Below are 72,089 nucleotides of genomic sequence, written 5' to 3'. Positions count from 1 at the left end.
ATGGTTGTGAGTCAACCATGTGGTTGCTGGGACTCGAACTCAGGACTTCTGAAAAAGCAGCCAGTGCTCTTAACCACTGAGCCATCTCTCTAGCCCCATGTCACAATATTTTATGCATCAAAAATAATTGTTGAAAGAAGAATTTCTGATTTTCCTTTAGTTAGCATATGATCTGGATTCTCTTCCGCTGTGACACAGACAAAATACATAATAAAAGAGAACACCTGTTTTCTATGAAGCTTGAATGAACTCTCTCTGAAAGTATTGAGATATTTGAAGAGAAATCCTTCTATAATATCTTTAAGATAAGAATAAATAGAAGTAAATAACAATATTTAGGGATTGATTATAATTAGTATATGGTTGAGAGTTGGGAAAGAAATTTTATAAGCTCAGGGATCTTTTTGAAAAAAAAAAGAGGGAAAATTGGATAGATAATAATGGTATTTGTGAGTTATTGTTTATAGATAATTACATCGGCATAGATTTTTGTATATGGATACAAAGTTAAATTATATTGAATATTGTACGTATGTATGCTTCTACCTGTTTACAACACTTTTTATGTATTGATATATATTGTATTGATATATGTATACCATATTGCAGTATACATTTCTACCTTTGATTAAGATACTCATATATTGTTTATGTATTGATATTTATTGTTTACATTTGGAGGTCATTGTCCTCATTTATTGCACAGTTGTTTATTCTCTTAGTCTTTAAGTTAGATACGTGTTAAGAATTGTAGATCAATAGTCATCTACGTCTGTCATATTTATGGTTAGACTAATCAGGTTCTTTAGATACATAGAGATTATATTCTGTATAAATAGTCTTCAACCTCTTCGAAGAGCTGTAGAAAATGGCATTTAATTTAATCTTAGAGTTCTGTGTAGTGAGACACAATCACTCCTGGCAACACTGACCTATTCCGGAGAGATTGTTGAGCACCAAAGACACTCCACTTAGAGCTTGTCTTCTTGACAAAACCAGCCTGTGGGCAAGGAACTGCCCATACCTCAACTACTGACAAATACATGGTATCCAGAAATGGATAAGCAGAACTGTCAAATCTTACCAAGACAGGGTAAGACGGTTTTGAAAAATCTCTTGCCTGCTAAAATCCGGAAATGGATAAAATCCGGAAATGGATAAAATCCGGAAATGGATAAACAGAACTGTTAAATCTTGCCAAGACAGGGTAAGATGGTTTTGAAAAATCTCTTGCCTGTTAAAAATAATCTGTCAGTTATTCTAGGCCTTAGTCAAAGTTGGTTTCTTCAATGCTGCAAACAGGTCTTTGGTGATTGCCCAGGTAGCCAGTTGTCTCTGTGATTTGTTGCATGTTTTGGAGTTCTTTGATTGCACTTCCTAATTACTCAGGTAACATTATTTCCCTTCTTGGATCTTCTATTGGGTTGAAGACTAGATAAAGGTAGCTGCTTTCCGCTCATGACTTGGCCAAGTTATTTATTATACAAGACTTAAGCTAGTTATAATAGATTATTTGTACTTATTGTATATAATTTTGTAGGTTTGTACTTACTGTATATAATTTCGTAGTAGGCTTAGAACTCTCTTACTTAAACAAAAGGGGGAGGTGCTGTGGGAGTACCTTCCGCTCCTTCAGTCAATAGTTGCTAAAGTACGAGCCCACGGTGCTGCGGGAGCGCCTTCCGCTCCTTCAGCCCATAGCTGATGAAATACCAGCCCACTGGGGCGTGGTATATTTCTCTTTAAAAAAGAGCAGCAAGTCTCGGCTCTGCCTCTTGGTTCCGGTGCTTGGTTCCAGCTCCTGTTCCAGCGACTAGGCTCCTTTCCTGATGGTTTGTGTGTATGTAAGTTTTACCCCCCTAAATAAATACCTCCTTTAAAACCTAACTGGTGTGGGATTGATTTGCCATTAATGTCACAATATTTTATGCATCAAAAATAATTGCTGAAAGAAGAATTTATGATTTTCCTTTAGTTAACATATGATCTGGATTCTCTTCCGCTGTGACACAGACAAAATACATAATAAAAGAGAACACCTGTTTTCTATGAAGCTTGAATGAACTCTCTCTGAAAGTATTGAGATATTTGAAGAGAAATCCTTCTATAATATCTTTAAGATAAGAATAAATAGAAGTAAATATAAAATAGTTTATTGCAGTCAGCTAAGCTTAGATGAAGTAGAAATCTGAAGAACGTTTTGACATCAGACACGGAGATGCAGAGTTTAGAGTTTGCCCAGCTGGTTTTTGGTCTTGCTTTGGTCCAGTGATTTCTCATCATGCTCTCTTCCTTTGTTTTAGATTGGTAATGTATATCCTGTGCCATTATGTTGTAAGAAGCCACTTGTTTGTTTCCCAACTTCTTGGCCCCAAAATAACAGAAACCATGTTATTTAAATCACTGCTTGGCCCGTTTGCTCTAGCTTCTTATTTGCTAATTCTTACATGTTGTTAACTCATTTCCATTAATCTCTGCATCACCACGAGGTCATAGCCTACCAGCAAAGTTTCAGCATGTCTGTCTCTGGCAGCAGCTCCATTGCTTCTCCCTGGCTCTGCCTCCTTTCTCTCAGCATTCCATTTAGTTTTCCCAGCCTACCGAAATTCTACCTTATCAACAGGCCAAGGCAGTTTCTTTTTTAACCAATGGTATTCACAGCATACAGAGGGGAATCCCACATCACCTCCCCTTTTCGGTTTAAATTTTTTTTAAAAAAATCTTTTTCTTTAACAAAGTAAAATTATGTATAACAAAACAAGTATCAAGTAAGAATTACAGTTACAATATTTATATCCACTTTATTTTTTAATCACAACTAAGGAAAACTATAATTACAACTATATATTCTTCAACTCCATTAAAGACTCCAGAAGGATATAATATTACCTAAGCTAACAGGAAGCGCATTGTAAGCAACTTCCAAAACTCTAGAATAGACATCTTTCTGCCTACACAGTCACCCAAAGTTCTTCTGTACCATTGGAGTACCCATCTCCAGCGTACAGGCCCATAGTATCTGGCAGACTTTTCCGTGAAATCATCACTTTCTTCTTTGTCCTGCAGAACGTCTAGCAGACTATTTCTATTCTTACCATCAAGCAGTCCAGGCAAGAGCAGTTTCTTGCCTAATTGGGTAGCAAACTCCATGAGGAGCCTCGTCAATGCCCATCATCCTTTTGAAGTAGATTGGTGTTTCCAGGAGCAGATGTGTCTCATTTTCATGAAAAGTTAACAATTTAAACATTTTAAAGGCCATATTCTGAAGGTCTCTGAAAGATCTGAAGAATACCTTTTCAACTGAAATATATCTCTATATATCTAGAAAACTAACTAACATTACTACAAGTTTGACTATTATAGATGACTATCTATTAACCCATATTTTTAAATTATACATTACATTTTTAAATAAGCTGAACAAACATAATACCTAATCAAGAGTAGAAATATATATATACATAACAAAATTGACCTTAAATTTGTATCAATAAACCAAGATCCATACCAATACAAATTATTCATAACTATATCATATCCCCCTTTAAATGTAAGCAAACATGTATAAACAATCATTTACGAAATGTGGGCATAGTTCTCTCCAAACAGCATACAAAGTGAAATCCTACATCATCATTATATTTTAGAAGCATATGATCTGCTTTTTGATTTTGATTTTACCGAGGATTATATTTAAGAGATTGCATGAATCTCAGAAGAGACTTTAAACCTTGTTGAGACCGTGATAGACTATCACTATCACTATCATTATCACATAAATACATTTTGCATTATGATAGTTACAGCGTATTAGGACCAGGGAGTAGAATATGGTAGTTTGAATGTAATTGGCCCCATAAGCTCATAGGGAGTGGCACTATTAGAAGGTATGCCTTGTTGGAGTAGGTGTGGTCTTTTTGGAGGAAGTATGCCACTGTGGGGGCAGGCTTTCAGTTCTTATATATGCTCAAGCCATGCCCAGAGTCTCAGAACACTTCCTTTTGCCTGTAAGTCAAGATGTAGCCAGCACTATATAGACCTGCACACTGCCATATTCCCCATTATGATGATAATGGGTTAAATCTCTGAAATTATAAGCCATCACCTCAACTAAATGTTTTCCTTTACAAGAGTTGCTGCGGTCACAATGTTTCTTCATAGCAATAGAAACCCTGAGACACAAGACTTTTGTCCAGCTTTCTTTGATTGTTCCCATAAGCACTCAGAATTCTTAAATGACTCTATTTCTGGGCTATATTCTGAAAACTGGATGACACTGTTTCCTTGGTGTCATCCAACTTTTCTGGCTCTTGTAATCTTTCTACATTCTTTTCTACATAGCTCCCTGAGCCCTGAGAGAAGAGGTTACATAGAGACATTCCATTTATTTTATTCCAAAATCTCCCACTCACTGCATATTTCTAGTCATGGGGTCATCTACCCCCTATACCCCTAACTTTGTTATTGTTCAGTTTCAGATAACCCACTAACTTGCACTTGTGCTGCCCATATAATCATGGGTTTTAGGGTCATCCAGTGTCACTTGGTCAACCTACCATGGGACACGCCCTTAAATAAAATTGACTCTTCCTTCCCTAAAAATCACCAACTCTCCCTCCATACCTCTTCGTCGAGGAAAGGGGTTCCTAAGCCTTTCCCCTTTCCATGCTAGAAGGTTGACTGTCTTCATCTTGTTCAGGTCGCATCCAAAAGACATTGTTTTACACTGGACGTCTCCAACCTCTGGCTGTTACAATTTTTCTATCCCTTTCTCATGGTGATCCCAGAGTCCTGGAGCACAGAGTACTATGGATGTCTCTTTATGATTAAGCACCCTACTCACACTTATTCTCTGTACTTTGACTAGTTTGAGTATCTCTTCTGTCTTAACCATTACCCAGTTTCACAGAGAAAGTTTGTTATGAGATCTAAAAACTACATCAATCTATGGTTGTAGAAACACAAATTTAGAGACGAGTTTGATTCTTTGTCCATTTAGCAAAATGTTAGTATTAGGTTCACACCTGGGGCTGGTTAGCTCCCTTACCATGGGTTCTTGGCCAGATTTACAGTGTCAGGCATGTATCTCCAACTGTGGAGTGGGTTTTAAATCCAATCAGAAGTGGTTGATTACCCCTAACATTCTTGATGCTACTGTACTTTTTTAAAAAATAAATAATCCTCATTTTTTGGAAATTGTTTCCCCCTATATTTGTAGCTAACTGGTGAAGTTGTCAAGAGTAGTGGGTGAAGTCATAGAAGTGAACACGTAAGTGTTCATTTGCAGTAATACAGAAAAAGTGACATATGATAACATAGAAATAGGCACCTAAAAATTCTTTGTTTTGGAACTGCTTAAATGTAATCTTCATTTAAAATTCATCTTTGAGAGCTGGGAAGGTACACATCACTTCCCCGGCCCAGGCACGGAGTTCTCGCAAACCTGCAATGATTAGTCAGTAAAGATTTGAGCTATAGCCTCAACAACAGTGCAACAAATGTCTAGCTATTAATGCTGTCAACAACAGAGAGTGATGACAAAAGATTGTCATAAAAATAAATGTTCCTGGGGCCACAGAGATGACTTAGTGGCTAAGAGCACTTACTGTCTGCTCTTCTAGAGAACCTGGGCTCAATTCCCAGCACCCACATGGCAGCTCACAACTGTCTGTATCTCCAGCTCCAGAGGACCTGATACCTTCATATCAACACACATAAAATAAAGTCAAATAAATTTTAAAAACCAAATGATTCACACATTGAATAAATAAAACACATAGTGACATCAATTGACTTCAAAACTTCCCAGACATCTACGATAAAGACTGTGCTGTTTGATAAAGAATAAAGAGATCAAACGCACGTAAGAGGAAAACTTAAAAATAAAAACAGGAGTGTTTGATATCCTGGCTGGAGAGCCCTGCTCTCTAGGCCCTAACCCCTGGTGTGTCCCCAACCAAGGCACCCCCAGAAAAAAACTTCATCTCTGTGACAACTTATTTATGTAATTTTAAAAAATATTTATTTTTTTTATGTATACAGTGTTTTTCCTGCATGTATGCCTGGATGTCAGAAGAGGGCACCAGATCTCATTACAGATGGTTGTGAGCCAACATGTGGGGATTGAACTCAGGACCTCTGGAAGGACAGCCAGTTCTCTTAACCTCTGAGCCATCTCTACAATATAATTATTTTTATTCTGAGCATGATCTAAAGTAAGTTGACCTGTTACGTAAAAGTAGATTACCTGGTGACCATGAGATGAGGATGTTCCCTAAGATTGTGTTGGGGTAGATAAAGTTGGAATCAAGATAGAAATCCATGTCTACTCAAATAAAAATCTTTAGGAGACAGGTCTCACTCTGCAGAGGGACCATAGGTGTACTTTGTCATGCTTCTTATTACTGTAGTTCATAGGGTTCATAGTTGGGAAAAACTGTCCATGACTGCTCCCCTAGCTGCATAATTCAAGACCTTCCGGTACTCTGAGAACTAGCAATAGGAAGGAAACTTACTCATTCATACCAACTTGATTTCCCATGAGATGAAAGTTTGTAGTGTCTTTAGCAATACGGTTCAACAGCACATTTCCCTGTGTTTATTTCAAACACCCTAGTGTTATTTATCCTTCTACCCACCCCTTTCTCTTAAACCTTCCATTATCTCTGCTGTCACCTTCATATTACCTGTGTTCTACTTCCTCCTTTCTCTTAAGACCTTTCTTCTCCATCCCTCCTTTCTAGTTTCATGAATGCTATAGATACTCCAAGATACAAGTCAAAAGACTTCATGTTAAGATCATTGTATGAGTAAGACCATGAAATATTTGTCTTGTTTACCTCAGTTAGTACATCCTCCAGCTCCATTTACCTGCAAATTTCATTTTTCTCCATAAAAGATTCCATTTTTTTCTTTATTCATCAGTTGATGAACACTTAGGCTGTTTCCATGTACACCAGTTGTGACAAGAACAGCTATGAACAAGGGTTAGCACGTGCCTCTGTAGCAGCAAATAGAATTCTTTGGGTGCATGCATGCCCAGGAATGGTACAGCTGAGTCATGTGGTAGACCTATTTTTAGCTTTTTATTTTAATTACTACATTTATTTGTGCATGTGCATGTGCCACATGTCTGAATAGTAGGTCTACTTAGAGTAGTTTATTCTCTCCCTCCATTTTGTGGGTCACAGGAATTGAGTTGGCAGCAAGCACTTTTACCCTTTAAGCCATCTCCCCAGGCCCTATTTCTAACTTTTATTAATGATTCCCCACACTGTTTCCACAGTAGCTGCACCAATGTTCACTTCCACCCATAATGCATGAGGGTTTCATGTTCCCCACATCCTCACCAACAATCATTGTCTTTTGCAATTCTGAGTGGGATAATATGAAATCTCATAGTAGCCAGACTAATTGCAGATGTTTAATCCAAGTACTTTAAAGGCAGTTTACATATATTTAAGAAAATTCCATCTTCAAATCTTATTTGAAGAAACATTTGACCAAAATAAGAAATTAACAGAGGGAAAATTTTCCTAGTGACTAGTGTAAGCTAAGAACTAAGACAGCAACTAACAGACTTTAATTCTACTTCCAAGGTATCAAATGAAAACGCTTTGCTTTTCCTCTAACTTACTGTATTATGTTCTTCAGGAAGACCTCCAAAGCAATTGTCGAACTTGTTTGAGGTAGCCCAATGCAGTTTTCAAGACTGTGCTAAAGTATAAGTCTGAAGTTACATGAAGGACTAGGCAATTGGAAGGGGCTGTCTTAAATCACAGTGACCATGCGCCAGGGACAGCTTAGTACCTGCTACTCCTGAGACTCATGTGTCTGTGGGTACCACCACACCCCAGTGTTATGTGACTCTCCTTTTATGTGATTTATTCAGGGTGTTGCATGTTTTGTTAGGTTGGTGTGTTTGATAAAGTCACAGATAGGTATGTTTCATTTTGTTTTCTGATGCTTTAGATATGCCCATGCTTCAAATCCACATCAATCAGCTCATAGGTGGTAATTTATTGCAGTCAGGAATAAGTTACTGACAGACTTATTGTCTATGATAGGCAGGTGGTGGCTGTTAACTTCACAAACAAAACTAAGTATCATTCTGCCTTTGTATTTGCATTCAAATAGAATCACTCAGGGGAAGACACATTGGAAAAGTCATTGTCCCATACAATATTCTAACTGAGCAGAAAAATAACACAGTGTAGGGCAATATCTAATTTCAAAAATTTCCAGGCATGCTTCCACACTGTCTCAAAATCAAAACAAAAATGCAATTAGTGACTATGGCCACCCACATGAATTCTCTAGGAATTGCTTAAACTAATCTCACGTACAGAAGTAGTTGAGAAATCATTGTTGACTGTGTGTGTAGTTATTTTTTTAAGCCTCAAGATAAAAAGAAAACAGTTGTAGTGTACACATGATCAGATGTGTATAATTTGGAATTTTAACTCTAACTTTTCTATATAAAAACTTTCTGACAACCAAACTGGCAGAGACAGGTTTTCTCCTCCACAGTAGAGACACAAATGTCTAGAGGAGAGAAGGCATAGTCACCAAAAAAAAAAAAAAATCCAATAATTAGCATATTCATCATCTTATACATATATTGTTTCTGCGTGCTGAGAACATTCAGAATCCTCTGTACTAACCATTTGACAATATCAGGAGGTTTTATTAGTTACAGTCATCCAACTTTGTGATAAATGACTAAAACTTCCTGATAACATTGTACAATGCACACATGAACCGGAACTTTAGATTGTACCCTGAAAATGTGCAGAAATACGTGTCCATCAAAACTAAATACAATCAAAGGAAAAAGTTAAATGGTGCTCTTTTTCAAAGCCTTGGGGCCAATGTTGAAAACTGAAATTCCTCTTTAGCTTTTCTCCATTTGTATTTACTCTCCCCCTCCCCTGCCACTCCGACTCTCTCTCTCTCTCTCTCTCTCTCTCTCTCTCTCTCTCTCTCTCTGTGTGTGTGTGTGTGTGTGTGTATGTGTGTGTGTGTTCACACACAGGTGAGGGTGAGTCTAGAAGTTGACATTAGATGTCTTCCTCAATTGCTTCTCTTACTTGCTTTGAGACAGGCTCTCTCACCAAACCTGAAACTTACAAATTCAGCTAGTCTAGCTAGACATTATTGAGTCCAAGATCTGCCTGTCTTCTGTCCTGTCTACCTTGAGCTCCTCCCTCATGTGTTCTCAGTACCATTGCCTATCACAGATGTACCCATAGCCCTGACATGAAGGGCACAACATTCAAGAACCAGTTTCAATACTTTGGCAGTGCACGCTCTCTGATCGGTGAGTGCCCACACTGAATAATTTTATATAATATTTTATATTTCAGTAGTGAGGATAAGAAACAGCACATACATGTACAATTTATATGTTATATAACTATCCCATGCTTTAAAGCTTCTACATGGCTGTTCATTGGGTTCAAAGCACTAGGGTTGTGCTTTGAACATATATATTTGGGGGCTGGAGAAACGGCTCAGCAATCAAGAACATATAGTGCTCTTTCAGAGGACCCAAGTTTGATTCCTAGCACCTACTCTAAGCAGCTCAAAACTGCCTACAGCTCCAGGTCCAGTGAAAAATATGACTCCTCTGGCCTTTTCAGGTATCTGCACACACACACATACACACACACACACACACACACACACACACAATCACTTAAAAGTCAATCTTAGAACTTACATTTTGTTTTTGCCTCTGACAGTTTTCCTCTGGACCCAATGAAAAGTCTCACTTTGTTCACACCTTGGGGTTACCTTCTAGATTTTTCATTACTTAAACATGTGATTCAGACGTATTATCAATCAAGATTTTTGTGTGTCAGTCTTTAGAGACATTTTATGCTTTATAATAGCATTTCTTATCAGCATCCAAAATTGTAACTTGAAAGCTTTCTGATTTCAAAGTTTTCTCTGTGCTTTATTGTCTACTAATGCAAAATTAATGCAAAATTCTCTCATTTCACTCACATTTCAATAACACTGTGTAGTCTAGTTGTTATTGTTACTTGTTTTTTTTTTCTTTTCTATCACTCTTTGGTGGCCCACCACCCAACTCCCAAACAGATACACAGAGACTTATTCTTACTTATGAATGTCTGGCCTTAGCTTGGCTTGTTTCTAGCCAGCTTTTCTAATTTAAATTATCCCATTTCTCCTTAACTACATTTTGCCTCTGGGCTTTTTATTTTTCTTTATTCTAAATACCTTTCTTTCCTTCTTACTCTGTGGCTGGCTGTGAGGATGGATGGATGGTCACTGGCATCTGCTTCTTCTCCTTTTCTCAATCCTCTTTCAGGCCTAGATTACTCCTATTTATTCTCTCTTCCTGGCAGCCCTACCTATCCCTCTCTCCTGCCTCGCTACCAGCTGCTCAGCTCTTTATCAATCAGGTGTTTTAGATAGGCAAAGTAACACAGTTTTACAGAGTTAAACAAATGCAACATGAAAGAATGTATCACATTTGCATCATTAAATAAATATTTCACTACAACTCTGTCGCCTCCTAGTTCCTTACGCAAGCTCTCATTCGCCTGAGCTTTAGGCTTACGTATTTGTTTTTAGGTGAATTCATTCTAAAAAGCAGTATCCATTAAATTGTAAAAGGTTCAATCTAGTACTAGATTTAACGTTTAATTGTTTAAGCTATTATGTTTTCCCATGTTTCAGTTGACCCTCCAACTTCTTTTTCTGACTTGTTTCCAACTTCCTCCTTTAGGTTTTAAATATAATTACTATGCTTTTAATATGTGTCAGCTGGGCATGGTGGCATAAGCCTTTAATCCCAACACTTGGGAGGCAAATGCAGGCAGATTTCTCTGAGTTTGAGTCCAGCCTGGTCTACAAAGTGGGTTCTAGGACAACCAGGGCTGTAACACAGACAAACACTGTGTTTTCCATTGTTGTGAATAGATAGCATAACCAGGGCAAATTATAGAAGAAATATGGGGTTTATTTACGTTTCAGAGGGATAATCTATGATCATTACGGCAAGGAGTATGACAGTAGTGCTGGAGCAGTCGCTGAGAGCTTATATGTTAAGACAGCACCCAAGACAGAGAAAGAGGGAGAAGAGACTGAGTCTGGCCTTGACTTTTGAAACTTCAAACCCCAGTCATAATGACCTATGTCCTCCAACAAGGCCACACCTCCTAACACTTCCCCAGTTTTACCAACTAGGGAAACATTCAAATATGAGCCTATAGAAAGAGACATTCTCATTCAACCACCACACATGATATTAAAAACATTTTTTGTTTTAAAGCATGATTAATAAAAACTCAGAGAGAGAAATTGGGGTCCAACCTGAAGGTCAGAAAGACAATAGCCAGTCACTGACTCTTACCTCTACCTCAGTCTGAAATAGCAATCTTGCCTCCAACAATCTCAGAAAGAGACTGGTACTGAGAGCTGTTTCCTCGTGTTTTATCATCCTCTCTAGGGCTGGAATTAAAGGCATTCACCAACCGATTTCTATGGCAAACTAGTGTGGCTACTGGGATTAAAGATGTATGTTACCACTATCTGGTCTGTAAGGCTGACCAGTGGGACTGTTTTACTCTCTGATCTTTAGGCAATCTTTATTTATTAAAACACAAATTAAATGCCACTACATTGTTCGTTTGTTTTATTCTTTAAAAGATTTCTCCATTTGCTTTTTTCTTATACCATACCTACATTCCTCACATATTGTGATTTCTTTCTTGTGAACACATATTCACATAGGATCTAGAGTAATATCCCACTGACTTAGTAGCCAATACAGCTAATTTGTAGCTAATTTGGATAGAATGTTAATAGACCATTTGGGAAATCATTACAGATACTTTCTGCTCAATGGCTGAATATTAGTCCACACCTAATGTGGGATTGACTGTCAGCTAACCACCCAAGTTACACAAGCCATCATACTCTGATTGACATCTGGCTACAGAGTTCTGGTACCCAATACCACCTGACTGATCCAGTTCTGATCTTGATCCAAATTGGTTGGCAACACAATTTCTAAATATCCTCCTTCCAACTATTAAAATAGAGTTTGGCATTTTTTATGATTTAAAGAAACAGTGGAGGAAGGCTGTTGAGATAGTGTCCCTCGAAGAAGCCGTGGCTGTCCTAAAATTCTCTATGTAGATCAAACTGGTCTTGAACTCACAGAGATCTGCTTGCTTCTGCCTCTTTTGGGATTAAAGGTGTGCACCACTATGCCTGGTTTAAAGAAACATTTTTTTTTGAGATCGCAAAAGGTTTAATGATGATCAATGTTTGCACCACCCTCTAAACAATTGAGCCAATCAGACAGCTAGGACACTAATTTAAGAGCTCTCTAGAATAGTTTGTTCATGAACCAGCAAAGAAATTATTTTCCTTTCTTTACTCAACACCATGGAAAATTACATCCACATCTTATTTTACATAGAAAGTTTTTAAATTATGGTTTAACAAAATGAAAGTGACATTTACCTGGGTCTTAGAATATTTGCTGAATTCTTTTTTTTAAAATGCAGGGTGCCAAACCTGAGACTATTTTTGAAGGGTTTACTTTCAATTAGTCTCTCTTGCCACTAGGTGGTGAAGCTAGCCTCCAAATATAGCTGGTCAAGTGTAATGTTCATGAGCAAGTTTTCGCCTTAATCTGTTGATTAATTCCAGATTCAAAAGTGAATACAGACCAAGTTTATTTCCACGCCAGTTATTAAATATGAACAAAATGAGCCTTTTTCACATGACAACTTTAATTCTCCTTGTACAAATGTGGGAAGGAAAGGAGAGGTTTTTAGCACCAGAAACTACAGTAATAGTTTATCATTTCAAGCTGAGTGTTTTACTTTCTTCCTGGTAGGAGAAACGGATCCAGGAAGTGCATTTGTGGCAGCCTGAGGTTTCCATGGAGCCTTAACTGGCCTCAGTTCATCAGGAAAGGGCAGTTAACCTCTGGCAGATTGATGGGTGGCATGACAGCACTGTATATTTAGACCTGTTGTCTTGTCCAGAGAGAGAGCGCTGACCAGATACAAGTCCTTCCTTCCATTGCTCTTGCTGTGAGCTAGACACAGCATAGACATGGTTAGGAAATCCCTAGATACCATAACATTACACCGCTACATAGTCGTTTGTACCTCCATTTAACTGTTGCATTATAAGCAAGCATATAATCTGCATTTAAGTTAAAACCTCCCATGTTTAAGATTAATTTGAAGAACATTACAGGGAAGAAAGTTTCATTTGTATTTGCTTGAAAAACCTAAAAAGAAGCACTACCTATGAACACAGTGCTCCACCAAGGGGTTTCTACATCATAGAGACCTACTTCACTAATGATACACATGAAAAAAATGAGCCTGTTTTCTACCATATTAGATCATCTATAAACAAATAGTTTACAAATATGAGAGAAATAGGCGGAGACTTAAGATGTGGTTCAACTGGTAGAAGACTTGAATAGCATGAACAAAGCCCTGGGTTCTCCCCAGGACTACATAAGTCAGGGGTGGTGTCTCAGCCATAAGTATAGCATTTTGGTGGTAGAGGCAAGGGGATTAGGAATTCATAAGCTATATCCTTGGCTACATAGTAAACTAGAAGACAACCAGGGGCTACATTGTCTCCAAAACATAATACAACAAACAAACAAACAAACAAACAAATCTTTCGCTTTAGTAATTAATGAGCTGTGCTTAGTGCCGTGTTCACACTCTGGAGGCAGAGTAGGGCGGATCTCTGTGAGTTCAATGCAAGCCTGTTCTATACAGTGTGTTCCAGGTCAGCCAGAGCTCCATGGAGAGATCACGGGGAGAGAGTGTGAGAAATGAGAGCGAGAGAAGAGGGAGAAAGAGAAATAGGCAGGCTTAAGGTTTAATCATTGATCACTGGCGGGGAGAATTAAAATGTTCACTTCACTAGCAAAAGAAGCCCAAAATTTATTTTACATATATTTATTAATAGGGAGGGGGTGGCTGTTTACTACCATGCATGTGGAAGTCAAAGGGCAACTTGACCTTTTCTTCCACCAATTTTTTCTCCTTTCAGCATGTGGGGTCTAGAGATCCATCTCAGGTGGTCAGACTTGAGGGCAAGTGTCTTTACAGCTGAGTCATCTCACAGGCCTCTCAAATTTTTTTTTTTTTGTCATACTTGTTTTGGTTTTTTGAGACAGGGTTTCTCTGTGTAGCTCTGACTGTGCTGGAACTCATTCAGTAGATCAGGTTGGCCTCAAAATCACAGAGATCTGCCTGCCTCTGTCTCCCAGGTGCTTGGACTAAAGGCATTCACTACCACCACCTGGTTTTAAAGTTTTTTAAGGATGCCATTCTCCCTTCTGAAAATCCTAACAACTATATTAATCATGGTTGTCAGCATGGAAAAGGGGTGGAGCATAAACTTAAAGGTGTTTTCAAGAAGACAATCTTGCAATTGTTATAAAAACAGAGTCTGATTTTGTAAATCAAGCAGGCCTTGAATTTCCAGTAATTCCACAGGGTGGGTCTCTGCAGAGCTGGAATTACAGGAAAAAGCCACCACATTCTGTTTACAACCGACTTTGCTTTCCTGGCTTTGGAGGGTGTAAAGTTAAAACTACATTTCCCAGAAGCACTCGAGGAGGTTTGGGTTATCTTCACCAATCAGATGCCCAGGGTGGTGCTGTTTGTTGTTGTGAAGCTCCTGTCTGATTACTTTGTTATGTACATTAATGTACATTAGTCTCCAGTTTGACCTTTGCCTGGGCAGTTTGGGCTCTGGTTTTTGAACCAGATTCTGGGAAGAAGGGGTACTTTCTAGAAGATTACACAGCTGCTGGGACTATTCCAAATAATTTGTCAGACATCCAACAACCCAGTAACATATCTCTTTGAACATTTCTGTTCAAAGAATGACCTGCCACTGTACCATACCCAACATGGACCTGTACTATACGCTATGGCATATCAGTTTAAAAGTCACACTACAGAATGATTGTTTAGTAATACAGACTATACTCCCAAGTTTGTTTTGAGACAGGGAGGGTTTCTCTGTTGTAGCCCTGGCTGTCCTGGAACTATGTACACCAAGCTAGCCTTGAACTCAGATCGATCCCCTTGCCTCTGCCTTCCATGTGCTAGAATTAAAGGCATGCACTGCTACCACGCGGGTAACACTCCAAGTTTTAATTGATTCAGTAATTTAATGATTTATAACTTATCAAGCACGATTTATGCTGTATCTATTTTTTTCTCAAGGAGTCTGTATCTTCTGGTGCAAAATCAGCATCCTTAAAAATAATTTCCACCTTGGCTTCACCATGATTCTGTGTTCATATCGTCTAATTCTCCTCAAAAGCAATTGTTTTTGTGTGTTTTCAAAGGCAACAAAGAATGGCTCAAATCTTTCACAAAAATATTAAGTCCTATATTCTTCATGGTTTCAATTGTTCTACCTCTTTTGGGGAGGAAAGTGGGAGGGTGGCAGATATATTTTTTCTCTTGGAACAATTAATTGAGTGACCTCCTAGAATTCAGAAATGACAAAAGAAATAGTCTTGTGCCACTGAGTAAGTGGAAACTGTTTTTTGTTTTGTTTTGTTTTGTGCTGGTTTCTCCCTCTTCCTCCTCCTTTCTTCTTCTTCCTCCTCCTATTACACAAGGCTGAAGAGTTAATCACAACTTTTTGTGGACACCTTTGTAAAAGAGATAATGCAATGAATATCCAAGAAGGTAAGGTCAGATCTATCTAAAGAGGAGGCCTAAGACAAAAGAGGCTTGGGGCCCAGGCCCCAGAGGCAGCAATGGTGGAGAGCCAGAGGACCCAAATCTGCCCAACACCCAGGATTATCAAGGGGGTGCTCCCAGATGGTGTCAATATCTCCAAGGAGCAATCCCTCTTCCCCAGCACCGTTTTCAAAGTCTCCTTTCTGTAGGAAGGGTAAGTAAGTGCAAGCAAGATTCTCAAGGCCAGTGCTGTGCTATTGGCCACAGAAGTGAGTACCAGCATTTCGGTTCATTACACCACTGAAAGCTTTAGAAGCATACAGGTGGGGGCAGAAATGCAAGAAAGCTCCCCACCCCACACACAAAAAAAATAAGGACAAAAATAGAAGAATAGATTCAGAAAAACAGGGTAAGAACAGGGAGGAAGACAATGAGGATGAAGAAAGACTGGTAAAGAAATAACAGAATAGCCCAGCAGTGGTGGTGCACACCTTTAATCCCAGAAATCGGGAGGCAGAGGCAGGCGGATCTCAGGGAGTTCGAGGCCAGCCTGGTCAGGTTCCAAAGCCACAGAGAAACCCTGTCTCAAAAAAAAAAAAAAAAAAGAAAGAAAGAAAGAAAGAAAGAAAGAAAGAAAGAAAGAAAGAAAAAAGAAAAGAAGGAGAAGAAATAACAGAATGAAGAAGACAACCGAGTCTTGAGAATGGACGGACTGGCACCGTAGAAGTGACCTGAGACATGTTTATGTGAAGTTTATCCATGTACGGCAGGGCAGTCTTAAGCTGGGGTGCCTGAGATCAAAGTAAACGCTGACCGAAATGATCAAAACCAACACTTCTCAGACTCAGCATCTGAGAACAGAAGCCTGTTTTGTTGAACCAGTCTCAAGGTTATAACTTTTTAGTATGAGGCTGATTAGTTTGATATCAGTAAGGTACTTAAGTATATGGCTAGCTAGCTTTTGATCTCATTTCTGATCCGCCTTCCCACCCCCCACTCCAGCAATAACTTCTATGGTACCTGCTATATTCCAGGTCACACAGAAGCAGTAAAAGCTGGGAGGGGGGACACTTTAATCAAGGTCACCCTGTTTGATTGCACAGTATTTGGCAAAGGGTATTAATGGTCAGAATGACTGTGTTTTAGGAAATGACTCAAAAGTTGTGGGAGAATAAGGAACTCTCTTCACTGGATGGTAACATTACTTGTCTGGCTTTTTGTTTTCTAGATTTAATTAGCTTGTAGCCCTTCTTTATTATCTGTAGATGTTCAGTCTGGTGGGGTGCCTGAACTCCTGTGATATGGCACTCTAAAATGCTCCGTGTTGACTGACATCTTTCAAACAAGAATGCCAGTATTTTAAAAACAAGTGGCTTACTCTCAAAGGTAATTGTAGGATTTAGTGCCACCTCTGGGAGGTCTAAAATGCCAGCCTTTCTCTTCTTGTACTTGTAGTCCATCTCCCAGATGGTCTTGCGGCTGCTGCTTTTCACTCCCTGAACTCACAAGTTCCACATTTTATGTCCCCTAGGCAAAGCCTTTTCCCTCCCCATCTCTCTCCTGCCTCTGCTTCCTATTTCCACTTTCTTAGTTTTCCATTCTAGGAGCTTTGATAACCTACATAATAACCCAAAGTACAAGTTCCTCAGGTTTCTTAATCCTAATACCCTGTCTTTTAAAATGGAATTGAAATACCTCTGAACCTTAAAGGAAATGGAATGGTGCTCAGGAATCTAGCAATGCAGCCACCGCTGCTGTAACCTGAAAAGTAAATGTTGGTCTTTCCTTTCTCCTGTTCTAAGCACTTTGTCTTAGTTGAGCATTTGCGGTTGACAGGTAATGTAATACAGTCGGACAACTCGTTAAGAGAATACAGTGAAGAGTTTGTTGAAAGTGAGTGGAGACTGTTGAGAAGATTTTAATGCTTTATACAAATAAAGAACATTCTTGCTTTTTTAAAAGGTGTTATGCCCAGATCGCAGAGTCCTACCAAAAAAAGAAGGAAACCAAGTCCTATAAAAGCAAAGAGCCTTTATTCTTATTCAGGTTCGAACTTCGACTCTATGTGTGTCAAAAGGCATGATCAGAGAGCTTCGAGCTCAGCTGGGGCAGCATTTTTTGTTTGTTTGTTTTTTTAATAATAACAGAGGCTGGGTGAGGATTCTAAGGTTCAAGACCCCTGATTGGCTGACATTATGTCTAAGGGTGAAAAGTGGATGGGTGTGTACTGGGCTTTGGAATGTTAGGTATTTTCTCTTGGCCGGTCTGTCCCTGGGTGGTGCCTGGGTGGTTTTTCTTGGTGTCAAGTTTTGCATAGGGTAAACTGAAACTCACGCCTCTATTGAGCTTGTCATGACTGGGCCCTATATAGTATGGCCAGTTATCCTGAAAAAGAACTGTTACCAGAAAATTCAGGAAGTCACACTTTGGGTGCCTATGTTACAAGTGAAATTAAGAGTCCTTTCTTGGAGTTTTTGCTCTCATTAATAAAAGAACTTAAGAACCAACTCAGAAAGAAAGTTAAAGAATACCTTAATAAAGTTTAAAAGGAAAACCCCAGTGTAGGTAAGTTTAGGCTTATTCCCAACTAGGTCTTATAATTTAACACATTTATATTAATCTATATTTTGCTATGTGGCTCATTACTGCCTTTGTTCTTTTAAAAAGAATATGATGATGGGATGTCCCCGGCGGCTCGCGGAGTCCGGCAAGGATGGCCGTGAGTCCCTGCAATGCCATGTGGCCGGGGGAGTCAGGCAGGTGGTTATGGTGGATAAAAGGCTCACAAGACATAGTAAATAAACATAAGGATAAACATTTATTACTTAAAAAGAAATAGAAAAACAAAAAGACAGAGATAGACAAATACAAAGACATAAAGACACAGAGACAGAGAAAAACGTGTACACACGACAGGAGACAACCACACAAGAGAGAGAGAGAGAGAGAGAGAGAGAGAGAGAGATGGCGAAGGGGGAGGTCAGAAGTGGCTGGGTGGGCGTGGTTAGTTCTTAAAGTGGCAGCAGAAGACTAACAACTGCTACCCCAAACTGTGTGTCTCACTGGCAAATCTCATGACAGATTATCTTCCAGAGTTCCTATCTCTGCTCAGAAATCCCACCTATCCTCTCCTGCCTAACTAATTGGTAATTCTGCTCTTTATTAAACCAATCAGAAGGTGCCTTAGGCAGGCCACAAAAAAAAAAAAAGAGAGACACATCTTTCACACAGTGAGATCAAATATCCCACAACATAGGTGGCAGAGAGACATATGCTTGGGATGGTATAAGCCTTTTGAAACCTCAAGACCTATGTGCAGTGACATACACCTCCTCTAACTAGACCACATTTCCTAATCCTCCCCAAACAGGTCCACCAATATCTAGGGAACAAGTATTCAAATCTGTGAGTTTATGGGAACCATTCTCAAATCACTATTTACCTTCCTGTATCTAAAAATTGGGAGAATATAATAATATTAAGAACTGTTACCACAGCCACCATTTTTGATCATTTACTACTATTTCTTGTCAGATGAGATATATACTAGCTAAATTTGCACAATGACTCTGTATAGTAGATAATCTGATTCCCGAGTTCCCTTGTTTATAATGAGGGGCAGGTAAATCCATCACAAGAGGACGTAAGGAAAACAGTAGTTCTATTTACTTGGGGTTTTTTTCAAAACAGAGTTCAAATATTTATTTTAATCATTATCTACCAACAGTGCAGAATTCTTTATCTGCATTGTACCTGAAGATCAACTGAACACTTCTCAAGTTTGTATTATACCATTATACTAGTTTTTGTGTTACAATTTTTTGCTTCATGTTTCTCTTTTGGTTTATTAAGAGCAAAAAAAACCCCATCTTATTTGCAACATAATGGGAAGTTATTATAACAAGGTAAAATTGTCTACCTAATTCTAAGAGATACAGAATGTAGTCAGGCCCCAAGAAAATTTGAATGCTTAAGACAACTAAGATTTGCATTTCCTTGTATCTATTTCCCTGTTATGTGTCTGCAGTTTTTCTTCTCTCATTGATCAATTCTATCTGCTCTTCCTCTATGTTATGGCCAAAGGGTAAGTAGTTGCAGTTTCAAATGTTCTTGAGTTATAAACTCAGCCAGTCATCCCCCACCCCTCACTCCGCAGACAGGGTATTACTATATACTTCTGGCTGTCTTGGAACTCACTATTTAGACCAGGGTGGCTTTTAACTCACAGAGATACATCTGCCTTTGTCTCCCAAGTGCTGGGACTAAAGGCAGGCACTGCTACACTCAGAAAAATTGTTGTTTCTGTCCAATTTCAAACTGGGAAACTTTCCAGTGTGAGGATAATGTGATGACCACAACGGTAAAGAAATTGCCCCTAAACTCAGCCAGACATAATGATGGCTTTTTCATTTTCCTATTTAGTCCATCCAGGCCCATAGCCTATACAGTGGTGCTGCTCACATTCAGGATAGGCCTTCCCTCCTAAGTTAATCCTTTCTAGAAATAACTTCACAAATGCACCCGGATATAGTAACTTAGTAACTTGGGCTTTTTTCAAGCCAATCAATATGGCCATTATGATTATTGCTCACCAGAGATGATTGAAAATTTGGAAAGACAGGAATCAGTCTAGATAGCCATATATGTAAGTAGCTACAGAAGACAGTGTCTCTGAGAGAAGAAGAGAGCAAGGACTACAGAGTAGGCACTGGCTTCTGGCAGCATACTCATGTATGTGCATGTGTGCACACACGTGTGTGTGTGTGTGTGTGTGTGTGTGTGTGTAATTTTAGCGCAAAAAAACCGAGTTACCACATTGAATTGTTAAAGTTAAAATCAGTTAAACTAAAAGAAAATATCACAGTTAGGAAGCACATTTAACTCTTTTTTTAAAATATTTATTTATTTATTATGTATACAATATTCTGTCTGTGTGTCTGCCTGCAGGCCAGAAGAGGGCATCAGATTTCATTTCAGATGGTTGTGAGCCACCATGTGGTTGCTGGGAATTGAACTCAGGACCTTTGGAAGAGCAGGCAATGCTCTTAATCGCTGAGCCATCTCTCCAGCCCCCCACATTTAACTCTTTTATCAACAACAGAGAGTTAGCTTGCTATCTGCTTTTAGCATGTAGTTAAGCACCACAAATGTTTTGTTGACTGTGTAATCATATCTTAGAAGTGGCCATCTCCTCTTACCTTATGAAGTTGGCCTATTAGTCCCAGTGGATGCATCTACAAAACAGTCCCACACAGAAGGCTCAGGGAACTTGTTGGAAGAAGAGGGGGTGGGAAGGTTATCAGAGCCAGAGGAGCAGGGAGTTTGTTGTAAGATTGTATCTTCTAGTAAAATCAGAAGCTACCCTGAGAAACTCTCACCGACACCACTGCCTAAACGTGTGCTGAAAAAGGACAGCAATAATAGACATGCTGAAAGCACACAGAGAACTGTAGGCAGCCGAGCAACAGTGAAAGCAAGAACAATAGCCTTCTCCAGAGATGAGCACACCAATTGTTTGTCCAGAACTAATAGTCAGCTTTGAAAATATGCAAATGAGTGATATTGTACAGATGGAGAAGGCTATATTTAGAAAAATATATACACGGACATATGCGGAGATACATTTAACAACTATTAATGAAATTTGAAAGAGAGAGGAGGGGTTCGGAAGGAGGAAACAGAAGAAAGAAATAATGCGATTATAATCTCACAAATGAAAGAAAAATGGAAAAATTAACCTATCATTTTAACAATAGCTTGTTTCTTTTTGAGACTATAGTCTCACTATGTAGTACTGACTAGCCTAGAACTCACTATGTATACCAGGCTGGCCTTGAATTCACAGAGATGGGCCTGTCTGGCTTTTGAATACTAGGATTAAAGGTGTGTACCCCTCTGACTGATTTTAGCTTTTATTTACTTCTGCCATGCCTTTTGTTAGTAACAGCACTTTACTCTCCTTTTCTTCTTTTCCTTCCTTCCTTTCTTTCTTTTTTTTTTTTTAAAGACAGGGTTTCTCTGTACTGTTGATTGGGTTGGCCTTGAACTCACAGAGATCTGCCTGTCTCTGCTTCCTGAGTGCTAGGATCATGGTGTGCCACCATGCCTGGGCTGGATTCCTTTTTTCCTATTCATGGCTTCTGTGTTGCTGTGAGAACCAGCTATCAGCAGCTCAGGGGTTGAAGGGGAGCCACAGAGTCAGTAGACTAATCATTCGACTTCTCTAAGGGAGTAAAACTTAGTTCTCTGGGGTCAGCAGGGAAAAACTTAATTATTCTCTGGGGTCAGTGAAAAAGGGAAACACACATCTCCAACATGTCAGGATCTCACCCAGGGTGTTGATAAATGGCAAACCTTCAGGAGATGCAGGGCAGATAGACACACCAGGACTTTTCTGAGGGCCAAAGCTTAGTTCTTCATTTTATTATTCTTTTTGTTGGTTGTTTTTCTCTCTGTTCTATTCTTCTACCCAGATGTTTCCCTTTGTTTTTCCCGGATGTATCTCTTTGTTTTTTGCCTTGCAGCTTATATACCCAAGAAAAATCTTTCAAGCAATATAAAAATTACAGTGTGATTGCATTCTATTTTGAACTGAATGATTACAATGACTACAGGTAGAAAGCAGCACATTTCCCATTTCCCTTACACGATTAAGCATTTTATGTATTACAGGTGAAAAACAAATTATCCCCAAGAACCCACTTACAGTTAAACAATTATCTTTTAGATGTCTCATAGATCAGGAGCTGCTCAGCCGTAACTGTTTACATATGCAGTAGTTTTTATAATTGCTAGAAAAACAGGTTACTATCTTCACTTTTCGTATCTCAGGGTCCAATCCAATTACCTTAACTAACCATCCAACTCTTTGTTTCCTAGTTACATGAAGTCATTATTTAAAGCTTTGTTTACCTATGATGCACACCAAAACCCGCAACACACATTTCCCAATATCAAAAAGAACTTGACTTAACTCCTGGGACTTGATTTTCTTAATCACAAACTTAAACCATAGTCGATAAGGCTCCTCCAGAGAAATTTGTAAGTTTTAGCTAGGAGATACTTCCTTGTTCCTATTTTCTATCTGCTGCAGACCCTGCTTTATCGGGGGCAGGGGCAACACTATAGCCTGCCTTTTCCTATATTAATTTTTCCACTAAACTAGCCTCTATCATGATCCCCTTAATACATTTGTTAGAAATCCTTAACCATTAAAATTCTATTTAAACTAACCCAATTATTATACAAAATCATTACTTCAGTTAAATAGTACAGCTTAAGAAGAAATCATCTTCATAATAATCTACAGGCAAAAATGCCCAGTAGAATGGGATATTTCAATAAGATAATTACACTGCATCAAAGGCAGTGAGGAGCTACCCACACCCATTCACACCTTGCCAGATATCAGAGAAAAATAACAGAAGCAAACATGGAAAGGCACGGGAGCAGCAAGAGGCATTCTAGAGCTGAAGCCCTGGGGCCTTCCTTATCCATCCAAAATTCACCTATCAGTGCCCTGCTGCCTGGTGGGACAACTCCTGAAGCTCAGTTGCCATCTGCTGGTCCTCTGACATGGCCACTGGCACTTCCCCTTTACCATTTTTCTCATACTGCTTATCGTACTGTTATTGAAACACACCTTAAAAAAGGAGATTGAAAGGGCTGGAGAGATGGCTCAGAGGTTAAAAGCACTGGCTGCTCTTCCAAAGGTTGTGAGTTTAATTCCCAGTAACCACATGGTGGCTTACAACCATCCAAAATGAGATCTGGTGCCCTCTTCCGGCCAGCAAGCAAACAGAACGCTGTATACAGAATAAATAAATCTTGAGAGAGAGAGAGAGAGAGAGAGAGAGAGAGAGAGAGAGAGAGAGAGAGACTCACACAATACTAGGTGTTCCTGCTAATAAAGCTTTTCCTATAGTCTTAGGAGCTTCACTCTAATCCAGTCAACTCTAGTCAGTGAGTATATATCATGTAATAGAAACCTGGAACCCCACCCTCCCACACACAAATGCAGACACATAGATACACATAATATTGGGGGTGGGGGTTGAGATAGGTTTTCTCTGTGTAATAGCCCTGGTTATCCTGGAACTCTCTTTGAAGACCAGGCAGGCCTCAGACTTATAGAGAATCACCTGCCTCTGCTAGTATTAAAGACATGTGCCACCTGGCTTAATACACATAATCTTAAACCTGTCAGTACATGGGAAAAGGCTAGCTAGTAGAAATGACAGTTAATAACAACAGGAAAAATAGAATTCTAGGGAGAGATCTGTGAGCAAATCTGTAAATACAGAAAATAATAAGGTGTGTTGAACAGAGAACAGGGAGACAAATTTAATTCAACTAGATCACTTAAGTAGGACATAAGAATAAAAAGTAGTATTAAAATGAGTTAAGTCAGTTTAAGGTTTAACTGTTGAAAACTAGGGAGCTAACCTGCTTATTAGAGAGAAAAGTAGGTGATCATAGCATTTTAGAAAGCCTTTTCTGATAGTTTCAGGCATGACAATATGGGTCCAGCAGAAAGGAGCCAGCTAGGAGGTTGCCAACATAAAATGGAAAGGGGAGAAAGGGTGGACTAAGGACGAGTTTGTAAGTTACTTTTGGATTGCTGTGAACAACAACAAAAAAAGATATTTGAAACAGTAGAAGGAAAATTTTATTTGGATTGTCTTTTTTCAGAGAGATTTCAGCCCATCATGATGCAGAAGGCATGGGACAGGAGCAGCTCTGCGGAAGCTGAAATATGTGATGTCAGCTTTTCAAATTTTGGCAGACCAAGAAATAGAAAGCTAGACCGGAAGCAGAGACCTGCTCTTAGTAACCAAGCCATGAGACAGACACCATGGGTTTTTTTTGTTGTTTTGTTTTTCATTTGTTTTTGTTTTTTGAGACAGGGTTTCTCTGTGTAGCTTTGGTGTGTTCTGGAATTCGCGCTGTAGACCAGTCTGGCCTCGAACTCACAGAGATCTGCCTGCCTCTGCCTCCCAAGTGCTAGGATTAAAGATGTGCACCACCAGCGCCAGACTTAGACACCTTGGTTTCCTCCATGGCCTTCACAAGATCACAGGCTCAGGGTCAAAGAGGAGCCTATAGAGGGCACTTCACACCCAAATAAATTAGAGTATTTTGTTTCTGGTTCATGAAAGCTCATTGTATGTATGACTATGTGTGTATTACATATGTCTGAGAGTGAGTCTCAGCTTTTATTGCTCACTCTGGCAAGGAGGGGCCTAGTGAATCTTGTTAGCTTTAGGGACTTTATGAAGCTATTTTGAGTTGTTTACTTTCCTACTTAAGGAGTGTCCCTGCTGGATGAAATATTCCAATCTCAGAGGAAACTGTTAAACAACTCCTCCAAGATACACTGAACTGTGCCTCATAAATCTTGGAACAATACAGTCAGTTACCACAGATTGATGTAGTTATACCAGGAGGTACCTGGCATCTGATTGTCTTTCTACTGTTGTTGTTGTTGTTATTATTATTACTATTTTTTTTTAAAACAGTCCTGGATACCCTGGAATTCCTTATGTAAACCAGGCTGGCCTCAAGAGATCTGCCTGCCTCTACGTTCTGAGTGCTGGGATTAAAGGTGTGTACTGCCACACCTAGCTTGTTATTTTAATTACTATATGTAAGGTATTATATGTAGCTAGCTGCATTATATATTTCATTAATGATTGTAAGATGATGATGTCCTAGGTATTTGGTTCTTTGACTATGGGGCATTTGCTTTACTAATTTCTCATTTGGTATACCTGAGACACAAATTTGAGTTGGAAAGTCAGGATAAGTGATCATTTTTAGCAAAGTGTTATGAACCATGGCGTGTAGCACACGCCCAGCACTTGTGAGGTAGAGGCAGGAGGGTCACGGGATTCAGGACAGTCATATATACACTTTTCATGTTCTCAAGAAACAAAACAAAAAGTGGCAAAAATGACTCACTGGTTTGGATGAACTGCTTGCACTACAATGATTTCATGGCTTGAAGCATATTGTTTATCTTTCAACCTCTGCAACTTTAACATTACAGCTACTCGAAACATACTGAATTGGCAGCTGAGCCACTTTAACTCCGGAGTCCTTAGTTTTCTGGTTCTGGTTCTATACTATTATACATTTGCCTTCCCTTTAAATACTGGTACTTTTTTTTTTTTAAGATTTTTGAGACAGGGTTTCCTGGTTGTCCTGTAGCTTGCTTTGTAGACAAGACTGGCCTCGAACTCACTGAGATCCACCTGCCGCTGCCTCACAAGTGTTGGGATTAAAGGTGTGTGCCACCAATGCCCGGCAAGACTGATACTTAAGACTCAAACATAAGTTTTTTTTCTACACCCACACATTCAATAGGTGTGTTGAGGACCAATGAAAATGGTCAGGGCTAAGCCAAGTGAGGAGTGGTAGAAGACAAACTTTAGAGAGAAGTGCACACTCTGATCTGATGGAAGACTTCTCCTCACTCTGTAGACCAGTCTGGCCTGGAACTCAGAGATTCACCTGTTTTTGCCTCTGGAGTGGTCTTTTTCTTTTTAGTTTTTCGAGACAAGGTTTCTCTGTAGCTTTGGAGCCTGTCCTGGAACTAGCTCTTGTAGACCAGGCTGGCCTCGAACTCAAGAGTTCCACCTGACTCTGTCTTCTGAATGCTGGGATTATAGGTATGCACCACCACTCCCGGCTTGGAGTGCTGGTCTTTAAAAGGCATGTGTCACTGCTGCCAGGCTGGGCTACTGATACTTCTAAGGTGTAACTTGTTTCTCAGACATTGTCTCAATATTTCTCTTTCATCTCTGTTCCTGTTTACACGAGTGTTCCTTGGGTCCTCTTAAAGCCTTCGTACGTGCTGTTTGGAAGACAGTTGCGCCTACTGTTAGAGTCTTCTTACCTAACTCACCAGGAAGGCCTCTGTGCTAGCTTTTCTCTATAAAAACGTGTGCCATTACTATACAATTTTGTTTCGTTCACAAAGTTTATCACAATTTTCTTCTCTGTCTCTCTCTCTCTCTGTCTCTCTCTCTCGATTATTCAAAAATAGTGTCTCTCTGTGTAACAGCCCTAGCTGTCCTAGAACTCTCTCCATAGACCAGACTAGCCTCAAATGCACAGAGATCCGCCTGCCTCTGCCTCCCAGTGCTGGGATTAAAGGCGTGCGCCACCATCACCCCGATTCATCAAAACTTTCAAGTTCTGTATTCAAGCCTTGGCCGCTTTAACTAGAAGATAAAGTCAGACGTCCGTCCGTCAATGTAGAGAACTCATCCTAAAGATAGTCTTAATCCCTGTGACTAGAACAAGATTTAAGGAGGAACAGTAGACACTACTAAATGAATAAATGAAAAGCACATTACGTAGCAACCTCAGATTCTGTCTCACATTAATTATCCCAGGCCTAGCAAACGTTTCAGGTGGGAGATCAGCATCCCTGGGTGTAGGAAGCACAGCAGCAAAGTCCGCAAATCACGTGCCTTTCGGCCCGTGGAAGGAGGGAGGTTCCCTGGACCGTCAGGCAGCGCTGGGCGGGACGACGTGCAGAGGCCACGCCCCCTGACGTCCCGCTTCGCAGGCCCTCCTCAGCGCTGTGACGTTCCGCGCGAGGCACGGAGCGTAAACAGCGCAAGGCATTTCGGGAGTGGGATTGTTTCAGGCAGGAAGCAGGCTCCATTTTAGCGCCGCCCGCCGTCGCCATCTGTTTCTCTCCCCTCCCCCTTGTCGCCGTGGTGGCCGAGCCCAACTGGAAGACTGAAGGCCAGGCCGCCGGAGGCCAGTGCGGAAGGCGGGAAGGAGGAGAAGAAGAAGAGGCCGGGAGGCCGGGTGCGCGTAAGGAGCTGAGTGGCGCAGGTCAGGCCGGAGCGCGCGGCCCGCCGGACGGACGGACTGACGGACGGACTCGTGCGCCTGCGGCCGCGGCTGCGGCGCCCGCGCGACTCGCGTCCCGGCGGTGGCGGCGGCGGAAGCCGGAGGGCAGCCATGGCGGCCGACAGCCGGGAGGAGAAAGGTGAGCGCGGAGGATGGGGACCCCGGGCGGCCGGCGAGGGCACCGGGGAGCCGCGGCGTGCGGGCGGGCGGGGCTGGAGGTGCGGGCCTGGCGTCGAGCAGGCGGTCGAGAGGCCTGGCCGGGCCTGGCGTCCTCCCCTCGTGGGGCCTCACACCTCGGCCAGGGCTCTGCCTCGGCCCGGACCTCACTTCGGACTCAGCTTGTAGCCGTCCCTGGAGCGGTTGGGACAGGGCCTGCCCCGAAGGGCCTGCCCCCACGCCCGTTTCCTTGGAGGATTATGCGGATGTCATGCGTCTTTTCTGAACTGTCTTTCTGACAGACTTATTCGAAAATAATGTCATAGGTAGCGTTAGTAGACTAATGGTTAGGCCAGTTTAAATGATACGGGTGGATTATGAGTTTCGAGAAATACCTGAAAGTAACTTCTGTTTTCTTAGATAAACAAAGAACTGTGTTGTATTCCCTGAGCGCTTACTTTAGAAAGGAAGATGCTAGAAGAAAATAACACGCACCCCCCCCCCCACGCCCCAAATCCTGTCAGCTCATCTCCCAGAAATACGGTGCACATACCCTTTAAAAAGATACAGCCAGGAATACATAGGTGCAGATTACGTGGAGAGGTAAATTGGAAGAACTTGTGTTGATAAAATGCCATTTCTTCTGAAATTCTGAGTTTCCCGAGAACACAGATGCTGCTGTAGGCTCCAGATCAGGACGTTCGCTGGAGAGCGAGCTGGGCTGGATTGGATGCAGGCCTGAGCTATTTCTCAGCTCTTGAGCTACCATGGCAGTCTTGGAATAGTTAGTATGATGAAAATAAAATAAAGCACAATTGCTGCCCTGTACTCCTCAATCCTCTGTGTGGCTCATTAATTTGCGATGAAGATTTGCTCACTTAGATCAAGCTTTCTGGGTTTTTCTGATCAGCGTCAGTAGACATGCTTCAATGAATTGCGTTGGCATAAAGACGAGCTTTGGAAGTGAAATGAGTGAGAGTATATGTGAGATAATGCCTTTGTCATTTATTTTTTGAGACAGGGTTTCTCCTTAGCATCAGACTGTTACAGAACTTGCTCTGTAGACCAGGCTGGCCTTGAACTCAGAGATCTGCCTGCCTCTGCTCCCTGAGTGCTGGGATTAAAGGCGTCTGGCAACTCTTCCTGCTTAAGCAATTCTTCTACTAAGTGCAGTTTTATTTTCTATCCTTAAGCTAGCACCCCAGAATTGCCCCTGCGACATTCTCAAGAATGTGAACAAAGAATTCTGTTAGCAAATAAAGGAATTGCTTTTTTAAATTATAGTGAAGTCAGTTTAAAAAAGATCTTAACATCATTTTATCAACAATTAACAAAGATTCATTCAAAATTTGGTTGTCACGACAAAATTTCTGACTTACAAGTATGGGATTCCAATAGCTCTCGAGTTAGGCAAAGTGAACCAAACACAACAGCGACAAAGATTCAGTTGTCGATGTATTGCCTCTTAAAGTGGACATACCTTAGAAAAATGAATAATATACAGTAATGCAAAGTGAAGAAGAGTAATGATCATTTGGTTTTAGAAATGTACTTGCTAGGGAAGATGCAGTCCAAACACAAAAAGTATTATTGAGAAGTAGTGGTATCACTTTTCATCAATGCTTAGAATTATTGGAAATAGTTACTTAAAACTTAAATTTTTAAACTATGCTTTCTCATTTACATTTTCTGGTTCAAATGATTCTTTTTACAGTTAAAATCAAGATTATTTTTTCTATGCAAACAGCTAGTAGTCTACTGGAAGTACTTAGTTTCATTTGACCATTGTCAGACACTTAAGAATTATAGACAAAATTAGAATCAATAAGTAACACTTGAACAAGGAAAATTGAGAATGTTAAATATTGTTACATATTTTTCAACAAATTATAAAACTGTGTCCTCTAAGAACCTTAGTCTTGCCAAAACTTAAGCTTTTAATAAATCCCTACATTTTGGAAACCCTTGATCAAAAAACAAGTCTCAGTTTGCAGAAAATTGCAACTCCTGTGTGTTAATCCCAGAATGAATTTTAAAGAGAGTCTTAGGAATTCTTAAATTGGGCTTTGTAATAAATGCATTAATTCCATAATTTGTCAATAAATCCTGATACCTGGACAAATTACCAGGTTGACAATTTGTCCAAACAGTAAATTTGAAATAATCAGAGTTGACTTTTTTGTGGGGGTTTTTGTTTTGTTGTTGGTTTGCTTTCTTGAGGATGCTGGGAAACAAAATGCCCACTGTGTATCAGGCAAGTACTCTACTACTGAACCACATCCCCAGCTCTTTAGTTTTCTGTAGGATGAAGAAATGCACGTTTCTGTTAAAGTAAAATTTTGCATGAATTTATTTGAGCTCCTACAGTATAGTCTACAAAAAATAGTTAACCCAAAATGGATATGAGCTTTCATTTTTGCAAGTAATTTTCTATATTTCCAGACTGCAGTCTTAAGGAGGGCAAGTTTATAAGTGTCTTTTAAAGTAATTGTGTCCTCTATGCCGTAAATATTTACATGGTTGAACTTCATGAATAACTGAACATGAACAGTGTAAAGTTTAGAGCTGAGTTTTTAGTTATACATACACACAACTAACTGTGTACATAGATATACATCCACTTGTATACATGTTGTGGTCAGTAGTATTGTGAACTAGTTACCTGAGGAAGGGCTTCGTAAAACATTTTATTTGGTATACATCCCCCTGTCGCATTCTGGGTCTTTTGGTTTACCTGTAGTAGAAGTAAGTGGGAAATTAAGATCTTAGGTGTCAATTGATGGTATGGAGGGTGGGAAATATTGAGAGAAGATTCCTCCAAGTCTCTGGACATCATTAAAAGAATGATAATTTGCAGACTGGAAGGATGGCTCAGCAGCTAAGTATACTTGATCGCTCTTGGGAATACTGTAGTTTGGTTCCGAGAACCCACTTATAAGCTCACAACTGTCCTTAGCTCCATTTCCAGATTCCAATGTCTGACCTTTACCATGCCTCATGGTGCACATACATACATACAGGCAGAACACTGACACATTCAGAAGAGTGGTTTTTTGTTTTGTTTTGTGTTGTTGGTTTTTCTCTGTGTAGCTTTGGTGCCTGTCCTGGAACTAGCTGTTGTAGAACAGGGTTGTCTCAAACTCACAGAGATCCGCCTGCCTCTGCCTTCTGGGTGCTGGGATTAAAGGCTTGTGCCACCACCACCCAATTTAGGATGGTGGTTTTTAATGACTGAAATAGCTGAGGGATTATCCTAATGTAAGAAAATGTACTTTGCATGATAACAAAAGGTGAGATTTCCAGACATCCTGTTTTACCTCCCTGAAACTGTTAAGTGAACTGAAGAAAAATGAGAGGTGAATTTCCTTGCCTGGGTTTGAAAATGTGCATTTAACATTTTCTTAATCTGATTATGAATCTTGAAATAAGTAGTATTATGTGTTGTTTGACCTACAGTCTAATGTGGTCAAGTTGTGTGTCTCAGAGGATTGCTACACCAATCTCTTCAGTTAAGGTTTATGACCTTTTTATGTAGAGTTAAGATTTTAGTTAGGTCACAAATTCTTTGGATTTTATTTCAGAATTCTTTGTACAAAACAGCCATCTAAGGCTAGTCTACTTTGAGAATCCTGTTCTTATTTCTATGTAAAGTCCCATAACAAGCAGAATTACTTGCTTTGTTGCATTTAATATCTCTTTGAGATGGAAACAAGGCACTAAGAACAGTGATTTCTTGTTTTGTTTACCTCCTATATGTAGAAATCTGTACTTGTACCTCAAACTCAGTTAATAGTAACATAACTTTCCATATATGAAAAGTAATGTAAGTAGAAGACATTTGCAGATTGTCTTCCTGTAGAGGGGTAATTAAGTTTGTTTTTAATTTTTTTCCTTAAATTGAGGCAGCATTTAAAAGTAAAACTGTCCTAAATAAAATTCGGGTTTGCCAATGTGATTGAAAATTTGCAGGATGTGATAACAATACTTGGATTTTGTTAACAGTCTACAGTGATTGCTTAGAATTGTTCTTGCCCCTGTATTTTTACAATGTATAGTCATATACCCTCTGTCAGTATTTGAATCAGTAATGAATTGTTTGCATGGTTTGCTCCCACAAGATTATGTTGCCAACAGTGTAGTTATCTTAGTCTGTGAGGGCAAGATGTTTACAGGATGACAAAATCTTTCTAGGGATTGCTGCACATCTCTCAGGATATAACCTCTTTGATACATAAATTGCCAGCTTATATTCATACTAGCATAAGGCAGATAAAGTACTGCTAACAGAAAGAAGAGTATTCTCTTTAGAGATACTAGCATGACCTGTGTTTAGACAGTAGTAGATAATAGTTTCATTACCTTAAACCCAGAGCACCTCATGCAAGGCCTTGACATGTCACTTCTCTGTTTTAACAGAAGATTGTCAAGACTGCTACAGCTGGTTGTTTTCAGGTGAGAATATAGGCCCCAGTGACCGATAGTCCTTTAAAAAAAAAAGTGAGTTTTTATGTTAAATATTTGGCTCCTTTTTTTTTTCTTCTTTTTTTGAGACAGGGTTTCTCTGTAGCTTTGGAGCTTGTCCTGGAATTAGTTTTAGTAGACCAGGCTGGTCATGAATTCACAGAGATCCACCTGTCTCTGCCTCCCGAGTGCTGGGATTAAAGGTGGTGTACCACCACCAACCAATTATTCAGCCCTTTTAAAGACAAAGCATCCAGTAGCTTAGTTCTTCTGTTGACTGTTAATATACAGCCTTGAGTAGACTTGAACCTTAGTTCTAAATAGAAATATTCTTGAATGAAATTTGTTTTGTTGAACTGATTTTAGTTGCATTGCCCACATTTTGAAATAAAATATTTGTTTTGTGATAGTTTAATTTTGAAATAGATTTAGATGCTTTAAAATGATTTTAGGTCTAGTTTTCTATTTAGACATCAAAGGAAAGACTGAAAAATTCATTTTAATCCCACACAAAATAGGATTATACAGTACATGAATTATACGGCCATACAATTTTTAAGCTGGTGTTCACCAACCTAAGTTCCTTTTACTGTTAGTATTCTTAGGTAAGGCTGTTCTATGAAGTAACTGAATGTATACGAATTATATATGTATGTAGAAAGGGGCTTAAACTTTTATCACTAGTGAACCCTTGATCAGATTCTTTTGTGACCCTGATTGTATAGACATACAAAATAGATATATGTCAAACATTTATGGACAATTTAATTTTACTCTTAAAGAGAAACTAATTTGCATACTAATGAGATAAGCTATATTCTTTTTAGTTTTACATGAAGAATTAAATCCTGAGTGAGTGATACTAGAAGTGTTTGAACACTTAATGCCATTTTGCATAAATCTGTACTGCAGAAATGTGTTTAGGGTCATTTCACAAATTGTTATCCTAATCCCAAGCCAAGCTTCACTTAACAATTGATATATAAATCAGCAAGTCAGAAAACAGATTTAAAAATCAGATATTCTAATACAATCCAAAGGTACATTTGATATTTACATGCTAAGGAATGGCTGTAGGAAAACATTATCTTCATTTTCCCCAAGAAAGAAAACCATATGTTTCTATAAGTGTAAATTTTTGAGTGCAGACGAAAAGACCTCCGTTGTGTTGTAGGATGGCACACACAATGCAAAGTGTGCATGTTGTATGTTCATAACCAAGGTAAAATATTGGTGTAACATAGTAAGTACTGTGAGAAATACTTGATATTCGTTTTCATTTTAAGTTGTGGTTATTGTGCATTACTCTTTACTGGTGTCAGGTCTCACCACCCCGCATGGTTAACAGGTTGAAACCCACAGTTCAAAGTCTGTGGCATAGAATATCAATAATGCTAAACAAAGTGATAGAAAGTTTATTTAAAGGAAGTTGTTCTAAGCTGGGCGGTGGTGGTGCATGCCTTTAATCCCAGCACTCAGGGAGACAGAGGCAGGAGGATCTCTGAGTTTGAGGCCAGCCTGGTTTACAAGAGCTAGTTCCAGGACAGGCACCAAAGCTACAGAGAAAATTTGTTTTGAAAGACCAAAAAAAAAAAAAAAAACCACCATTATTTTTGAAGATTTATTGTTTATGTATGCAGTGTTCTGTGTGCACATCAAAAGGATGGTTTTGAGCCACCATGTGGTTGCTGCGAATTGAACTTAGGTCCTCTGGAAGAGCAGCCAGTGCTCTTAATCTCTGGGCCATCTCTCCAGCCCTAGATAAATTATTTTTTAATTACATTGAAGATAGTTATTTTTTATCCTTAAATATCAGAGATGATTATTTAAGGGCAATGTTCTTTAAGGATAATAGCATGACATTGTTAGTCTTTATAACTAGTTCATTTTAAGTTTGAAAAATGAAGTGTATACAAAGTTTACTTTTTATAACTAGTCGGCAGAGGAATCAGCTTGAATTATTATATAGTACTTACTATTAAGAGTATTTACTAGTTTTGAAAACATCTTCCACTCACATTTCTCTCAACAGTAAAGAACTTTGTTCCTCTCTCCAAACCTGTGTAGGCGTTTATTGGTTGTCTCTAAATAACTGAGATGGTTTTGCTCTGTTTTGTCTACTTTTCTGTGTTGGGACATAATGCTGAGAGCTTGAACCCATGCTGGATCAGCCATAAAGAAGAGTGACTGTAGAAAAAGACCCAAGAAGCCCTAGTTATTTTGGGTTTTCTCAGCCAAAAATATTTGAACCATTCTTAATACCCTTCTAGCCCCAGCTGTCATCAGACTAAACTTCTGATAGATCCCAGGTGATGCCTTGGAAACATGAACAATAATGGAAAATGATTGTTACTGTCTTATAGCATCTTCAGATAATTTGGGCTTGTGTGTATTTACTGAATAGATTTATCCTCTGAACCAGATTTTAAATATGATAGAGCCTGAGGGTTGAGGTGGACAAGGTTTAAGATCTCACTGTGTTAAGGAAAGGTTTTGTAGGTTGAAACACTCATTAGGTGTATAAGTCTCCTTTCTCCAATCATTGTATTTCTTTTTGATTGGCATGCAAGATATTAGATATCATGACATTTTCAAACAAGGGTGTATTTTGTTAGATTCTCCCCTTATATCTTCCCTATCTCATTGTTTTCCATAGCCCTTCCTCCATCTCTTCCTCTTTCATGTCACATGTATGTTTTTAAATTTTTAACTGAATTATGTGTTTGTTAATAGTGTCAGGCTAGAAGTGGGGAAAATTAGATTTCAAAGACTGGATTTCCCAGTTCATAGTTATCATAGAATAGATAATCTAAATTTCTTCATCTCCTAGTTTCCTGTCTTATTTCAGTTAACACTTTAGTGGTTTCAGTGGTAGAGAAGATAAAATGTAGTCATTTATATCAGGGAATAGCAAAACATTTTATTAAGGATTAGATAGGCTTTGTGAATCACAACAATTCCTGGTGACATTACTTATCTGCCAAATGTATTTAGCTTGTTAAAGACTATAGTACAAATAAAACTATACTCATCTAGGAAGATTGATTTTCTGGATTAAGTGAATTTTAAATGTTTCTGGCTATACAAAGCCAAGGTTTGGGGCACAATTAATTTGAAATTCATACTACCTTTTAAAAATACTTTGCATTTGTGTTGTGTCCTGCTTTTCATCTAATCATCATCATCATCATCATCATCATCATCTTCTTCTTCTTCTTTTCTTCTTCATCTTCTTCTTCCTGTTTTATTTTATGTGTAGTAGTATTTTTGCCTGTGTGGAAATCTATGTACCCTGCATGATGTCTGTGGAGGTCAGAACAGGGTATCCATCCCTGTGACTGGAGTCAAGAATGGTGGGTTTTGGGAAGAAATGCTGGTCTTCTGCAAGAAGTGCTTGCCGGGCAGTGGTGGTTCACATTTTGAATCTCAGCACTCAGGAGGCAGAGGCAGGCGGATCTCTGTGAGTTCAAGACCAGCCTGGTCTACAAGAGCTAGTTCCAGGACAGGCTCCAAAAGCTACAGAGAAACCCTGTCTCGAACAACCAAAAAACAAAAAGTGCTTTTAGCCACTGAACCACAACTGTAACCCTGAACTTCTAATTCTTTCTGCCTTTATTTCATGTGGTCATATAGTGAAGGTGCTAAGATGTTAGCAATACGATGTTTTGTTAAGTAGTCATTGCATGGTTAGTATTTATCTTGGAAGTTTGTAGACATTATCTGAAACAGCAATCAGTACCCGAATTTGAAATTTTTAAAAAACATTACGCTGTAAAGTTGCTTTTTATAAGGAATTATGATGTGGGTGTGCCTTTGAAATTTATATTGCGTATTTTTTTTTGGTTTTATATTTAGCTCATGAGATGCAATTCTGTTTTGGGGGTTATTTCTCATTAAAATTAATTTTATGAAAAGATTTGTCTGTTCAATGGTCTGTATTTTTCATAGTTTGTTGCTGTTTTCTTTGAATGTATTTCATTCCTTCAAAACTAGTTGATGCCACCTTTTTTTAACCGATAAAAGAACTTTGAGCAGGTAATAAGCATCTTTCTAAATTTGGCTTATTTCTAGAAAACTATTGTTTGTTTTAGATTTTTAATTTTATGTGTATGAGTGCTTTGTATGTCTGTGTACCTCAAGGTGTGCAGACTTACAAAGGCCAGACGATGGTGTTGGAACCCCTGGAACTGGAGCTAAGATTGATTGTGAGCCACCTTGTGGGTTCTGGAAACCAAATCCAAGTCCTGCAGGAACAACACGTGCTCTTAACCATGAAATCATAATCTCCAGCCCCTATCCCATTTATTTATTTTTTTAAAAGGTAGTGTCTAAAATAGTACTTGCCATCATCATTCTGATCTTGAAGGATCTTTATGTAAAAACACATCTAGATGATATATTCCTTTTTATTCAACATACTTTGATTTTCACTAATAGTAAATGAAGAAATGACTTATTTCTTCATTTTAGAAAAGTGTGGTGAAGTACAGATAAATATTCATAACACCCAGAGAAGTCAGTCATGCCAATAACAGATTTAATTTTTTCATCGTTCATAAATGGAAAGCATTTTTGTTTTCTGTGTAATGTTGCTTCTCTTATTATTGCTTGTGTTAACTGTTACAGGTATCTTCAGCCCTTTTTCTTTACCTATAATTATTAACCTCACTGCTTCAAATGGGCCTTGCTGCTTACTATATAATTGTTTCGTCAGGTTTTATGACTGTATAATTTCTTATTGTAAATTTAGAAAGTTATTGTTTTAACTTTTTATTCTTTGTGTCTTTCACATCATGAATCACAATTCCATTCATTTTCTGACCCTTTGTGTCTGCCCAAGCAACCTCCTGCCATCAGTAAAATAAAATGTAAGAGGAAAAATAAGAAAAAAAATCTCACATGGAAACTGTAGTGTGGCACAAAGTCACAGTAAACCTTTTCATCCATGTGTCTTTACATGCAAGTATTCATTGCAAAGAAGTCATTGGTCTGTTTCGAGGCCTCTGGTTCTATCTATGTGGGACTCCTTGGATATCCTGTTATGTGTTATGGAGATCCTACCAGTACTGTCCCCATCACATGCTCCATCCAGGCCGGGTGGATGTTGGTGGGACAAGTCAAAACCCTGATTCTGAATCTGAGTAGGTGCAGTGTTGTTCAGCAAAATTGTTCCAAGTTTTTGGGACTGGAATATGCCAGTTTAGGTAGAGTTGCCTTTCTGAGCAACTGAACCTTTTATTATCAGGTTGCAAATATTTAGGGTTTTTTTTTTTTTTTTTTTTTTTTTTTTTTTTTTTTTTTTTTTTTTAGTACATTTATCTTGCTTTGTAGCTCAGGCTGTTCTGGAGTTTGAAAATCCCCTGCTCAGTCTCTAGTTTTTATTCTTAACTCTTTTAATGACAATCTCAGATGAATAAAGTCGTTACTTGATGAAATAAGTCACAAAACAAAGCAATCCCACACCAACTCGGAATTAAGATTAATAAAAGGGTTATTTATAAGATTAGTAAAAGGGTTAAAAGAAAAAAACTTACAGGTCACCGTCCTAGACAATAGCCTCCTGCAGGACCAGGAAAAGCGTCTGATAGCTTGAAGCGGAATCCGAAGCAAGCCAGAAAGTGAGAGGGCTGCCGCCACTTTATATTTTTAAAGCGAAAGATATCATACCCCAGTGGGCTGGTATCTCAAAGGCTATTGACTGAAGGAGCAAAAATAGCACCCGCAGCAATTACTGAAGTAGGTAGTACAACAAATTTTTGTGTACTCCAAGTGCATTCTCTAAACTTCACCATTTGTCACATTTGTGTTTCTCTCTGGCATTCATTCTTCTTTCAGGTTGATCTGTCTTCATTGAATGTGTGGGTATATGCTTGCAGACTCGTATTTTTTTCTTTTTCTTCAACTATTTGCCATGGGTGTGGTGCATCTTTACCCTTAAGTACTTAATTTCCTTAAGCATGTTATCATAATCACAAAATTAAGACTCAGTCTTGGATATGGCTATGTTTGTCTGTGTCATTTCCTGTATCCTGAAATGTTTTTTTGTGTGTGTGTATTTCATAATAGACATTTAGATTGTGCATTTTTGGATATTAATATCACAAAACTACTCCTGACTTAAGTGAGCCATGTTTGGAGTTTTTGTGATGGTGATTTGTGTCCTTTTGGTGATACCAACTTTGATTACTTGAGCCAACTGGTGTGTACCATCTTTTCATACCTTATGTGGTATGCTTCTGGTTTGAGAGATGAGAACTATATGTGTATCTATTATTGTTTAATGGGATTGATCCTTAAGTGAAAAAAAAGCTCTTTGGAGGTTATGAACAATTTTTTAATTTTAAAAATAGTCTTTATTTTATATACCAATCCCAGTTTCCTCTCCCTCTCTTCTTCCTGCTCTCTCCACAATTCTCCCACCCCTTCTGGACTTTTTTTCCTTTAAAGATTTGTTTATTATATACACAGTGTTTGGCATGTATGCCTATACACCAGAAGAGGCCACCCACCATCACTTGTTATAGATGCTTGTGAGCTATCATGTGCCTGGGAATTGAACTCAGGACCTCTGGAAGAGAAACCAGTGCTCTTAACCTCTGAACCATTGTTCCAGCCCCTATGAGCATTCTTAATTACTCAAAATAAATGATTTTTTGTAAGTATTAAAAAGTAAATGATTAATACTGATTTTTTCTATTTCTTAAATGTGTTTGCAGATGGGGAACTTAATGTTTTAGATGATATTTTGACTGAAGTACCAGAACAGGATGATGAACTCTACAATCCAGAGAGCGAACAGGATAAGAATGAGAAAAAAGGTAAGAATCTATGATTTTTGTCAAAATTCACAGTTTAAGTAGACTATTCAACCCCGCCCACCCGCCCCCACCTAGATAGTTTCTGTGTAGCTTTGGAGCCTGTCTAAGCTGGCCTTGAATTCAGAGATCTGGACGCCTCTGCCTCTCAAGTGCTAGGAAGGCGTGTGCCACCAGAGCCCAGCTCAATTCAGTTTCTTAAGAAAAATCTCTGCTTTTATACTTGTACCTTGACTTTTAGTACCAAAAGCCCACAATAAACTGTTGCATGATAGACCCTAATCATAAGAATAAAAACACTTAAAAAAAAAAGTTTGGAAAGATAATTTGGCATTTACGAGCACTTGCTTTGGCAGAAGACCAGGGTTCAGTTTTCATCACTCCTGTGGCAGTTTACAATTACGTGGGATCCAGTACCTGCTACTGATCTCTGCATGCACCAGACACACTGGGGCACACATACATGTAGTTCCAAAACACATAGAAAATAATACTTAAAGCCTTTCAAATAATGGGCTTTTGGTTCGACAGTTGGAAAGCTGTTTTGTTTATATTTGTTCTGGAGTTAAGATATTTTAGGAGGTATTTTAAAGAATTGGGATTTTTCTTTTTGTTATTTTTTTTCCTATAACTGTTGATACACATTTATTTGTAAATCTCGGTGAAATTAATAGAGTAACACTAATACTTTTACCTATCTTTTTAAATTGTATTTTAAAGGATCAAAAAGAAAAAGTGAACGACTGGAATCTACTGACAGCAAACGACAAAAGCCTTCCATCCATTCAAGGCAGTTGATTTCTAAACCACTGAGCTCTTCCGTTAGCAATAATAAAAGAATAGTTAGTACAAAAGGAAAGTCGGTTACAGAATATAAAAATGAGGAATATCAAAGATCTGAAAGGAACAAGCGTCTAGATGCTGATCGGAAAATTCGTCTGTCAAGTAGTTCGTCTAGAGAACCTTACAAGACTCAACCAGAAAAAGCTTGTCTACGGAAAAGGGATTCTGAAAGAAGGGCCAAATCTCCTACACCAGATGGTTCTGAGGTAGTAAATGTTATTGCAGATAATAAAGCAGTTCTTTTTGAGGCTTTAGAACTTTACTCGTCTTGACCTTGTCTATTAATGACTGCTGATTCCCTTTTTCTTTAAACATCAGAGAATTGGACTTGAAGTTGATAGACGTGCAAGCAGATCCAGCCAATCTTCAAAGGAAGAAGTAAACTCTGAAGAATATGGCTCTGACCATGAGACGGGGAGCAGTGGTTCTTCTGATGAACAGGGCAACAACACTGAGAATGAGGAGGAAGGAGTGGAAGAAGATGTAGAGGAAGATGAAGAGGTAGATGAAGATGCAGAAGATGATGAGGAAGTGGATGAAGATGCGGAGGAGGAGGAGGAGGAGGATGAAGAGGAGGAGGAGGAAGAGGAGGAAGAAGAAGAGTATGAACAGGACGAGAGAGATCAGAAGGAAGAGGGAAATGATTATGACACCCGGAGTGAGGCCAGTGATTCTGGTTCTGAGTCTGTTTCCTTCACAGATGGATCTGTCAGATCTGGGTCAGGAACGGATGGCTCAGGTACTGTTTTGTTTTTTATTTTTTATAATATGACAGGTTGTCCTTCCCTTTTGAGGAATTTGGGGTAATAAGGGGTTGTTTTGTAACCTTTTATATTTAGTTACATTTCCCTGAATATCAAGTAATACATTTTAATAATTTCGAGTAAAATTTATAGATTTCAGGATATTTCCTGGCTATAAGTTTAGTATAAATTTGTGCAAGTCTAAGTTTGTTTATATGAATGTATTTCAGGCTTTAGTTTTATAAGTTCTTAATATTTTCATCACTGACAATAGCTTTTTCAGATATATATGCATTTGGGTGTATATTCATATGGAATCTTTACACTAGTTTTTATGGCATTTTCATGGTCGAATGCCCCTACATTTCTATCATGTGACAGTAGAGCCAAAAAAAAAAACGAGTACATTCTTTTTCCACCAAATGTAAGATTTTCTTTTTATTCAATACGTAGACCTTGACTGAGAGCCTGTAGAGGTGCGAGGCTGATGTGTGGTGAAAAAGAATATAAATATCTTGTTAGAAAGACTGGGTAAGAGCCATCAATTAGGTTATCTCTTTAATACTACTTTTCTTCTTTTTTGAGGGTTTGGCTATGGTTTATTCAGTGGATAAGAGGAGGGAGGGAGAGATAGAGGGAGAGAAACAGAGAGAGGAGAAGGGGAGGGAGAGAAGAGGCCCCTAGCCACCTCTTCTGAAGTGAGATGGGGCAGAGAGCTCCCTTTATGCTATTTAATATATGAAATAAAACATAAGCCTACTCACAAGAGCAAGGTGCTCTTTGCTGAAGAAAGGTTCAGGGGTCACAGCAAAAAGAGGTATTTATAGTTTCATGGGTATTTCTTGTGAGGATGGAATCAGATCAGATGTGCTACCTAATTGAAATAACCTGTATTACAGAATTTTACTATTAATAGGTCATTGAAATGACTGTAATCGACCAATTGCTTTATAGCAGTTGGAAACTGAAGTGCTTTTAACCTTGTGTTCACTTGAGTAGTGAGTTTGAGGATTTAAGTATTTATCTTTCTTTTTATACAATTGAGAGAAGTCTTTTTAAAAAAGTATTTAACCGAATAGATGATAGTTGGATTTGATGTAAAAAGTTTGAGGAAGTTTGTTCCATCATTTATTTTACTCATATAAAAAATTATATGAATTTTTTATACTCTGTAACGGATAGGGAGTATAAATCAATTGGCAAGGTGTGTGTGGTACTCTAAGCCTGTAATCTTAGGCACTTAGGAAGGAAATGCAGGAATATTGTGGGTTTGAGTCTATCCTGGTCTTTGTAAGACTGTTTCAAAAGCAAAACCAAAAATGTTGCTATTGTGAAGAATCACCAATTCTGGAGATGTGTGAAACCACCCATAGGACTAGAGGAAATTTTTTTACAGGATTGTATGTTTTTGGGTATTGAATCAAATAATGGGATTTGCTGAAATGCTTAGAACCTGAAACATTTTTTTAATATTTGATAAGTTTTTGCATGAATTTGTTAGTAGTATAGTAGACTACTTCATGTTACATTTTTGTGGAGAATATATTTCCAATTTAAAGGGTAGTCTATTATTTTACAACAAATGCATCATTTTTAATAATAGATTGTTATAAAAGAGATACCTGGAACTGAAAATTCTTAATGTGACTTTTACTTAAGACACTATCCATAGGTAACTTTTCTTAGGTAATTTTATATATATTACTTGAAATATGAGGTTACTTTGAAATTTTTGATTTGGGTATGCCAGTTTTTAAGCATTAGGGACCATATTTAAGTTCAGTATCACTAGCTTTCTAGCTAGATTGCATTTCAGTTTCTCTAGCTTACCTTTTCTCAGAATTTTTATTAATTTATACTCAGTGGCCAACCAGAGTAGTAACTTTCACTTTTGACCTGAGTAGTAACTTCCATGTACTTAAAAGTAGTACAAGTTATTTATATAAAATGCTGAAAATTCCTTTATTAATGTCAGGTTTGCTGTACTATAAATCTTGCTGGGCAAGATCTTCTGTACCTTTTTGTATTTTCCCTCTATCTCTGTGAAGGATTTTAGCCTCAAGAGATTTTCTTACTCGGAATTTGTAAAGTTTTTATCCTTGAAATGTTCAGGGAATAAAATTTAAACATACCACAGCTTTGATAAAATGTAATAATAATTTTTAAAGAAAATAAACATTACATTGCTTAAGAATTACCAGGATGTCCTTGCTTTAATGCATTAAAGGTACCAGGGCAATCTGCAGCATCCTGATAGGTACTAGTACTTTAAGTAAACAACAAAACAAATCTGTAAAATATTTTTTACATTTACTCAGGAAGAGTGAAGCATAAGTATTGTACTCTTTAGATTGAAGGCAAGTTGTGTCTTACAACTGTGGGACCTCAGCATTGCTTGGTTCTGTTTGGTTTTTTGTTGTTGTTGTTGTTTTTTGTTTGTTTGTTTGTTTTTTGTCAAGGCTTCCATATCTAAACACAATGAGCATACTCTAAGAATTCAGAGAGAAGAAAATTTAGTTTTTAAGAAGTTAACTGTGACAGTATATAGTAGGGTAATGTATGTGTGACCACTGCATTTCATTTTCAACTTTCCATTGTTTTTTTTTGTTGTTGTTTTTCAAGGCAGGGTTTCTCTTTAGCTTTGTAGCCTGTCCTGGAACTAGCTGTTGTAAACCAGGCTGGCCTCGAACTCACAGAGACCATTGTTTTTTTTTTTTTTTAAAAGATATTTATTTTTATATTTCTTTTCTCCCAGCTACCAGTTGAAGGGGTTTATTATTGTATGATTACAATAGCAAGCATCCTCACGTTCCAAATTAAGCTCGATGTGGTGGGGAATTAGTTTTTGTTTATGTTAATATGTGTTTTCCAGTGGGAATGCTTTGTGTTCTAGTGTTTTCATACATCACAATGAGACTTCTGAGAAGGTACTAGTGTAGTTCCAACAAGCAACAGGACTTAATACAGCACTTCATGGTACATACAAAATGTTCACTAAGTTTAGTTGAAGAAAACTGTATTTGCTTTACAAATTTCCCTCTCGCAGAAAACTTTTGTAAAGCAGTTAAGTCAGTTCCTGACTTCTTTTATATTCATGTTTTTATTGAAATGCGTGACAGGGTCAAACATACTTAGCAGTATTTTTTTTTTAAATGAGACTGAGGAAGTTAAGTAATGAGAAGATGAAGAAACATGGTTAATGCTTAAGAGCTGAATGACAACACTAGATCGAGGACAACGTATCATTTGAAATGCCTATTGGAGCTTTTTTTTTGTATTGTGATATTTTAAAAACTTGTCTGGATTTTTTGTTTTAGATGAGAAAAAGAAGGAAAGGAAGAGAGCTCGAGGTATATCACCCATTGTTTTTGATAGAAGTGGCAGTTCTGCATCAGAGTCATATGCAGGTAATCCCATTTAATTTTAGGATTATAGATGACTGATTATAACCTGCTTAAGAAAGTGTGGAGGTTGTAGTTTAGTGTGAATTGTTGATGTCCATTAGTACTGAATTTTGGCATGTTCAGTGTAATAATTCTAGAGGAAACTAAGCTTTTTCTTATTTTAATCCTGTTCTGTTACTGCTTCAGTGGAGTTTTCAATTTTCACTTTTTTTTCTCTTGGAAGATGATGATTCAGTGACTAGTTTTCTGAGTGGGAAACTGTTCAAATATACCAAAAAAAGGAAAAACAAAAGAAAAAAATTCGAACAACCCAAAAAAACAAAAACACTCGTACACATTGAGAAATATTTTTTTGTGTGTGTGGGTGCGCTAGGAAGAATTAACTTTGTCTTTAATGAGAATTTTATGTGGCAAGACTGTAGAAATTTTGTCTTCATCTATTAAAGCTCAATCTGAACAAATGTACTTTGGCTAAATACAGGTTCAGAAAAGAAGCATGAGAAATTATCATCTTCCGTTCGTGCTGTCCGAAAAGGTATCATTTAAATTTGAAATTGTTTTCATTGCATGCTCCATAAAGTCATTATTTTACCTTATTGGTTCTCCATCAATAGTTGGTTTAATGTGGTCATGTTCCGATATATCATGTTAAGGGAGAAAGCATTATAAACTTAAACAGAAAATTCCGTGCTTTGTGTTTGCTTTTTCTTGCCTTTCACAATAATTTTAAACAGCTTGGGATACTTTAGTTTCTAGACATAATGATTGATATATTCAAACATTTGGACATATGTTTAACAACATAATAGTCTAACAATCTTTAGATGAATCTGATAATAGTTTAGAACTTGAAAATATTATCCTACTTAAGTGTGGGTCTGATATACCGGAACATCGCTGGGTAAGGCTGCCCTGCACAGTGCTGGTTCTCTCTCCTTTACTTTACTTTATTCTGTTGTACCTGAGCTTTCTAGGCTGATTGGGTGACTGGAGTTTTTACAGTTTAGCTGGGTTTGGAGGGCTAGTTTAGTATAGTTGTATAAAGTCCGTGGTTAATGAAACTGGATTTCTGTTTTTTGTTTGTTTTTTTCAGATCAAACCAGTAAACTCAAATATGTCCTTCAGGATGCAAGATTTTTCCTCATAAAGAGTAACAACCATGAGAATGTGTCTCTTGCCAAAGCCAAGGTATTAGCATTAACCCTATTGAAACAGTCTCAATTCTAAAATGTTGACGTGCAACAATCAATGAAAACTACCTCCAGTAGCATAAGATGCTTTGAATTTCCCAATTGCCACTCTAGATCTGCTTTCTGGCGAATATGGACACCTGGTAGTGGTATGAATTGACATTTTTTTCACCCTAGAAACCATAGTGCTGTGTTGAAGAGTGTGTCATTTATACTGTAATAGATGTGTTTCTGTTAATATTTCTTCTTATATCCAGCCGTTAATATATTTATATCATCTGGATTTAGAAAAAAGGGGGAACCCGTAGCTTTAAAGGTCCACTCGAGATTTTACCAAAAAGATTATCAATTGCTAGAGGATACTGAAGAAATCCAGTACATTTATGCTTTACACCATTTACTATATTTTCAAATTCTTAAATTGAGTGACATTTTCAATTGATTATTAGAACGTTCACATTTCTAAGCATGTTTCAGTCAGTGTTAATAGTGTTTCTGACTTGGATCTACAAAGAGAATGACCCTACTTGTTTTAAGCTGAAGTAATGACGGATTAAAACATGAATAAAAAGACCACAGATTGCTAAAGAAAAATTGAGCTTCTTTGTCTTCACCTTACTTTTTTTCTTTTTTAAAATAAAAATTGGTTAAAACTGCTTCAGGAGTTTAAGCAACTATGTTTCAGCTCTCGTTAAAAATTGACCTTTTCAACCTAAATTCTAAACTTAGGAAAAACTAGAATTTTGGCATTTTTGTTTTTTTCTAATTTTTGGTTTTACTGCTGATAGACCATTTTAAATTTATGTGATTAGTTAGTTGCACTGTTGAGGAAGACAGAAGTTGCCATTAAGTTTTTAGTAATATACCTATCAGAATAAATTTCTTTGATTTTAGGATAACTATAGTCATTGATATTACAGAATTCCAGTTTGTAAGATTTTCCTGACAGTTCCCTTTAAGGTTTTGTAAAGTTGTTAATTTTATATTTTTATATTATTTATATATATAGTATGTATGTATCAAATAAGTAGTTTCCAATTACTTTTACATCAAATAAATAAGACTTTTTGTTAGAGCTTTCTTAAATTTCAAACACAACATAGTAGCTTGATAGTTAATGAACTTGCATTTAATTTCAGTGTGTGACCTTTTCATTATTTTTATAGGGTGTGTGGTCCACATTGCCTGTAAATGAGAAGAAATTGAATCTTGCATTCAGATCTGCAAGGAGTGTTATCTTAATATTTTCTGTCAGAGAAAGTGGAAAATTTCAAGGTAAGAATTAAAGTTATTTATTTTTTACATACAATAATAGTAGTTATATCAATGCTTAAATTTTATTGTGGTTCTGTGGTTCATTAGGTTTTGCCAGACTGTCTTCAGAATCACATCATGGTGGATCTCCTATACATTGGGTGCTTCCAGCAGGAATGAGTGCTAAAATGCTTGGAGGCGTCTTTAAAATTGATTGGATTTGCAGGTAAATTGCACACACTAGAATAGAGGAACTTGGCATGTTTTGAATGGGCAACTGATTGAGAATAATGTTAAAATGCTATAATAGTTTGATTAAGGGAGAATTCCGTGGCATGTTCATATTTAGTACATACAACATTAAATATCTGAAATGAACGAGATGACATTCTGGTCTTTACAAGTTGACTTTTAGAATTGAAAGGCATTAGAAGTGTTACAAATAAGGAAACTACGCGTGGTGACAAACAGGTATAACATCAACACATGAGAGTGAGCAGAGGCAGGATCACTGAGTTAAAAGCCAGACTCAAGAAACAAAACGGGGAGGGAAATAAATACCCCAAGAAATTGTATGAGAACCAGATAGATAGTGATATGAAAAGAAGAGCCAAAAGGATAAGAATAGTAATATGGCCCAGCCAGGAAATGCTTCATGAAGCTAGTTGGAAATATTGTATTAGGTTGCCTTTGACTACAAAGCCCCAAAATTATGCCAGTCAAATTCTTTTAAGATTTTAGTTTTTGTTCCAAAGATTTTTTTCTTTTTTGTTTGGCTTTTGTTATTTTGAGATTAAGGTCATAGTTTTTTTTTTTTTATGTACCCCTAGCTATCCTGGAACCTACTCCAAACCAGGCTATCCTTGTACTCACAGATCCTTCTGCCTCTGCATTACAAGTGCTGGGATTAAAGTGTGCACCACTACACCTGACGCTTATTCCTTTTATGTGTATAAGTGTGCCTGTTTTCATGTGAGTGTAGGCGCTCACGGAGTCTAGAAGAGCATCAGTTCCCCTAAAGCTGGAGTTACAGGTAGCTGTGAACCCACAACTATGGGTGTTGGGAACTTGAACGCCAGTGTCTCTTTACAGCCCACAAATCACTTTATGATCACTTACTATAAAACTGAAAGGCATTCAAATTTTGTTAAATAAATATAAAATTGATTGAGTGAAGTATGTTTTTTTCTTATATACAACATTTTGCAAAAATAAATGTACGTGCAATAACATGTAGAAAATATATTTTAAAATATATAATACAATGCATTGGAATGAGAGTATTGCTGGTGCTGGTGACTCTTTCTCCTCCTTTCCTGGTTTACATGTATGTAGTTTTTTTTAAAAAATAATAGTTTGCTAAAGTTATAATACCAACTTTTAAATTTTAGTGAGATGGCTCTGCAGGTAAAGGTACATGGTATGAAGTCTGAGGGCCTAGTTTGAAAGGAGAGAGAGAATTGACCTTATGCATACATACACACACACTATTATGAAAATTTGTTGATAGATTGTTTTTTTTAGTTGATACAGGTAAAAACTTTTTTTTGTCAGTGCATAATTTTAAAGACCAAAGGAAATATTATAATGGGAAAGTTTGTCATTGTGATATTTTTTGAGAACAAAACACAAAATTAAATTATATTTTATAGTATATTTTGTTAGATTGTTACTTGTATTGATTTTTATGTTCTCAGATTGGTAAATTCCTTAATTTTAAAAGATGTAAATTGTTTTGATAGCAACAGTTTTTTTTTTTTTTACATTGACTCTATTTTACTATCTTGCTAAACTGTGTTTAGCATGGGAATTCACAAGGATACTCCGAAATAAATAATCGTGCTTACTTAGATTTGATATAAAGTTTAAGGCAAAAAGGTTTTTACTTAAATTATTAGGTGTACCTAGGTACAATTTCTTAGGGTGAAACTCTTTTTTAATACTCAAGTTTTATTAAAAGTGTTATTTCATGAAAGTTCTGGAGGACGCAGTGTTTTGTGGATACTTGGTAAATTGATACTTCAGGTAAGTCACTTGAAGACTGAGTTTTGCTTTTCTCTACAAAATGGAATTTATATTACATTGTCAGAGTTTAAATTACTAAATATTCTAGAGTCCTGAAACCCATTCTGAGTTTGAACTCCTAATAATTCAGGTAGTTTGTAGTCATGTTAAAGTTGGAATAAGAGTGAATGCTTGTATACAAGGAAGAAAGGAAGTGTGTTTAAGTGACTATGTTGCCACCTGGAATGAGCTCAGAATACCATCTACCTGGAATTAAACTTACTATCAGTAGCCACACCACTATTATATCACATAAAAGGTCTCACTGTTTTACATTCTTTTGTTAAATTTGTCTCCTACAAAGTCTTGGTTTCTGCAATAATATATTACCAGTCATATCTGCACAATTTTTCACAGCTTATCTGTTCAAAAAGTGACTAGATAGATGCCTATTCTCTAACTGTGAGCAGGTAGTGTGGTACATGTATCATGAGTGTTGTTATTTCTCACATACACTAAATTTTGTTTTCTTTATTGTATCACAGTTGCCTGTCACATCCTGGCTGAGATTAACTAGTATTATCCAGCAGTGTAGTTTCTTCAGTCTAATTATGACTGATGGTAACAAAAAGTCATAGCCCTAAATGATGTATCTGGTTTGGCAGAGTCCTTTATTTTAGATATTGTGCTATTATACTCCCAGTAATAAAAATAATAGTCTGTAGCTGTTAAGTTTTCAGGTCTGTGATTTTTTTTAAACTTTTATTTTTTATGCGTTGATACCAAATCTCCTGGAACTCAAGTTAAAGACAGTCGTGAGCTGCCATGTAGGTGCTAGGAGTTGAACCAGTGCTCCTAACTGCTAAGCCATCTCTCTATGCCTTTTCCATCCCCCTACCCACTTAAATGTTTTAAACTGGTAACTTGTAAGAAAAATTAAAAAAAAAATGTATTGAACTAAGTCAGGTATTAATGGAGCCATCTACATCCGAAAGAAAGGTTGGGGTTATAGTAAGTAGTGTGTTACTTAGCCTACCAACTGTGGGTGTCTTTTGAATAATTTGGTTTGTGTTGTAGGTTCAGTAATTTGATAGTACACATTATAGACAGGTGGTCGAGTGCTTTCCAGTTTTATTTTTCCTTTGTAGCTGATTCATGCTTGTTGCATTTTTATAAATGACCCATGCTCTTCATTGTGCCTTGTTGATAAGCTGTGTTTATTAGGTTAAACATAGTAAACGTATTTTCAATTTTGGATTTCACAAAGGATGTGATTCTTCTTGAGGATCATCCGTATTAGGTTTTTTAGAGAAAGAGCTAAGTTTTGAAGGGGCTCTCTGTAGAGAATTATATATACTGCCAATGTAAATGATTCTTTAAATTTTTGATACATTCAATTCACAGTTAATTATTGACTACCACCGTAGTACAGCATCTTCAAAATATTCTTCAAAAGAATATAATTTATACTGTTTTGTATTTAGGCGTGAATTGCCCTTCACGAAATCAGCTCATCTCACCAACCCTTGGAATGAACATAAGCCAGTCAAGATTGGGCGTGATGGACAGGTTTGTTTAACTTTTAAGCTACATTATTCAGCCATTTGTAGTCCTTTATTGAAGGACACTCTAAAACTTCCTGTGAATTGTGAAAAACAAGGTATTGTGATTCTGATTGATTAGTAAGATGATCTGTTAATGTTGGAACTCATGTAAATGGTACTTTCACTGATAAAACTGAAGGGAGAGGATGAGAGAAGTGACCCAGTTTTTGTAGTTTTCATTATAAGTTTCTTAAATGTGGAATGCTTCATGAGTCTGCATCATCCTTTTGGAAGGTGCATATTACTCTTGTCTCTATCATTCTGATTTTAGTATATGTGCTGAATTTTTTTCTGAATAGAAAATGACCACTGAAGAGACAGATATGTACACATATGCACACGTGTCTTCAAATTAAACATGTGTTGTAATGATTTAAAGTAAGCCCAAACCTTTTATGCTTAGAGTTCCCTTAATCATATTTTTCCTATTGCTTGTGAGTAAAGTGTTGATAATTAAAAGTAATAATTTTGTACAAGCTTGTAGGTTAATCTGCCTCCCTGGGTATTTCTCAGATATATTCTTTGTTTTAAGATGAATGATTTATATTTTTGTGTTTTTCACAAATATTTCTTTGGATAGAATGAAATAGAGAGCAGTAAGAATTTTAAGCAGCTGTACTTGTGGGTGAGATTGTACTCTTGTAATTTCTATTTTTCAAATACATTATAAGCACTTTAGAACTGATTTTTTGTTTTTGTTTTTCTTTTTGAGACTGGGTTTTTCGGTAGCTTTATAGTCTGTCCTTGAACTAGCTCTTATAGACCAGGCTGCCCTCGAACTCACAGAGTGATGGGATTAAAGGCATGTGCCACCACTACACGGCTTTGGAAGCGTTTTTATATAAATAAATATAAATAAACCTTTAAGCTTATTAGGATCTTGTGTTTAGTTCCTTGAGAAAAAAAAGTCTTTGAAGTCAGTGTTCAGTTTTGTACATGAGGATACCATATGTCTTTTGAGAGGTTCTATTGTGCTGTTAATCGTTACTTTTAACGTTCCAGGAAATTGAACTTGAATGTGGAACCCAGCTTTGTCTTCTGTTTCCCCCTGATGAAAGTATTGACTTGTATCAGCTCATTCATAAAATGCGTCACAAGAGAAGAATGCACTCTCAGCCTCGATCAAGAGGACGTCCATCCCGTCGAGAACCAGTCCGGGATGTGGGAAGGTTAGAAACGTTCTTTGGACTGATAATAGGCACATGTATCGGGATAACATGATGGAGGAATGTGATTCGTCAAAAGTTTGTTCTGCGGTAAAGAAGAAAGAGAAAATCCTCAAATCAAGCTGCATGGACTAGTTTGTGGCTTCATTGAGGATTTCACATGGTCACCTTGGTCTCAGTCATTTTTTTCAAGCGGAAAATGGGGATCTTTCCTAATGCAGAAAAAATAATTTACTAACAAGTGATGACCACTTTAGACTAGCTAGTACTCTGATAAAACAGTGTACAAGTGAAATGAGGTAGGCATTTTGTTGCTAAGAACAGGTTAGAAAGGAGGAAGAGGAGGAAGTCTTTATTTGCAAAAATTGTTTATATTTTATAAAAAGCCTTTTCTTTCAGGTGTGTCTCTGGATAAGCCTTATCACAATATGGGACTTTTATAAAGGATCACTAATATTTTTTGAGAAGATGACGCCTCACTTAGAGGATAAAATGTTTTAAGTTATTTCATACTCAAGAGGAGCATTATTGGGACTGTTTTCAATTTTGTCACCGTGATGTGTTAACCCCATTGCCACATATTCTGTAACATGTGCCCAGTGAATTCACACATCCTGCTGAGCTTCTGAAAACAATAGGTTCTTTCCAAAGGGGATCAAGTGGCCCTGGGAGACCCGGCAACAAACCAAAACGAAGGGCTGTTGCTGTGTCTATTTACAACTTTTCCAGATGCTGGCAGTACCTGTGGACTTAAAGTGTTTTTTAGAGGATCGCCATGGTTATTGATCACTACCTTATGAACTAAACAGCATTTTCCAGGAAAAGGGGGTTTAACTTGTTACAGAATTGGAGAGAAGTCTTTGAAAAGAACTGATTTAAGCCCTTCTACCCAACACCTTCCCCTGTATAGATTTGCATACAGCTAAATCTAAAATATTCTGCTAAAGACTATTGGATGTGTGGTTGATGGGATGAAACCTTTGGTTAAGTTTCCTTTGGTGGAAACTACCTGTGGTAGGTAAAGATAATCCAACAAGAGTCCCATTTCTTTGAGCTTAAAAAGGACTTTGTCGAGTAGGTAGGAGGAAACCTGGCAGAGCCCCTTACTTTTGGCCTAAAAGGACTGATCACCAAGATGTCTTTTGAAGTTTTAAGCTAAGAGGTTTCCAGTGCAATACAGTATATACAAGTGAAGTTTTTCCTCAGTTTTGCAATGGACTGCAAACTATACTTAAACACCACTACACCTTCTCTCAAGCCTGCCAGGGCCTCCATTTATGTATGTGGCTTACAACTTAAAGTCAGTAGTTGGACTACTATATGAACTGTTACTATCATGTTTTATACCGGTCGTAAATGCACTCCCCAAACTACAAGAAAGCGGTATGTTTGTTTTATAAACCAGCTTTTAATTTTCTTAGTACTATTTATTGTAGATGCAACTGTTTTTATTCTGTTGGGGGTGGTACTTGGATTTGTTGGATTTAACTTTGCAGTTTGAGCGACTTGTTGAAAAATTTAATGAAAACATTCAGTATTTAGAAAAATAGCTAAAAGAAACTTGATGCTGAGATATTTTATACTATATCTGAAACTAATAGCAAAAGGATATGTTATGTTTTGGAGCTTTTGTTTTTATTTTTGTTTAGCTTTTATTAAATGCTAAATTATTAAATGTTTTTATGATGTATTGTATAGCCATCAAGGTTTATAAAAGACAGTGAAGAACAGCCCCTTCTAAAGTTAAACTTTGACCTAGTTTTATGAACTTTGTTAAAACTTTACATGACAGTCCATGAGAGCCAGTTTATTATAAGGCATTGTCTGGAAAAAAAATACTTTAATTACTAATGTTATTAAAGAAAGTAAATGTTGCTGAAATAAGTTTTTCAAATAACTAACATTTTCAAAGCTTTTCTGTTACATAGCTTTATTATATTTAAAACTTTCTGTATAATCATGAAAAGTGTAGTTTTGTGTAAAGCAGGGGCATCATTTAAGGCATTCTTCATTTTGTTTAGATTGGAGCTATATAAATTTTAGAATAAGTTATTGCATAATTGCTGGTATGATTTTCCTCTTGTTTTCACCTGAATGGTGATATTTGGGAAACTGTTTGATTTGTTAAAGAATTGCTTCAATGTTTAGTCTACTAAAATGTGGTTTACAGGCTTGAATTAGGAAATTTTTGGGGTTGTCTCATAGTGTGAAATTACAGAGATATCTACTCCAGTGTATAAGGTTTCCTTTTGAGGAATTAAGAACTTTAAGGTAAATTGTTCTCCAAAAATTAATGGAGATTTTTTTTTTTTTAAGTAGGCCCTGGGCTATTCTTTGTACTCATCTCTGTAAAACTCTTGCTTTGCTGTTTGTTTTCCCAGCTGTTTTTGGTTTAATTTCTAATGTGTCTAATTTGTGTAGGCGTCGACCAGAAGATTATGATATTCATAACAGCAGAAAGAAACCAAGGATTGACTATCCCCCTGAGTTTCACCAGAGACCAGGTTAATATTTTATAATCCTGAAGATTATTTGACTTAAAATTATTAAAACAACAAAAAACTTCCAATAGGTTTAAAAATAAAGAATATTTAGGGCATGACTACTTTAAACCGGAAGAAATCATTGCTAGTTCTAATTAGTAAATCTTCCCCTACCATGCTTAGATTGTTCTATTACAGCGAATCATAATTTATTAGTTACCTGAAATTGCTGACTTTGCCAAAATGGAAATTGATGTGTACATATGTAAGATGAAGAAAAAAGTGACTTATTTTGTTGTGCTTTCTGTTCCCTATGATGTGCAGTTTTTCCTATAGTATGCAGCATTAATTGGAAGTCAAACAGAAATTACACTTTTAAAAAAAAAATAAAGAACCTGGTACTATTTTTGAGAGTGATGGGAAACACTTGGCTTGTCATCCAAGTGTCTATTTTCAGTTAGTTAACTGTTCACTGGGATAAATGAAGGGTTATGTTTCAGTTTCTGTCACTGACACATCTGTAAAACTCTAATTTTGGTTAGTATTATCCATGAGTATTTTGTAACAAATGGCTTTATAGTAGCATCCTTTTTCCCTAAAGAAGGTAATTGTGTTCTATTAAAACACTTTCCCCAGTAATAGGGCCAGTCATATATTTTTATATATTTGTCGCATCCTTCCTAATGGAAGCAGAGGATAGAGTAGATTTTGTTTTGTTACATGGTTCTTGGAGTATACATGTTCATTTTTGCAGCTTTTGCAATTTTGTGTCCTCTTTTGAGTCTTCATGCTTTAACTCATAGTCATAAGTTCTCAAGGTGAAAGGTAAACATTCTTTAAAAAGATTCTGCTGCAGTGTCCTCAAACCAGTTCAGACTGTACTCAAGGTAGTCCTCTGCCCTTAGCCCACATGATACATGAGAAAACCTCTAGTAGTTGAATGAACAACATCCTTTGAAGTATATTTTTTTTCATGGGAAGAATTGAAACAAGGGTAAGGAAGGTTTAATTATAATGCTGTAGTAAAAACATGAAATTTGATGTTTGAACAGGGTATTTAAAGGATCCCCGATACCAGGAAGTTGACAGGTAAGTTGGGTTCACTCTTGCTTAGCTTTGAATTACATTCTTGGAACTAGTTTATGAATTACCTGAATTTAGTTTCACTAATCTTATTCCCAACAGACGATTTTCAGGAGTTCGCCGAGATGTGTTTTTAAATGGGGTAAGCATTAAATTTTACATATTTGAAGCTAGGGTCTGATTTGTATTTCCTCTATCTTAATTTATTATTAACATTATCATCTTTTATTTTAGTCCTACAATGATTATGTAAGGGAATTTCATAACATGGGACCACCACCGCCGTGGCAAGGAATGGTTTGTATTACTCTGTTTTCTTCATAACTCTATTTTGTAATTCCCTTTATTTTAACTTAATTTTGCAGTGTTTAATTTCAAATGTAATAGGTGTTACATTCTAAGTTGTTAAGGTGTAAGTTAAAAGACTTAACATACAATACAAGTTTTTGGTGATAAATAATGTCTTAAAATGAAAGACAAGATTGTTTATCCTAAAGTATGGGCTTAATAATAGGAACTTACTATAGATATGTGTAAAACATGGTAATGGTTAGTATAAGCTCTTAACTGGGTGATGAAATTTATTCTCTCATCTTTCTAACATTCTGATCAAGTTCCATAATAATATCTGTTTACTTTATTAATAAAATTTACTAGCCATTCATTTTTTGGCTCATTGGATAGACTAGTAGTTTGTGCACAGATGTCTGTTTGCTTTGCCATATGTGTTGATAAGTGAAATGAACAGTTAGATCCATCTCTTAAGGTTTAACCTTCAGTCAAATAGTGTCAATTTAGGATTGTGCAGAAAATAAATTCACTAAATTCATGTGAAGTTTCTAATTGTGCCCAATGGGATAACAAGTCAGTTTAGCTCCATTTAAAATAAGACTGTATTAAATTTTGAGTTTTAATTTTCTGTCTTCAGGAAAAATTGATATTTTTCTTAAAGTATATTCTAACATGTTAAGAATGCCTGGAAATAGTTTCCAAGAAGTAAAACTTTGTATCTGAAGTACCTCTGTGTTACTTCCGTATTTTATTTTTAAATGCTGTTATGTGACCTTACATGTCTTTGGTTTCACTTGAGGTAGTTTTACACTTTCTTATACATACAGGTTAACTGGAAATTCTTTGAGTCTGAAGTATCAAGATGAATTTGACACTAAAATCTATCATGTGCCCTTTATTAATTTTATAAAAGCACCTTAAATTATATTACTGATGTTTATTTGGGCTTGTAAATTCCATTCACAGACATATGTGTCCTAGGGATTAAACTCGGACCATCATGCCTGGCAGCAGGTGTCTTTACTCCTTTACCCGCTGAGTCATCATAGCCCCTATATTGGCATTTTTAAAAAAATTTTAAAAAAATTTTTTTAAAAGTTTTTTATTGGCATTTTTAAAAGCTCTTGAACTTTATTTATTTATTTTAACAAATAGAAAGGCTGTTTTGGAAGAACCTTAATATTTTTCAATGTATTTGAATAATGGTGAAATTTATTGTTTGGCATTGGTGTGAATTGGGAATCGGAGTTTGAATGGGTTTATCTACAAGGGTATTTGGTAGATTTTTATGTAGATGATCTTTTCTTTTTAGCCTCCTTACCCAGGAATGGAACAGCCTCCACATCATCCTTACTACCAACATCATGCTCCACCTCCTCAAGCCCATCCCCCTTACTCAGGACACCATCCTGTACCACATGAAGCAAGATACAGAGATAAACGAGTAGTAAGTACACAAAAAGACAGAGGTGTGAGGAAACTACTTAGAATTTCTGTAGATAATTTACATATGGGCATATGCTAGATTTCCATGATAACCTTTTATTTCTTAGTACAGAATATTAATATAAATTTGCAACTTGTTTTCACTAAAACAGTTAGTTGATCATGTCCTTATATAATATTTAGATAGGCTTGTATTTCCTATTTCATGAGTTGAAACACTGTGTCTAAGCATTGTAGAAATGTAATTAGGATATTCTTCCTAAACTAGGATCTTAATTATTGACTATATAATTCAAAACTGCTGGTATAAATTTTTCTAAATTTACTTGTAAGATGATAAATTACAAGGTAGTTTCTAAATCATATTTTTTTACCCAGTTTTATTTAAAAGTAACTGGGTGACACAGAAATTCTAAGTAGTTCTCTTGTAGTAGGGCTGTTTATTGAAACCAATTTTGTGTGTGTGTGTGTGTATACTTAATGAAAATTGTTTTCTGGTACTTGATTGGAAGGGTATTTCCATACACGTGTAAGTTTGGTGACTGAATGGTAGTTTAATGTTAACAATAAAGAATATATATTATAGAACTTTGGTCAGAACAGTAAATTCATATCCTATTTTTGCGAGTTTTTAATGGATTATTCTTTAATTCCAAAAAGGAGTCCATTAAATTAAATCTTTTAACATTCTATAAATATTGCTAGGCTACTGACAGGCCTTATTTTTCTGTCATAATACATGGACTACATATGGTAAAACCTAAGTTTATTGTGAAATCTTGTGTGCATGCTGATAGTGAACTTTATGAAAAGGAAAGCAGTAATAATAGTCTATGACTAGAAAGGCAATCCAAGATTTTTGAAGTTAACTAGCCCTTGCAAATAAGTTCTATTTTATGAACCTTCATTTAGTAATAATTAGATTAATTAAAACATAATCCATGTCTATAATACATTGACATTTTACTTATATATGCAAGGTATATAGGTATATATACTAAACCTTGCTTTCTATACATTGAAGCTGAATTTTGAAAATTTACCATAGTCTTCTGCCTGTGCTTTACAGCCTTTATCCTTTTCATCTTTCAAAATGCATTGTTAGCTTTATGTGGGATAGATTTCCAGTATTACTGAAATAAATTTTCTTATAGTTTAGAAGTAAATTTTGAGTTCATCAGATTCCCAAAAATTTATTTCATCAAATCCCTTAAATTACTATTTTTAGTAAATAAGTTGTAAGAACTTTATAGCCTAAGTCTTTTAAGTTGAATAGGAAGTTACAGCAAGATTTGTGGATTCCAGTTAGTGCTCTAAGTGTCAAAATTAAGTTCTTTGAAATCTTGGTCGCATTTTCTAATATCTTCTTTATCAGACAACTGTGAGGACTCTTAAATCTCATGCAAAGTTTTGCTTTGCTGATCAGTTTTCTCCTTTTTCCTAGCATGATTATGATATGAGGGTGGATGACTTCCTTCGCCGCACACAAGCTGTTGTCAGTGGTCGGAGAAGTAGACCCCGTGAAAGGGATCGGGAACGAGAGCGAGACCGCCCTAGAGATAACAGAAGAGACAGAGAGAGAGACAGAGGTCGTGATCGAGAAAGAGAGAGGGAACGAATATGTGATCGGGACAGAGACCGAGGGGAGAGAGGTCGTTATCGAAGATAATGCGCTTTTGGAAGCAGTGATTGAAGATAAACAAAAATATTGTATTTTTTTTGTGTGTTTACAAGTAGTAAATTTATTTTCAGCTGTCTACTTAAAGCTCATTGTGTAGAAGGATTTATTATCATCTTTATTCCAAGCATGCAGTAGAATAAGAACTGGAAAACTCAGTTCCACCAAAAATGCACATTTGACAGTTGACACTTTTATTGGGGCAGAATGGAACAGTCCAAGAATGTAGATATTGATTCATTCTCTATAAATGTTCTTTTTACAGTATATTCATCCTAGAGTTTTTGTTTGTTTTCTTTCTTTTTGATCTTGATCAATAACTGCCATAGTATTTTGCTTTGTGTTTCTACATGTAGCTGCACACAGTTCAGTATAAAAATAATGCTGCTATCAAGTATGCAAATATTGAAGTATGATGGTTTGACTGTATGGCAGTGTTGTAGCAACCTCTTGGTTTCTCCTCTTCCCTCTTTTTTTAAACCTGTAAAGTCACTTTTTTTTTAGTCTTCAATGATGAGAGCAATATTAAGAAGACATTGCTATCTAATTTTTAATCTTTTTAAATAAAAAGTTCCCATGTTCAGTAGCATGGTTGATGCTATTGTTTAGCCTTCCTTCTAAACTGTACATCGGCTTAGAATGTTCACAATTTTGCGTGTGTGGCAGCAGGAGATAACCCCCACATTCTACATTGCTACTGTTTTGTATGAAATAAATTGGTAAAGATTGACACTTATGTGCTGTATTTCTTGTCTGATCGCTATTTTTATAGTGCATAAGCATAACAATATATTCTCTAGTATATAAGATCGCATGGAATGGGTTATGTAGATTGTTAATTTAGTTTGTTACTTATACATCTGATATTTTTGGATTTGTATTTTAGGCTTTTTTTATCTGCTGTTGAATTGCTTTCTATAGTTTTCTGTTTCTTAGTCTTTAGTATTTTCACATTTTCATACATTGTTTATCGATCCTCCTTTGTAACAGTTCTTTAACATAGTAAAACCACATAAAAAAGTTTCTAAATTTTTTTTTGCATTTTAATTCTTGAATCTGATGTTTGGCTTGTATGAAATTAACTAAACATTGGAAATGAATTTTTACTGTTTTCTTTTTGGCAGTGTTGTACTTAAGAGTCTCTACAAATCAGCACATAGTTTTGTGTTTTGTCTCTACTCGTAGGCCTGCAGAGAACACAAAAGCTTCAGTATTTAAAAGTATAACTTTATCCCCTTTAAAATACCTTCCTGTGCAGTCACAATTCTATTTTACCAATGTCAGAGTACAGGCTGTGGATTCATTAAATACACACATAGATGATAGACTTGCAAGAATAGTTAACTCTTAGGAAACTCGGGTTGCATGCAGTTCTGGAATTGTGTGATGTTAATTCTTGTTACTTATTTTTAATTACTAATTCTTTGATAATTTTATGTTTACATTATACATTCTTTTCTTTCTCATCCCTCCACTTCCCTTTTGTCCAACTGCCCATCTTCCTCACAAGTCTCCATCTCACTTTCACATCTTTTTATTTTTATTTGGTGACCCCCCCCACTCAGGTATTGTATTCCATCAGTAAGTTACACATTGTACTAAGTCTACAGTAGTTGAACAGAATATGTAGGCAACATTAAAGTTAGTTCTTGATGTTAAAATGGGTTGTAAATCACATTGAATACTCCCTGTACATGGGCACTTTTGTGTTGCTCAATATTGACTGACTACATTCACATATAATTCTGATCTCTAGAATATGGTAGCAGATTCAGAAAGTAAAATTACCCATTTTATGTTCCCTCAGAAGTTACTTCATTGCTAGTTAAAAATAGAATTAAGACATCCCTAAGATCACAAGCAGATGTCCAGCTTGATCATTTTAAGCTTTAACTCTTCTTCAGGCTTCATTAGTCATGGCTTTCCTTAAAAGTCCATCTAAAAGATGCTTTATAATTTGGGCGTTAGCTTCTGGTGGCTCACATTTCTAATCCTAACACAAAGTAATCCTGAGGTAGTGGATTGCCAGCAGTTCCAAGACAGCCTGGGCTATGGACTGAGACCTTGTATAGACCCACTTCCACAAAACTTTGTGTGTTCTAAAAGTTGGTTTTATTTTTGAGACATGGTCTAACCAGGTAACCCCGACTGTCTTGGAACTCATCTGTAGACCAGGCTGGCTATAAGATCTGAGATCCACCTGCCTCTGACTCAAATTTAGGAATTAAAGGTGTGTGCCTGCCTGCCTGCCTGCCTTAAAAGCTTTTCCAGTGGACAAAAATTTGTTTTATCGTTTATCCATTGTACCATGGTTCAATCCTTTTAGTAATCATTGCCTTCTATTTTGCCATCTTTTGGGGGAGAACATATAACATGAATTTAAAAGCAGTCTCTGTTGCTCAAGTATACATTACATACACATTATTGTCACTGTTGTGCATAGTCTCTGTGAGTCTTGGTTCTTAAACTGTACATGTGAATCCATTATTACTCTTCTCACCTCAATCATGGAGGTCAGTTTCATTTGGATTTGACCAAGTGAGATTCTGGGGTATTTGTCTTTTACTTTAAATTGTATAGTCAGACAGGATACTTCATTTAGTAATAGTTCTCAAGAGGCATTTAATAGTTCAGGAATGTGAACTGAATTTAGTTAATTATTTCCTTGCCTTGGATGGAAGTACATATTGGCAAGCAGTTGGCTTATGAATTAGTGAAAATGCCTAATTTCTATTGACTGTAAGGGATTAGAAGAAACTGAAAATTCTGGTAGGAAATTAAATGATTTCTATGACATCATGTTAAAGTATATTTCATTACTGTGAAAGTAATTTTTTTATAAGTTGTGAAAGATTATCGGGACAACATTTTAAAAAAATTATTTCAGTCACACCGTTTAAATGTGTAACAATCATTCAAACTACCTTCATGTGTGTATTTGCTTGTTTTTCACATAAGGTTAAAACCCTTGTTGCTATTTCTAACTTCGCAGCAAATCTTATTTGCTGCTAAAATGTTCATTGAAAAACTGTGACTTGTACTGACGACACCTTTAAGAGATCCATTTAGAAAACCTTCGTATTTTGTCATGGCTACGAAGACAATTTGAAGGTGATGGTTTTAGAAGAGATTCTACCAATTTTTAAATAACACTTTTACTGCCTTCTTGTTATACAAACTCATTTATTTTTTTCCAAGCTTGTTTTCTTTGAAAAACCAGTCACCCCACTCTTCCTCAACTGTTATTCAGGAATATCTGCCCTGGCTTCTGGACTGGCCAATACAATGATCCCCTTCTCTTGGGAGCTTTTTGTCAGGGCTTGGTTGAGGATTAGACTGTAGTGTATAGTCATTAGGCAAATGAGGTGCTGGGGAAATCAGAATTGCTAGGAATAATTAACTTGCTCTGAGATTATAGTAGAAGACTGACTTTGCCCTTGGCAACCAATTATATGAATGTGAATCCTAAGAGATTGGTTTAAAGGCAATCCACAAAGAGAAAAAGCTAATGTTACGTGCAAAATGGAGCAGAGTAGAACTTTTTGTAAACATTGAGGAAGTTTTCTAATTCAGTGGGTACAAAGACTTTGTAAGTACAGACAGTGATACACAAAAACAAGTTACATTTGGGAAGAGGTCATTTAATGAATTAAACTGCAGAGCAGTATCAGCAAGCATCTGGATAGTGTGCTTTTCCATGAACCAGGGATACCACGGGCCAGAGTTGGCTCAATGTTAACTTGGAGGGTACTCTCCAGGGTTCTTTGTAAACAAAACAAAACAAAACAAAAACCAGGCAGAGGAAGAAGGCCTGAAACCCTAATGTCATAATAAATATATGCCTTGTGTTCTGTTTTTTTTTTTTTTTTTTTTAACTCACTCTAGAGATCCATTGACTCAGCATTCTGGATTTAAGGTGTGCACCACCACCCCCGGCTCACATCACGTTCTAGTGGTGTGTATGGATACACTGTAATACTGAACTGGCCTTCCAAGGAGGAAGGAAGGACTTAACACTGTATCTTTAGAACATTTCTGGTGCAATGTGGGAAAATACGATAGGTTAACACTAGTTTTTCTGGAGCGATATTAGAGCTCCAGTTAGGGAAAACAGAAAAACTAGTTGAGAATTTGAAAGAGGTAAAATACATCTTATCAGTGAATTTACATAAGTTACGTTCATGTATTACATGAATGAACTTGGTTAAGTACTTCCAGTGGGACATTAGGAGAGTGTATTCGTTCATTTCTTTCCTATTGATGTGATAAAACAGTATGTCCAAAATTGACTTGTGAAAGAGTTTACAGATAGAGGTCTGAGTTCGCAGTGGTGGATAGGCATGGTGGCAAACTGCAGGTATATAGATAGCACAGGTATATAGATAGCAATAGCAGGAAGCAGAATGAACCGGTAAGGTGAGGCTCTAAACTCTGGGAGCTGTACCTCAATGACATACCACCTTCCAAAATAGTACCTGAAATGCAACTAGGGACAAAAATGAAGTAGGAGGTTCTTCTGTTCATGTGTTGCTTTCATTGGTTAATAAACTGCTTTGGGCCTGGTAGGGCAGAACTTAGGCAGAGAAGACAGAACTGAATTCTGGGAGGAAGAAGGCAGAGTCAGAGAGATGCCATAGATCTGCTGCCAGAGCACTACCTCATGGTGGTACACAGATTGATAAAAATGAGTTAAACTAAGATGTAAGAGCCAATAAGAAGTTTGAACTAATGGCCAAGCAGTGTTTTAATTAATACACTGTGTGGTTATTTTGGGTGTAAGCTAGCCGGGCGACCAGGATAAACAAGTAGCCCTCTCCATGTAACAGAAAAATAATCAAATATCTGAGTCTATGGAGGACATTTATCTTTTAACAACTGCAGGGAGATAAATATAAAAGAATTTTCCTTCAAAGAGTATGACTTACATGGAGGCATGGACTCAAGGAGAAGGCAAGCATAGCCAGGTGGTGAAGAAGGGTTGATGGGGAAATGGGTGAGACTTAGAAAGTTGGTGACAGATGAATGACTTGCAAAGTGTCTCTGTTGAAAGTGTATATGTTCTATAAAAGCCAGGGGTGATGGTGAGTGCCTAAAACCTTAGCACATAGAGGCAGGGTTAGGAACTGAAGTCCAGCCTTGGCTACATGACATCTGTGAGGCCATCTTCGACTATGTGCAAATTTTATCATATTTTTAAAAAGCTCTGTTAGCCCAAGATTGTCTTTGCTGGAATTTTGTTATTTCTTTTCCATAAAGTGATAACCTGGTTGGTGGGGGCGGGGGTATAAGTACACATTGAAGCTATAAAGATAAAATTTCTTTGAACGACTACAAAAGCGAAACACAAAATGTAATAATCTTACTTTCCAATCTTATTTCCACAAGTAGATATTTAGTGACTTTTTCTACATTAATTAATGATGTGTTTGTGTGTGATTTGTGTTTGTATGCCTTAGTCCCTGTGTGGATCTCAGAAGACAACTTGTAAGAGTCTGTTCTCTTCTACCACATTGTGACTTCTGAGAAATCAAACGGGTAAAAGGCAGAAAGAGCCTTTACTCACTGAACTGTCTCACTGGCCCTAATTCAGTGATTTCTCCAGGCATTTGTCTGGAAGAATACTTCAATTCATTATTTGCAAATTATTTAAAATGGGGAGATTATGTTTTCATGAGCAATTGATACATGCTGGGGCTGGGAGAGGCCAGAAGAGAGGCATCAGTTGGTCTGCAGTTGGTCAGGAAATCCTGAGTCGTGCATCATGGAGATGATCGTGAGGTCGCATCTGAGTGCTGGGAAGTGAACCCAGGTTCCCTGCTGACATATCTACCCTCTAGAAGTTTATTAACCTTGTTTCTTCTTCTGATTCTATTTGATCATTTCATCTTTTTACTATATGAATGTACATATATGTTGTCAGTGTTTTCTGCTCTGTATAGGTTGTCTTTCTTATTTGTGAGGTAAAGTTTCATTACATGACCTTGGCTGGCCTCGACCTTTCTGAGTAGACCAAGTCCCATCTGCCTCTGCTTTTCCAGTACTGGGATTAAAAGCATGCACCACCATAGCCAAGTCTATTTTGCCCTTTTTTGTTTTTAATCTGTGTAAAATCTTACATTTTTGGTGCAGCTAAAATGGAGATTATTTGTAATTTTGACGTTGTACTATTTTCATCTCAAGATTATAAAAAGTGCTAATTTTTTTAGGACTTTACTTATTTTGAACATTTAAAGGTATAACTCACTCTGATGTTAGTTCTTGTGAGGCCCCATTGAATAATTGTCTCAGAATCATTTGTAATTGAACAGTCATGTGAGTGATTTTATATATATATATATACACACACACACACATATATATATTGGATTTTTTGGAGTGCTTTGCCTGTCATGTCTTTATGTGCATCATGTGCATGTAGTGTTCTCAGAGAGCAGAAGAGGGCGCCAAATCCCCAAGAATAGAGGTTACAGACTCTGAAGAAAACCCAGGTCCTCTGTAAGAACAAGTGCTCTTAGTTACTGAAACATCTCTCCAGCTCCAGATGAATGACTTTTAATACCTTTCCCTGTACCCGATCCTGTCTGTGGTGGTTTGAATGAGAGTTCTCCCATAAATCTCCATCAGAGTCAGTGACTGGGGAGGACTGGAAAGTATAGCCTTACTTGAGGAAGTATTTTACTGAGTTTCTACTTCCTGCTTATGGCTCAAGATGAGAACTTTAGCTGCTGCTCCAAAGCCTGCCTGTCTGCTCCCATGATCCCTTGCCATGGTGGTGATGGACTTCTTGTCCCTTTGGAGCCATAAGCCTGAAATAACTATTCTATATGTTGCATTGGTCACTGTGTTTTATCACAATAGAAGAGTAATCTATTTTGACAAAATTTTAGTGTGGAAATATATTTATCAAATATTAATTTAAGCAGTCCTGGGGAGAGTTGCCCAATGCACTTCCTATATACAACCAGGTCCACTTTGAGTCTGTTCTGTTTGTTGATCTATATTAATGCTGCAGAGTCTTTGTAACTGCTCCACAGGTCTGATCGTTTTCAGTTGTTTCTTGTTTATGTAAATATTCCATAGTTACAGTAAAATTTTGTGTCTCAAATATTTTCAAGACTTTTGAAGTTAATGCATTGAGCTCATTTAGTTATTTGGAGAGTGACCTGTACCAGACATATAAGGGTTTCAAACATGACCCAGAAAGGAGAATCAGGCACAGATAATAAATAATGGAAAGAGTCAAAAGCTGAGGTCAGGAGTGCTCCATGGGCTGATGACCCAAGCCAGTAAGTGTACCCATCAGATGAGGGAGCAGAAGACAAACCAGCAAAGAGCACAGACAACAGAATTAAAGGGAGTTCAGAACATCTTTAGTCCCCCTAGCAAGATACACTCTGGAATGGACATAAAGTATCTCAGTGTCTGGGATATTTGATCACATACAGGTTATATAGCAAGTGCCAGTTTCCAAAGTACACCCTGTCCCCAATCCTGGCCCCAGTCCTTGGCCAATTTTGCCTGACGTGACCCTGGCTTGGTGAGGGACAAAATGCCCACATCCCATTATCAACACCCCTGGGTCATCTCCAATTCAGTCTAGCTTATAACAAGAGAAAATAGCTTTTGATTTTTTTTTTTTTTTTACAAACACAGTAACCCTTTCACAAATAATAGTGTCTTAAAAAAAAATAAGTCCACAAAACCCTCACTGGGGTTTTAAAGATATGATAAACATCATGCAAGAGCCAGAGGACCAGGAAAGGTACCATGAGACTGTCTCCTAGAAATGACCGGGAAGCTTCACTCATGATACCTTAACAATATGGCTGTGAAAGCAAGACCTGATCAAATATAACACCAATAGACATATTAACAACACTGAAAGGCAGAAACCTCACAGAGGTTTGCCCATAGACAAAGACTGCAAATAAGGAATGTTGAGAGAGGGAAAAATAATTCTCTTAGTGATAAACCTCCAATTGGTTATCCAATGGCCTGAAATTACATATATTCAAATAACACTAAAAAGACTGATCAGAGTCTAAGTGTGTGTATGTATGCATGTGTAACTACAAGAAAAAAGAAGCCTTGACTTTCAGAGGTGGTGGTTGTGAGGGTAGATAAGAAAGGATGGAAGAAGAAATTGGGAGAGAAAGTAATATTTTAATTAAAAAAATCATCCAATCTTCTAATTTTATCTGAAAAATACAAACACAAATTATGCAATATGTTACAGCTTATACAAGGACTGAAATGGATTTTAAGTAATTTGTTCATATGAAAATACCCCTATGTTGTGTCTTGACAAATTTGTCTCTGCTGTTTGGGGTATGGGTGAGGAGGTTGGGATGCACAGGCTGCTGGTTTGGTCCCATTCTGTCTCAAGTAGTACTCTTTTCATAGACAAGGAGAGGATGCTTTCATATCTCTGTGAAGTAGCATTTGCAAAATGAATATATCTCACATTTGGTCTAGAATCATTATGTACGCTGATGAATGTTAGGCTGAGTAAATTGCTATCCTGCTGATGATTTCTGAATTCTAAAGTGGACGTCTATTGTTAGCTCAATTACTTGTTTTGTGAAGATGCGAAATGTGCTGTGTATGTCTAATCCACCATCTTCTGTCTGTTAACCTTGTAGAAAATAACATCAAGATTGGTAACTGTGGTGGTTTGAATAATGTCCCCTACAGGCTCCTATATTTGAATGCTTAATCACCAGGGTAGCATTATTTGAAAGGATTAACATGCTTGGTGGACTTGTTGGGGGTAGGTATTAGCTTATTGGAGGACATGTGTCACTGCAGGTGGGCTTTAAGGTTTCAAAGGCCTAGCCAGGCCCTGTGTCTCTACCTCTGAATCAGGTTATAGCTCTCAACTACTGTTCCAGCATCTGCCTGCATACTTCCATGATCCCCTCCATGATGATGGACTAACTCTCTGAAACTGTAAGCAAGCCCCCAGTTATCCCTTTTCATGATAATTGCCTTAGCCACTGGGTCTCTTTAGAATAGGAGAACAGTGACTAGACAGTTACCCAGTAAATCCTAGATGCTTCCAAATTTTATGTTTTTTTATTCTTTTTTTTACAGTTTTTTTCCTTATTTATTTATTTAAAGAATTTCCACTTCTCCCCTCCTCCCAATACCCTCCCGCTCCCACTTCCCCTACTCCCTCTCCCCCTCCCTCCCCATTCCCAAGAGCAGTCAGGGTTTTCTGCCATGTGGGAAATCCTAATTCCTCCCCCCTCCCTCCAGGTCCAGGAAGGTGAGCATCCAAACAGATCAGGATCCCGAAAAGCCAGTCCATGCAAATGAATCAAGACCCAGTGCCATTGTTAATGGCTTCTCAGTCAGCACCCATTTCAGCCACATTCAGAGAATCCGGTTTGATCACATGCTCGTTGAGTCCCAGTCCAGCTGGCCTTGGTGAGCTCTCATTCAATCAGTCCCCTTGAATCAGTGGGTGAACGCACCCTTCGCAGTCCTGACTTTCTTTTTCATGTTTTCCTTCCTTCTGCTCTTCATTTGGACCTTGGGGGCTCAGTCCAGTGTAAGAGTCAGCACTTTCCAATGGATACCCACGCCCGACCCAGGCTGCGCGCTTCCTGAACTCGGGCCCACGAGAAGGGACGATTGTCCTGAGGGTTGAAAAAGGAGACACACACACAAAAGAAACCTGGCTCATCTACAAGAGTAAATGGCAACTTTATTAAACATAAGTCGGGTATATATACTGTGAGACAGAAAAACACCAGCCCCTCATCAGGAACAAGGAAAGAGAAAAGTCAGGGGGCTGCACCCAAGGTTGGAGAGCAGCTGAACAGAGAAAAGAGGAAGCCAGGTGGGCGTGCTCAGGCTCAGAGAAAAGCTGACCCGGGAACCTTGCCTGCAGCGAGAACCTTGCTTGCAGGTGGAATTACCATAACAGTAAAGGGAGAGTTCTCTCTAAGCTACACCCTTGGGCCGTAGGTGAAATTAACATAACAGGAGAGGGCAGTTCTATGCTACACCCTCAAGCTGATGCAGTGGAACCAGGAAGCAGAACAGCCCTGCAAAGCGCCTTGGGAAAAATGGGGAACCTGTGTACCTACAGTCCAGTGCTCCAATGGGGGTTTCCGTCTTTATCTCCATCCATCATCAGATGAAGGTTCCCTCTGGTTCTGCTTTCGTTGCTCACAATCTCCCTCCCTCTGCTTCTCATTTGGACCTAGGGAGTTAAGTCCAATGTTCCAATATGTATCTCTGTCTTTATCTCCATTCTTCGCCATATGAAGGTTCTTTATAAGTTACTTGACCTTTTTCCTTCGCAGCTCTTAATATCCTTTCTTTAATCTGAATGCTTTGTGCTTTGATTATTATATGGCGAGGGGATGTTTTTGTCTGATCCAGTCTATTCGGTGTTCTGTATGCTTCTTGGACCTTCATAGGAATATCGTTCTTTAGGTTGGGAAAGTTTTCTTCTATAATTTTGTTGAATATATTTTCTGGACCTTTGAAATGCAATTCTTCTCCTTCTTCTACCCCTATTATTCTTAGATTTGTTTTTTTTTTATTATGTCCCAGATTTCCTGAATGTTTTGTGATGAGAATTTGTTGGATTTTCTGTTTTCTTTGGTCAGAGCGTTTATTTTCTCTATGGTGTCTTCATAATCTGAGATTCGTTCTTCTATCTCTTGTATTCTATTGGTTATGCCTCTTCCTGAAGTCTCTGTTTGTTCACCTAGCTTTTCCATATCCAGTCGTCCCTCGGTTTGTGTTTTCTTCATTGTCTCCATTTCAGTTTTCAATTCTTGAACTGATTCCATTACCTGTTTGATTGTTTTTTCTTGGTTTCCCAGGGTATCGTTTACGAGTTTACTCATTTCTTCAAACTTTTTATTATATTTCTCTTCTATTTCTTTACTCATTTCTTCAATCTTTTCGTTATATTTCTCTTCTATTTCTTTAAGTGAGTTATTCATACCCTGTTTAAGAGACTCGATTGCTTTCATAATGACACTGTTTTCCACTTCTTCCGGAATATGGTGTTCAAGTCCTTCTGTTGTAAGATCGCTGGGATCTGGTGTTTTCATGTTGTTTTTCAGATTGTTGGAGGAATTCTTGCCTTGGTGCCTGCCCATTTCTTCCTTCAGATGCTCTCCAATGGCTCTTCTTTCTGCTGGGTTTTCTGCTACGGAATTAGTGCCCATTGCTGGCTAGGAATCACTTTGCCTGCAGTCCTACCTTGCTGCAGGCAGGCTATTAAAACAAAAGGAACTACCTCCTGTTTGCACTCACCGCCCTGTCCCAGTGGCGCCCACCCAGGCTGAGTTGGAGGATTTTATGCCCTGAAAAGGGGAGAGAGGAAGGAAAGGGGTTCCTGGCTGAAAGCCGTGATGGGGTAGGGGGAGAGAAGGTTTAGGTGGCGGAAGCCGCCCCTTCGGAATACCCAGGGAGATAAGGATGGTGGGAAGATAGTGTGTTCCCTTCCCCGGGCTTGTGTGGCAGATCAGGAACACACTTACCCCTCCATTGTATCTCCTGCTACAGGATCAGTGCCACTTGCTGGTCAGAAATCTCCCTGCCTGCCTGTCTTTTTATTCTTAAGTAAATCCATGTGATTTACTTTTTTTTCCTATGTGATTTATACCTTTCTTTAACTTCTTTGTGGTTTCTGTTACAACGTGAATTTCAGGTTTTTTTAAACATTACATTCTTTACCTCTGAATGGTACTCTAATGTGTATATATTCCACATTTTCTTTATCCATTCTTCCATTTTGAATTTTGCATGCAAACGGATGGAAATAGAAAACACTATCCTGAGTGAGATAACCCAGACCCAAAAAGATGAATATGGTATGTACTCACTCATCAGTGAACTCTAGTCATTAACAAAGGACATTAAGCCTAGAGAAGCCAAATAACATGGTGAACCCAAAGAAAAACATATATAGATCCTCTTGGAAATTGGAAGCAAACAGGATTGCCAGGCAAAAGTTAGAAGCATGGGGGTGGGGATAGGGGTAGGGGTGAGTTTGGGGGAAGGGGAGAGGGGAGAGAGATGGGAGAAGGGAAAAACATGGAGAGAGCTTGGGGGAGTGGGAGGGTGGAGATGGATGAAGGGCGGATATAGGAGCAGGGAAGAAGTTATCTACATTAAGGGAGTCATTTTAGGGTTGGCAAGAGACTTGGCTCTAGAGGGGAACCCAGGTGTCCACAGGGATGTCCCCAGCTAGGTCCTTGGGCAGCAGAGTAGAGGGTGCCACTAACACACTGATGATTATCTCGAATATCACCAAAGAATCTTCTCCTGGCAACGGATGTAGATTGAGACAGAGACCCTCATCAGAGCAACAGACTGAGCTCCCAAGGTCCAATTGAAGAACAGAAGGAGGGAGAAGATGAGCAAGGAAGTCTGGACCGCGAGGGGTTCATCCACCCACTGAAACAGTGTGCCTGTTCTAATGGGAGCTCACCAATTCCAGGTGCACCGGGACTGAATGAACATGTGACCAAACCGGACTCTCTCAATGTGGCTGAAATGGGGGGCAGATTGAGAAGCCGTTGATAAAGAACCTTCATCTGGCGATGGATGGAGATAGAGACAGAGACCCACGTTGGAGCACTGGACTGAACTCCGAAGGCCCAGATGAAGAGCAGAAGGAGAGAGAACATGAGCAAGGAAGTCAGAACCGTGAGGTGTGTGCCCACCCACGGAGACGATGGGACTGATCTAATGGGAGCTCACCAAGGCCAGCTGGAATGGGGCTGAATGAACATGTGATCAAACTGGACTCTCTGAATGTGGCTGACAATGAGGGCAGACTGAGAAGCCAATGATAATGGCACCGGATTTTTATTCTACTGCATCTACTGGCTTTTTGGGAGTCTAGTCTGTTTGGATGCACACCTACCTAGACCTGGATGGAGGGGGGAATTTTTAACAAATAAATAAATAAATAAATAAATAAATACATAAATAAATAAACCATTACATTCCTTGCTGACTCAGAAAATAAATTGTTAAATTGCATATTATATAAGGTGTGTATGTACATAGTAAAATGATTACTAAAGTCAAGCTAGTTAACATGTCTATGACTTTTTTAAATTCTTAAATGACATTTATGCATTAAAATCAAGTAAGTTACACAAGTAACACTGTTGAAATGATACAAAAATCTCTACTGAATTAGAGGACTGGTTCTATTTCATGAGGTGTTGTGGATCTATTTAAATTGTTTATCTGGTCTTGATTTAACTTTGGTCAGTGGTGCCTAATGAGAAGATTATCCATTTATTTTAGATTTTCAAATTTGGTGGGGTTCAGGTTTTTAAACTATGCCTTATGATTATCTGAATTTCCCCAATTTCTGTTGTTATGCCCCCTTTTCACTTCTGACTTTATTAATTTGAATATTCTTTCTCTGTCCTTTGGTTAGTTTGGATAAGGGTTTATCTATCTTGCTGATTTTCTTAAAGAATCAACTCTTTTTTCTCTTTGTATTGTTCTCTTTGTTTCTATTGTACTGATTTCAGCACTAAACTTGATTATTTCTTGCTATCTACTCCTCTTGGGTGTGTTTACTTCTTCTTCTTCTAGAACTTTCAGGTGTCTGTTAAGTTGCTGGTATAAGATCTCCAAATTTTTTATGTAGGCACTTCGTGCTATGAACTTTCCTCTTAGCACCACTTTCATTGTACACTGTAAGTCTGGGTGTGTTGTACATTCATTTTCATTGACTCCTAGATAATCTTTAATTTCTTTCTTCATTTCTTTCTTGACCCATTTCTCATCCAGTAGATAGTTGTTCAGTTTCTATGAGTTTGTAAGGTTTCTGTTGTTTCTGTTGATATCCAGCTTTAATCTGTGGCCATTTCATTCGAACCACAA

The 72,089-nt window shown here is 37.6% G+C and overlaps 1 protein-coding gene across 4 annotated transcripts; it reads left to right on the top strand.

Moving 5' to 3' along the window:
- The first annotated feature begins 27,363 nt into the window (after window positions 1–27,363).
- Ythdc1 (YTH N6-methyladenosine RNA binding protein C1) lies at window positions 27,364–58,943 on the top strand. 4 transcript variants are annotated; one of them, XM_085691698.2, is made up of 17 exons: window positions 27,364–27,729; window positions 38,924–39,025; window positions 39,743–40,071; window positions 40,184–40,604; window positions 43,926–44,015; window positions 44,494–44,547; window positions 45,106–45,200; window positions 46,369–46,477; window positions 46,565–46,682; window positions 49,945–50,029; window positions 51,067–51,233; window positions 53,652–53,734; window positions 54,766–54,802; window positions 54,899–54,938; window positions 55,031–55,093; window positions 56,400–56,534; window positions 57,978–58,943. In XM_085691698.2, exons 1-17 carry the CDS (start codon window positions 27,702–27,704, stop codon window positions 58,200–58,202), a joined length of 2,181 nt encoding a protein of 726 aa, XP_085547824.2. In that variant the 5' UTR covers window positions 27,364–27,701; the 3' UTR covers window positions 58,203–58,943. The 4 variants fall into 4 exon arrangements, with proteins under 4 accessions (XP_085547824.2, XP_085547823.2, XP_085547826.2 ...); XM_085691697.2 differs by having other exon boundaries at window positions 54,875–54,938; XM_085691700.2 differs by lacking the exon at window positions 44,494–44,547.
- The last annotated feature ends 13,146 nt before the right edge of the window (window positions 58,944–72,089 follow it).

This window comes from Myodes glareolus, chromosome 8 (genome assembly GCF_982192425.1).
Source record: "Myodes glareolus chromosome 8, mMyoGla1.1, whole genome shotgun sequence".
NCBI lineage: Eukaryota > Metazoa > Chordata > Mammalia > Rodentia > Cricetidae > Myodes > Myodes glareolus.
The sequence above is the reverse complement of the archived record's forward strand: the minus strand, read 5'-3'. Positions and strand labels throughout refer to the sequence as shown.

What these genes read in the sequence shown, in the direction of transcription:
- Ythdc1 (XM_085691697.2), top strand. Translation starts at nt 27,702, where the DNA reads ATGGCGGCCGACAGCCGGGAGGAGAAAG. An exon ending in CTACACCAGATGGTTCTGAG is followed by an intron (nt 40,072 to 40,183) that starts GTAGTAAATGTT and finishes TTTAAACATCAG; the next exon opens with AGAATTGGACTTGAAGTTGA. An exon ending in TGTCTCTTGCCAAAGCCAAG is followed by an intron (nt 45,201 to 46,368) that starts GTATTAGCATTA and finishes TTATTTTTATAG; the next exon opens with GGTGTGTGGTCCACATTGCC.